The 72089-nt window shown below is 38.6% G+C and overlaps 3 protein-coding genes across 3 annotated transcripts; all 3 read left to right on the top strand.

Annotated features, from left to right (window-relative positions):
- The first annotated feature begins 3852 nt into the window (after nt 1-3852).
- Nucleotides 3853-5168, top strand: LOC149185060 (strigolactones hydrolase CXE15-like). The gene has a single exon (XM_089419042.1). The coding sequence runs from the start codon at nt 3990-3992 to the stop codon at nt 4923-4925; it is 936 nt and encodes a 311-aa protein (XP_089275168.1). The 5' UTR covers nt 3853-3989; the 3' UTR covers nt 4926-5168.
- Nucleotides 5169-45588: 40420 nt separating this feature from the next.
- On the top strand, nt 45589-45978 carry LOC149185059 (strigolactones hydrolase CXE15-like). Its single transcript, XM_089415537.1, has one exon. It carries the CDS (start codon nt 45589-45591, stop codon nt 45976-45978), a length of 390 nt encoding a protein of 129 aa, XP_089271663.1.
- Nucleotides 45979-51268: 5290 nt separating this feature from the next.
- LOC149185058 (strigolactones hydrolase CXE15-like) lies at nt 51269-58801 on the top strand. Its single transcript, XM_089415536.1, has 2 exons — nt 51269-51793; nt 58353-58801. The coding sequence occupies exons 1-2, from the start codon at nt 51286-51288 to the stop codon at nt 58799-58801; spliced, it is 957 nt and encodes a 318-aa protein (XP_089271662.1). The 5' UTR covers nt 51269-51285.
- The last annotated feature ends 13288 nt before the right edge of the window (nt 58802-72089 follow it).

Genomic DNA, 72089 nt, shown 5'->3' with positions numbered 1-72089 from the left:
TAAACCTTAAGATGGTTGTTTCTAAGTTGATAAGAAGGGAAAGTTAAGAGGGTTTCCGGGTTGTATGGGAGACAAAAAAATTCCAATTTTGATAAAACGTCCACACGTCTTGATACTGTATCTATCTATTATGGCATTGGCATTTTGTTTTCTCTAATGGCTCTGTATTCTACACATGATTTTGGGACTCTAGCCTGTCTCTCGGGTTTATGGGTTTTATTTCATTTAGTTTCCTTAAAGACAATCCATTTGTTTGGATTGGTATGGGGAAACTATAAGAGGAACTCCCATGAATAGTTAATGGCCCCAACCTCATTGGGGCGCTATGCACTAAAGGAAAAAGATGGTGGCCCATTGCGTCGGGGTTGGGTCAGCTTCGTGAGGAATACTCTATTTTATGAGGCTCTTGCTTACTATCATATTGTATCATGTATTTTTACCTTTCCAGAGCTACATTACTTCTAGTCTCGTAAGGCTACCGCGTCAAGTTGTCTCTCTGCGAGCTAGTTGCATGTTCGGTTGGGCTCCTGGGCGACTGTTTTTGTGATTCCCAGATTCTAGTTTCATGTGCTCTTATGTGGTCTACAATTCAGTATCATGGCACAAACCTCCTCGCATAGAGGGAACTCAGTGTGGGAGGGCCAATTCTAGCGTTGGAGTAGTGGACGGGGTCGAGGTGTTGGGCAATCTCAGCCTCGACAGTCCAGATTTAGAGGGAGACATAGCATCACTGGCAAGACTCGGGAAGTAGCACATGCATATCATCTTAATATGCTTCCTTAGGTCTATCCGCTGATCTCAGGGTGGGGATCAGAGTTAAAACAACAGGGTGAGAATATCGACCTAAACTTGGAGGATTGGAAAACCTTGGTCTACAACCTAGGCCATTTTAGACGCATATTTACTCAGTTCCAACAAACGGTTTATTTATAGTGGATAATGAAGAACATCGTGGCAAAAGAAATGGCGTCTTTCTCTGCTTGTTCAACCAAGCCAGACACAGATTTGTAGAAAATTCACATGGAATTTCAACTCATTCAATGTCAAATTCAACAACAAAATGGTCGCCTCAATCGAATCGAGAAACACATCCCCTGCCTCTCATACACCGAACTGTCGAGGTCCAATGCCCATAGACTCTTCTGATGAGTAATTCGCTCATAAACATGTTTATGTTGCGCTAAAATTTTGAGATATTTACATGGTTTCTTTAAGGACTTTTAGATTTTGCTATAATTACATTAAAAAATGGATATTAGACAAACGAATTATAAATACTCTTTAAGTGAATCAATTAACATAGCCACGTTGTAAAATATAAAAATGGGATTTCGGCTCAAAGTTATAATAATTGGTACCAAACCTATCATAGACATATGCATTCACTTCAATATTGAAAGAGCATGACATCTACAGGTGTTCCCAAATGTCATTTTCGCAATCGATTTGGACGCTTACTAAGAGTGTTGTTTGGTCAGGTCTAAGTATACACATAATATAGCATATGAAGTGTACCATCCAAGCTTGGTGGTTTCCGATAACATGATGAATGATCTAATGGCATTATTAATGCCTTCCGTGTATTGGATCCTCAAATTCCTTTGGCAGTGAATAAAGTCTAATCCACACTAGTGCCATGTTAAAATCTTATTTGTTGTAGTTGAATCTTTCCACCCATGGCTTATAGACAACGTTGTTGAGTTTAGGAAGTATGCCCATATCCTGTGATTACCTTCCACATTGTTAAAAATGATAGTGAAAAAACATTTTGACCTTAATTTGAGTTCTATATCCCCTTTAGCGAGCACTATTTTTAGATCCAGCTGATAAGTAACCTCTCAAAATTCCAAATGCCTATAAACTTGTAGATTAATGTGTGGTACTTTATATATTGGATTTTCTCTCCAACTTTGTCAAACAACGAGGTTTTTGTTGTTTGAGAGGGAGACCTGAACGTGTGTTTTTAGCCTCCACTTTTTTACCTTCTTAATCAACCTCTTCTCACTCATCCTTCGATGGAACTGTAGGAGTCATTGAAGGAGGGGTGAAATTTTGTGTTGGGCACCGATATTACTAGGCTTGTGAGGAGTTTGTTTGGTTGCATTTGTAGGGAGTTTGTTTGGTTGTGGGGCCACCACAACATTGCTAAGGAGGGGTCATCTCTTTCCCAAGGGGACCATGGAAATTTAAAAAGATTTGAGGTGGAAATTTTTTAATTATGTTCAATAATTTTTTTGAACTTAGTTCTATTTAAATTATAAATTTACTTTAAATTAATATTATTGTAATAATTATAAAGAAAACATGATAAATGAGTTAAACATATATATTTAAAAAATGTATATAACAAGATTTTTAATAACATATCATCATTTTAATACAATATGCTTATCCTTATTTAAAAATACAGTTTTATGTTTTATATAATATGAATTAAAAATAATGCATTTTTAATTGATATATTTTTTTTATAATTTTTGTTTACATATTTTTGTAATTTATTTAAATTTAAATTTATTAAATATTAAAAAAACTAAATAATTAATACATATTTTGTAATTTATTTAAATTTAGATTTATCAAATATTAAAAAATTTAAATTATTTAATTTTATATTATATATTTTCTTTCTATTAAAAAATTACACATTAAAAAATTTGATTCCACTTAATACTTATAAATCTATGTTTAAAATAGATTTAATCTTATTAACTTCTTCTTTTAAATGATGTTATATATAAATGATTAATTTTATTTTATTTAAATTTGATTTTATGTTATTTAAAATAGAATCATCATTTGTTATTTTTAAATATAATATAATTTTATATTTTTTTTATGGTAATAGAAAATTTCTTATATAATAATATTTTAATATATTATTATTATACAATAATTTGAAGATGATAATTAAAAAGAAAATCTCAATTTCTAGATTTTAAGTATTTTTATATAATTTATATAATTATTTTTATAACTAAAAAATTGATCAAATGGAAAATTAATAATAATTTTGGTTAAATGGAAAATTAATTCAAAGGCAACTGAATTACAGCATTTTTCTATAATTATTTTTATCACTAAAAATTTGGTCAAATGGAAGATTAATTATATTTTGTCAAATGGAAAAATAATTATATTTTTTTGTCAAATGGCCAATTAATTCAGAGGCAATGAATTACACCTGCGACCTGGCAAGGATAATAAAATATATTATCATGTGGTAACCGGCTATAGGCGGATTTTTTGTTTCATACAAGTTATCAAGATTTTGGATACCTAATCTGAATTATGTGTGATACTATGGAAATTTCTAGTCAAAGAAGATGTAACTTACCACCAGCTTTGACACCTCTACTTTTAAATGAATATAAAATCATTTAAAAAATAATGTTTTGGTTTTTACCAAAGAAATTCTCCACTGGGTACAGACCCTTTCCACCGTCTGATATCGAACTCGTGTACGGCTCCATTTAAAATTTAGAGGGTTTCCCTACGCGTTACGTTTCTTTTCTTTTCCTTTTTTGATGCGCTTTGATTCGATAAATAGTTCTCGCTCAACTTCTATTAGCCAATGGATTTAGCACGCCTGCCCTGAAGTTGACATCTACTGTAACCTATACGCAAATGTATCCAAATTCATATCGTTCCATTTTGGGAGGAATCTTACGTCCCCACTCGACTTCCTTTTTCCTAAATTCTTACCTTCTCCTTCCCTTTTCCCACTTGAGAAACCAGCTTTTCACGATGTGCTTCAACAGACATCGACAGGCATCTAGAAGAAGTACAGGCAATTTTGCGTGCTGCAGGCTTGGAGCGTATATTGCCTCCTTATTCCTCAACCGTGCGATTCATTGAACAAATTACGATGCAGCAAAGTGAAAGTTAGAGTTTGCGTGTTCCATATATTCACATCCCTGCGTTGCCTCTTCCACACTTACCAATTCCATTACAGACCCATTAGTCAATAAATTGTATTCTGTTAATTGATGGAAAAATTAGTGATAGCCCTGGCGTTAGAAGAGCCTGTCCTGCCATCCCCGCAAGCCACGCTACCTGGGGATTGTGGAGTGGCCTCCAAGGACGTAATCTTGGATCACAATCTCGATCTGTGGGTGCGCATTTTTCTTCCTACGATTCAACCCCATCACAACGAGAGCAAGCGAATGCCCGTTTGCCTCTATTTCCATGGCGGTGCCTTCATCATGGGTTCTCCGGCGTGGCGCTCTTTTCACACGCTGTGTGTTAGAATGGCCGCAGCGGCAGGCGTAATTGTCGTTTCCGTGAATTACAGACTTGCTCCTAAACACCGCCTCCCGGCTGCTTACGACGATTGCCTCACCGCCCTATCGTGGCTCCGCTCTGAAGCGACGAAGATGGACAACGACAATGGAAGAGATGGGGATCCGTGGCTTCAGTCCCACGCTGACTTCCGCAGGGTGTTTATAGTGGGCGATAGCGCCGGCGGAAATATCGTGCATCAGATGATTGTGAAGGGCAGCGACTGGAATCCTCTGAAAATCAAAGGGGCGGTGATGGTGCAACCTTCCTTTGGTGGAGAGCAACGCACTCAGTCGGAGATCGAATCACCGGAGGATTTGGAACAGAGGGTTAGGTATTGGATGATGGCTCTGCCTGAGGGGGCTGATAAGGATCACCCTTTCTGCAATCCGCTCTCCGCCTCCTCTGATTACCCGACTTTGGCGGACGCGGGTCTGCCTCCGCTGTTGATTGTGATAGGGGGGCGTGATATGCAGAGAGACCGGGCAAAGGCATACTACGAGAGTGTTGTCAAACACGGTAAAGCGGCTCAGATGATTGCGTTTGAAGAGGAGAACCACGGTTTCTACTTGTTAAAGCAGGAGGCGGAGTGTGTAGAGACACTTATTCAACACATTGCCCGCTTTGTTGAAGCCCATAATTGATTCGCCGCGACGAGATCATTGATTGATTTACGTCTGTAATTCATTTGTGATTTGCCGTTTTTTCAAGTAAAGCTAGAAAGCCCGATACAGACCATATTCGGTCATCTAGTCTAGATACCAAGTTAAAGACTCGGTGACAAAATCAACCATAGATTTTGTGGTTGAGGTTCCAGTGATCGGAATCTCTAATATTTTATAGTTGGCTTTTAGTGATTTCAATTGTTAAATAATAATTATCTCTAATTATCTCTTTTAAGTGTCAAAATAGGTTTTTTAAAAGAATTTTTATTATTATTAATCACGAGGTATGTGATAGAAATTTAATCTATATATATTAAAATATTTATGTGGATAAGTATGTTTATTTTGGAATTGGGTTTTAGGAATTTTAATTTAATTTGTCAATGCTTATTAAATAGATGGGAGGATTTAACCTTAATGGAATATTTTTAAATATTCTTAATAGTACACACAAATCAAATCAAAGGTTGAGATTTATCACTAAAGTAGTTATGCCTTTTTCTTCTCTTTCAATTAAATTGACTAATTAGAAAAGGTGTCATGTGAATGAGTGTCATATGAAACGACTTATGGTTTTTGGGCATGTCGTATTAATAATAAGCCCCATGGTATTGTAACAAATTCTATTTATAAATTAAGAATCTACATGGTAAAGTGAAGGTAATTTCTTATAAAGATCTGAAAAATGGATTCAATGTTCCACCTCAATACTTGTTTGGATCGAGGTGGAACATTGAATCCATTTTTCAGATCTTTATAGGAAATGTGAATTAGAGATGCGGGGGGGGAGGGGGTTAGCATTGATAGTCTCTAATTGTGTTCTAGTAAAGTTGAAGTTCAAATGAATGGTCCACCTTTGCATTTTGAACGTTACTGACATTCCAGCTGATATGAGATATCAATAAATCCATTTGTTCATTGACGAATGAGTTACTACAACTAACTCGAGGTTCGTACATTCACGACGAAATCAGGATCAAATGTACGTAACTCACTACTTATATTGGTAATATGTACCAATATGTCTCTAGAGGTTCTGTAATGGAAATAAAGACTTTTCCTTCCATTTACTTACCTCAACAAGGCGACAATCGGATTCGAACTAGAGATGGAGGATTTGCAATCCTTTGACTTACCGCTTGGCTATGTTGCCAAGATATGAGAATCCCATGGACAGATCAAATCATTTGTCCTTTAAGGTCATTCGTCTATCCTTTAAGTATAGTATGAGATGTATGCTAAAGTCAAACATAAATGAAATAGATCTAATTTATTCTTCGTCTCTCGATCTGACTATTTTCATTAGGAAATTTTCTAAGTGAGATTAACATTTAAGAATGGTTTGATTCATTTGTTCATAGCTCCATTTCACGTAGTAGGATGAAAGTATCAAATTACCCCTTCCTTATTCTTTTTTTTTTCTAGTACTAGAGGATTATATGTAGAGGGTGTAATATACCTCAAATTTACACCATAAAAAAATAAACTTCTTATGCCAAATTACATTCTTATTTGTCTCATGCTGATATTGGACTGCATTCACATACACTTCTTTTCAACATATGTATTAGATGCATAACATGATAGCTTCTTTAGACATCACAATTGCTACCTTAAGGTCGTGATATTTTCCTTTCAACTTGAGAAGTCTTAATTCCAATTTCATCTTTTTACTTTGTTTTGGAAACATGCATCAATTACAAGTAAAGGTAAAATTAATCAGATAAGCTTATATTCAACAAATAAAATTAACACTGTTAAGGAGGCTTACTATCCTTGACCATCCTAGGATTTTGGATTGACCCATACAATAATCTATTGGGGATTATGACAATGTTATAATTCAGGTTAGTCATTGGGTACATAGATGAAAAGAAATAAGGTTTTCATAACATATTTGATACCTTCGACCTAGCAATTAATATCATATTGATCTAGGTGGATATTGGTGGCCACCTGCCTATTCCACTTGGACCCCCAAAACTGTCTCTTTCAGTTTTTTCGGTTACCTTAATTGTAGCACAATTTACTATTTTTGGCATTTTTTTCGGTCCTGTACTTTTGGAGCCGTTTTGAGGCCCTAAACGACGTTTTTAGGAAAAACAGAGAGACCAAAAATGTTGCAAATTAACTTGTTTGTTTGTTTGCAAACTTCTCTTTGAGATCCTCGAAACGAGGTATTATGATAGCCAAACATAGATCGTATGCCAAAGTTACGACCCCTGCAAGTTGATGTACCAATTTACCCAAACGGAACCCACAATTTTGGTGCTTCATCTCCAAGGGTTAGGTTTTGGATGTTTAGGACTTTCCATTGTTTCTCAATAATAACTAAGCCTTTGAGCCTCATTGTAACATAGCTCAATGGCATGTAGCCACAAGAACTCTTCTCAAAGATAAGTTACCATCACTCGAGCTATCTTATTTCCATTTTGTTTGTAAGCATAGTTCAATATTTTTCTATTAATGAAATGAAGTATTTTTTTGTTTCATCTCTGTATTTACAATTATATCTCTAAGTTGTTGCGTTCCTATTTAAGTTCAGATCAGTGTTATTACAGTGTTCTTCTCTTTCTCTGTTTTTCTTTGCATATCCCCAACAAGGTTAGGGTATAAGGAGTTAGGGCTTGATCTGGTTGAACCATTGCAAAATCAGCCTCGCAAAACACGACGACCTCCCATGGCGGAAGAAAATAAAGATGAGGGGGCAGGAGATCCTTCCAAAATGTTGCTTGAGGAAGCCCTCGAGCGACAAAGGGATGCGATGATGGATAACTTTGCCCAGATCCTTCGACGGCTACCCACAACCGATGCACCTTCATCCAACAACCACTTTAGAGGCGCCACTCTTTTTAAGGTACAAGTTAACTTCGATATCCCCATATTTGAAGGCCTGATAGTTACAAATATCGTAGATAAATGGTTAAATATATTGGAAGGATATTTTTCAGTTCATGACTTTTCCAATCAGGAATAGATCACTTTTTCACTTCTTAAAGCCACCCCACACGTCAAGGACTGGTGGGAAACCTACTATGAACAAAAGGACGAGAGTGAACCCTCGTTGTTTTCAGCCGCACCCACTTAGGATTCTTTCCGAGACGCCATCAAGGAACAATATTACCTTGTCAGGAGCTATGAAGATAAATACATAAAGTGGACCATGCTACGGCAAGGAAGGGACCAAGATGTGTCGGAGTTCACAAATATTTTCCATACCCTTCGCACAAAACTAGGTATCAAGGATATTGAGCGACATTTGGTGCTCAAGTACCGCAGTTGTCTACACAAGTACATCCAGGATGAGATGGAATTCCTCGACATTCACTCGCTTGGTACGATGTACTGGTACACTGTCAAGATTCAGCATAAGTTTAAACAGAAGAAGCAATACTTTGGATCTGCGAATCGAAAGTAAGGAAAAGGCACCCCCAAACCACAGAACAAAGGACCAAGCCAAGGCGAGGCTACCCTAGACAGCCCGTCGAGGCCACAAGCAAAGAACAACACCACGAAGAAAAAGAAGGACACAGGAGAATGGTGTGAATTCCATAAGAGCTCCACTCACAATACAAGTGAGTGTCAGGCCAAGCAATCGCTGGTGGCCGAGCAGAAGGCTTCTGAATCAAACGCATGTTCCAACTCTGAATCAAAACTTGATAAGGGAACTGACAAAGGGAAGTAGATCATTGATGCAGAGCCTAGTCCCACCATGGCCACCACCAATATCCAGAAGATTAAGCCTAAAGATCCATAGAAGGGGGAATGCCTCTTCCACTCACAGTTGTGGGTGAAGGGTTCTCCGTTGCAATTGACTGTCGATGGCGGGAGTCAAAAGAACCTCATTTCAGCAGAGGTCATGAAGCGGTTGGGCCTAAAGACTACATCACATCCATAGCCATACACCATTGGGTGGCTTCACCAAGGATGAGGTCTTCACGTCAGCTAGCAATGTCACCTTCCCTGTAGCATCAAGCCCTTCACAGATGAGGTATTGTGTAATGTTTCTCCTCTTGAAGTTTTTGATGTATTGTTAGGAAAACCATACTTTTGGAAGAGACATGATGTATATGAGTCTAGACCTCACTCTGTGATTATTACCTTAGACAACAAGTTGTACAGGATACCGGAAGTAACCCCGCCTACCACCATTTCTTTGATCACTGCAAAGCAATGCAGTAAGATAATTTCCCTAACTAGGAAATTTGTTTTCCTTATGATTCACCCTCCGGGCAAGAAGAAGGTTGTGGCCACGACATCTAGGCAGGGCTCCTCTGCACAACTACAGCAGATGGACAAGGTTGTGGAGGAGTTGAGGGATATTTTCGCTTCACCTACAGGGCTACCTCTGCACTCTCAGGTCAAGCACTCCATCGATCTAACCCCCAACGTGCCACTTCCCTATGGGCTGATCTATCAACGCTCTTTTCTGGAGAACGATGAAATTAGGAGGAAGATTCAAGAACTATTGAAAAAAGGGCACATTAGGCCAAGCTCATCATCCAGTGGGAGCCCGATTATATTCGTACATAAGAAGGATGGGACCTGGAGGCTCTGTATGGAGTACTGGGCGTTGAACAAGATCACTATCTGGAATAGGTACCCAATCTCACGAATTGATGACCTTATTGACCAGTGCAAGGGGGCCAAATATTTCAGCAACATTGACTTGAAGTCAGGTTATCACCAGGTGCCTATCGAACCCTCTAATGTGTGGAAGACTGCCTTCAAATCCAATGAGCGCCTTTTCGAATAGTTGGTCATATCGTTCAGATTAACGAACGCCCCTGCAACCTTCATGAGCTAATGGAAGACATCTTGCGACCCTTCACTAATGCTTTCATAGTGGTTTATTTAGATGACATCTTGATCTTCAGCTAGAGTTGGAACGAACACCTCCACCATATTCCACAGGTCCTTCAAAGGCTGCAATAACACAATATGTGTGCTAACTTGGAGAAATGCACCTTTGGCCTGACCCAAGCTCAATATCTGGGGTACATAATTGATGAGCAGGGTGTACATGTGGACCCATCCAAGATACAAGTCATTTGGGATTGGCCAGCCCCAACCACTCTAATAGAGCTTCGTAACATTTTGGGTATTTCCAACTTCTACCGTAGGTTCATGTTGGGGTTCTCTCATATCACTTGGCCTTTAAGTCAAGTCACCAAGGGTAGAGCAAAAGAAAAGTTTTTTTGGTCTGAAACCCAATAGCAAGTGTTCTCTGAGTTGAAGAATCGCCTATGTTCTACACCAGTGCTCACATTACCGGACTTGCAACAACCATTTGAGATTGAGACAGATGCCTCTGAATATGCTATTGGTATCATTCTTACTCAACATGGGAATCCAGTTGCTTACCACAGTGAGACACTTTCAGACATAGTTCGAAAGTACCCCACTTATGACAAAGAAATGTATTCCATTGTGCAGGCTTGCCATCAATAAAAGCATTACATTATGGCGAAGGAAATGGTCATCCACATAGACGACCGACCTCTACATTTCATACTGACACAAGGGAAGTTGCAGAACGATCGCCATAAAAAATGGTCCACCTACCTGAAACAATTCCATTTGAACATTAAGTATAAGAAGGGAAACACCAATAATGTCGTTGATTACCTCATCTAACCACCGGTCATAGCACTGATCACTGTGCTCGACTCTTGTGGGCACGAGACATTGAGGTGGCCCCATATTTACAAGAGCGATCCAGAATTCAGCAACACATACTAGCCACTCCTAGAAGGGAAGCAAGTTCCAAATTTTCACCTTCAGGATGCACTATTATGCCACCTAGGACACATCTGTGTTCCTTCAATCAAGTGTGCCAAGATGATTTGGGAGTCACACTACAGTTGAGATGCTGGACATTTCGAAGTAGAGAAAACAATGGTGGTATTGTAGAAGTATTTGTATTGGAAAAAACTTCATCAAGATGTTGGGAAGTACATTAGATCTTGCATCGCCTACACCATTGCCAAACCAACCATCAAGAAGTAAGGCATGTATACTCCTCTACCTAATCTTAGTCAGCCTTGGGAATCTGTCTCCATGGATTACATGTCGGGCCTTCCTTCTACTAAGCATGACAATGATTTCATTTTCGTGGTCATCGAAATATTCTCTAAGATGGCCATCATGGTTGCCTGCAAGAAGAGTATCAAAGCAGAGGCCACTGCTAAGTTCTTCTTCGACCAAGTGTGGGTACACTTTGGGATCCCACAGTCCATTTTCTCAGATCGGGACAACAGATTCCCAAGTGCATTTTGGTCAAGTTGCTGGTCGATGCTGGATACAAAACTTACTAAGTCCACCACATTCCATCCCCAAACTGATGGCCAAACAGAGGTTGTCAACAGGATGGTCATACACATTCTACGCATGTACAACTCGAAGCATCCACACACATGAGATGAAAGCCTACCCTATGTCCATCACACCTACAACAGATCTCTCCACAGCTCAATGGGCTACAACCCCTTTCAGGTAGGGCTAGGATTTCAACCATTATGTCCCATTGATGTGGCCATACCATTTGCAACTACTCAAGCAGATTTGGCTCATATCCAATTCGAAGTCGACAGGGCTAAAATCTTCATTAAGCGCATTCAATACATCTGCCGATAGGTCCATGATATATTGGACAGATCCAATGCTTTGTAGAAGCAACGCCATGATCAACATTAGGTATTGCACAAGTTCCAGTTGGGCGACAATGTTTGGCTACATTTGCAAAAGGAGTGCCTCACTGGACCCCACCACAACCTTCGCCCGCTTTGATATGGGCCATACACCATCACCAAAGCTATAGGGGAAAATTCCTTCGAGCTTAGCATTCCATTGTTCCTTGGTATGCACTGAGTGTTCAATGTAGACCGCCTTCGACCATTCTTTCCACCATTACTAGACACATATGACATTGCAGGACAACGCACACCAACAGAGCTAAAACCAAACACCATGGAACAAGCCACCACTAATCGAATCATGTACACACAATTCAAGAACATTCACCAGCAGAATATCCAACTATATTGGATTGTCAAAGCTAGTTAACTCCTTCACCAAGGAAAGTGGCTCACCAGGGACCAATTTCAGCAGAAGTTTCCCCATCTCATGGAGGCACTCAACGCAATGGTGACCATTGCTTCCCAAGGGGGGAGGAATGATCCAGGTGGATATTGGTGGCCACATCCCTATTCCACTTGGACATCCAACACTACCTCTTTCAGTTTTTTGGTTTCCTTAATTGTAGCATAGTTTACTATTTTTGGCAGTTTTTCAGGGCCTGAACTTCCGGAACCGTTTGGAGACCCTAAACAACGTTATTTTGGGAAAACAGAGAGATTGAAAATGCCCCCAATTTGTCCTATCATTTTCATTTAGCCTTCTCTTCGAGATCTTCGAAACGAGGTATTATGATAGCCAAACAGAGACTATATGCCAAAGTTACGACCTCAGAAGTTGATGTACCAATTTACCCAAACGAGGCCCACAGTTTTGGCGCTTCATCTCCTAGGGTTAGGTTTTTGGATGTTTAAGGTTTTCCATTGTTTCTCAATAATAAATAGGCCTTTGAGCCTCATTGTAACATAGTTCAGAGGCATGTAGCTGCCACATCTCTTTTAAGAGATAAGCTACCATCGCCCGAGCTATCTTATTTCCATTCTATTTGTAAGCACAGTTCAGTATTTTTCAATTAATGAAATGAAGTGTTTTTCTGTTGCATCTCTATATTTATCATTATATATGTAAGTTGTTGTGTTTTTTATTAACTTTGGATCAGTGGTATCAGAGCGATCTTTTCTTTCTTTGTTTTTCTTTGCATGTCCCAACCGACGTCAGGGTATAAGGAGTTAGGGCTCAATCTGGTTGAACCGTTGCAAGATCAACCTCGCAAAACCCAATGACCTCCCATGGTGGAAAAAAAGAAATATGAGGGGGCAGGAGATCCTTTCAAAATGTTTCTCAAGGAAGCCCTTGACGATAGAGGGACGTGACAGAGGGATCGACTACCCACAGGCGATGCATCTTCATCTAATAGGCACTCTGGAGGCACCAATCCTTTTAAGGTTCAAGTTAACTTAGATATTCCCATATTTGAAGCCCTGATAGATGCAAACGTCGTAGATAAATGGTTAAATCTGTTGGAAGGATATGTCGTATATATATGCATTCATGGCTTCCGGACCCAACAGGTTTTATTAACCCAATGCATATATTTCGGGTCTGAAGCCCCGTCGCACATCGCATATCAGCAGAGCCCGGGCCTTACGCACAATACGCGCAATGATATGGTAGACCCGCCGAACCTTTCAAATATGATATATATGTATTTTCGGGTCCGAAGCCCCATCGCTTATCACTATCAGCGAGATCCCGGGCTTTGATATAAGGCACTCCACTGTCTTCCGAACCCGCCGATGATTATGAACTCGTTCCCGTATAACCTTGTGTCTTGCGAAAAATGTTAAGGTCGGGGCTTTTTAAAGAAAATCATACATGGCAGACCCAACGAGCCTATCAAATATGACATATATATACATCGGGTCTGAAGACCCATCGTATATCGCAATCGGCCAAGGTCCAAGGTTTATATATATATATATATATATATATATATATATATATATATATATATATATATATATATATATATATATATATATATATATATATATATATATATATATATAACACGCCTTGTTATCCGGACCCTCCGGCATTATCAACCACAATCTATATTCATTTTGGGTCCGCCTCCCATATTGCATACCGCAATCGGTGGGGTCCCAGGGGTTATATATATGTGGCACTCCCCTATACTCTGGACCCAATGGTTTATTAACCGTGGTATATACATGTTTCAGGTTCGGGATCTATTGCTTATCGCTATCGGTGGGATCCGGTATATACACATATAGTGCACCATAACCTCTCGGACCAGCCAATGATTACAATACCGAGCATATAACTTTTCAAGTCCGCAATTTGGATTCGGCTATGTGTTTTGCGACAGTTTTTAGTGTAAACTGAGTTTGGCTGGCTAGGCTTAATCTATGCATAAAGATAAAAACTAGGGGCCAATTCTTTTGCATTTGATGTGATAAACGTTCAATAGAGGCAATATTCAGGTTTTAAAGCATTTTTGTTGTATTTTTATAAGCGTGACTTGTGTCTCTTATTTCTAAAGGCTAGGAGTAACGAATGCACAAGTGGATCCGGAAAACCCTTATATGTAGAGGCGTTCTATTGAAAGAGTCGGCCTTTGACATTTTCAGTTGGTTTCCAGGTGTTGCTTGCGTGTTTCGAAAATAAAACTGCTCCAGATCACATCATGAACAGGACTCACAGTCATCCTCTCTAATTAATAGCCATTCAGTGCCTAGGAAATGAAGTGCCCTAATGACAAGAAATGCCCTTTACGTGTCAACAGTGACACCGACTGTTTTCACCTGTTTCTTCTGATCAGCGTAATGAAGGAAGGAGAGGGAAGGCGAAGAGGTAGGGAAGACTGAGAGCGAGAGGCTTTTAGCATAAATATTACCTCCGAAGACGAGAAGGGGCTTTTGATTGAGAAGAGCAGTGTTGCTTTATTGTGAATAAGGAGGATTGTTTTTGAGGGAAGAAGGAGCCTTTAGCTTCAGACTGATTGTATTGTTTTGGATCAGAGTGTTGTTACTGGCATGAACGTAAATGTGATTTATATTTATGCATATTGATGACTTACAGTTCACTATTAGTCTTGTTAAATTGAATGTGATTCAGTTTCATGGTTAACTTGAGAATGGTCTCTGATTTGAAGCTAAATTAAGCATCAGTTGTAGTTTTAATTCCATAGAAGAATGTGGATTCCTATATGAGTAATTGGATTGCAATTTAGCTTTAATACAGTCTTGTCCAGCTGTGAATTCAGTGATTGATTCATTTGGACTTGAATCCATGCATGATGTTTAACCTTCTTTATCACGCTCCTGCTGAACATATATATGATATTTAAACCTATGTATTATGCTCTTGTAGGATAGATTAGAGTAGCTAGGACTAGGTTAGATTTGTTAGCAGTAACATAGATAGGATTTAATACATAGAGGTTAGTTGTTTCATTTTGTTGATTTGATTGAAGTCTTCCTCCCGGAAGTAATCTTTTGACATGTTCAAGTGGTTTACGGGGTCCCTTAAAACCCGTCGAAGCTAGCCATTCCAAACGAAAGTAGGTCTAATTGGGGCTTGCGATCAGGTTCGTTCCCCTTGTTGGCATAGCGAACATTAGCCATGTCAACACAATGGTATTTCTAATTTTGTTAATTCTTTAACCTTTACAGGAGAAGATACAGCATTGTGGCATCATAGGCTTAGGCACATGAGTGAGAAGGGGATGCAGATTCTTCACTCAATAAATTTGTTGCTAGGTTTGAAGCATGTTGTTTTAAAATTCTGTGAGAATTGTGTTTATGGAAAACAGAAGAGAGTCAAATTCCTTAGAGTTGGGAAAGAAAAGAAGAGCGAAAAATTAGAGCTTGTGCATACAGATGTATGGGGACCTGCTCAGGTATCATCTCTTGGTGGTTGTCATTATTATGTTACTTTTATTGATGATGCAACTAGAAAAACCTGGATTTATTGTATTCGAAATAAGTCTGATGTATTTGATACTTTCAAGAAATGGAAAGCTTTGGTTGAAAATGAGTCAGGAAAAAGGTTGAAGTGTCTCAGATCAGACAATGGAGGTGAATATTGCAGCAAAGAGTTCGATAGGTACTGTTCAGAGAATGGAATTCGTAGAGAGAAGACAGTTCCAGGAACACCACAAGAAAATGGTATGTCAGAAAGGATGAACAGGACAATCATGAAGTGTGCAATGTGCATGCAGAATTGCCTTTACAACTTTGGACAGATGCTGTAGATACTATTGTTTATCTAATAAACAGAGGGCCTTCAAGTTCCTTGGATGGTGGTATTCCAGAGGAGGCACGGACAGGTAAAAAGGTAAACTACTCTTTTTAAATAATTTTGGTTGTGAAGCCTTTGTACACATTAATAAAGAAAATAGAACAAAGCTTGAGGAAAAATCAAAGAAATGTACCTTTACTGGATATGGTGTTAATGATTTTGGTTATCACTTTTATGATTATGAAAAACACAAAATCATTAGGAGCAGAGATGTCATATTCAATGAAAAGGTTTTGTATAAGGATCAGCTGCAAGAAAAGAAATAGGATAAAGAAAATAGAGAATACATAGTGCTTGACAAGATCACAGGAAAAGTGATGGTGTCTAAAAATCATAATGATCAACAGCCAGAACAACAACCACAATAGAAACAAGCACCTCAAACACCTGAAAGTGGTGTTAGAAGATCTACCAAGATAAGTAGACCCCCCGGCCGATACTCTCCTTCATTATATTATGTATTGTTGACTGATTCTGGTGAACCAGAATGTTATGAAGAAGCAGTGCAGGTAGAAACCAGGAAGAAGTGGGAGCAAGCCATGAAAGAAGAGATGGACTCCTTAGCACATAACCAGACTTGGGACTTAGTCAGGTTGCCTGCAGGTAAAACAACATTGCAGAATAAATGGGTTTACAAGTTGAAGGAAGAAGATGGAGGTAGAAAAATGTATAAAGCTAGACTTGTGGTGAAAGGGTTTGCACAGAAAAAGGGTATAAACTTTGATGAGATATTTTCTTCTATTGTTAAATGACTTCAATCAGAACTATTTTAAGTCTAGTAGCAGCTGAAGATTTGCATCTTGAGTAGTTAGATGTAAAGACAACCTTTCTCCATGGGGATTTGGAGGAAGAGATATATATGCAGCAGCCACAAGGATATGAGGTAAAAGGGAAGAAGAAACTAGTGTGCAGGTTGAAGAAGAGTTTGTATGGCTTAAAATAGGCTCCAAGGTAGTGGTATCTAAAATTTGACAGGCTTATGTCTGAACAGGGTCATACTATATGTCACTCTAACCATTGTGTTTATCTCAAAAGGCAAAATGATGGCAGCGATATTATATTTTTATTGTATGTAGATGACATGCTTGTTGCGGGTTCTAACATGCAGGAAATAAATGTGCTCAAAAGAAAATTGGCAAACTCATTTGCAATGAAGGATTTGGGTGCTGCAAAACAAATCCTTTGTATGAGAATAACTAGAGACAGGAAGAATCGCAAACTAACATTGTCTCAAAGTGAGTACATAGAAAAGGTGTTGAAAAGGTTTAATATGCAGAATGCAAAACTAGTTAGTATACCTTTGGCTATCCATTTCAAATTAAGTAAGGAGGAGTTTCCTAAGACTCAGGAAGAAATGGCTTATATGTCTAAAGTTCCATATGCATCAGCAGGTGGAAGCTTAATGTATGCAATGGTCTGCACAAGGCCTGATATTGCACATGCAGTGGGAGTTGTAAGCTGGTACATGAACAATCCAGGAAAAGAACATTGGATGGTAGTGAAGTGGATTCTCAGGTATTTGAGAGGTACCACAAATCAAGCATTATGCTTTGGTGGTTCAAACATTGTTCTACAGGGATATATTGATGTAGATATGGCAGTTGATAGAGATAACAGGAGAAGCACAACAAGGTATGTGTTTACTGTAGGTGGAACATCTGTCAGTTGGGTCTCAAAACTGCAAAATGTTGTTGCACTCTCAACAACAGATGTAGAGTATGTTGTTGCTACAGAGGCTAGTAAAGAATTGATTTGGTTACAAAGGTTTTTGGATGAATTGGGTAAGAAGTAGAAGTTGGGCAAGTTATACAGTGATAGCCAGAGTGCCATACATCTTGCAAAGAACTCTGCATTTCTTTCCAAGACTAAACATATACATCTCAAGTACCATTTCATACGGTCGGTGTTAGAAGATGGACAGTTGAAGCTGGAAAAGATACACACTAGCCAGAATCTTGCAAATATGTTAACAAAAGTTTTAACGAGGGAGAAACTGAGAATTTTCTCAGTTTCAATTGGTCTTCAAGTATGACGAAGAAGATGAGAAATAGCCAGGTCCAAAGTGGAGTCATTGTCCAGCCAATGAAGGAGTGGTGGAGTTGCTATAATCAGTCTCCAAGTGGGATATTGTTGGGTGTGGAGCCTGATTATCTTCCGTATTCAAAGGTATCACCACATTGGACCCCTGTTCGTAATGGGGAGGCAACGCCGCCCGTAAAATATTCGCTGTAGGGGGGTCCAGGGGGGGCGGTTGCGACCTTTGGGAGCCCCCCCCCAGTGGGGGGATCAAGGGAAGCACCCATGAAGCTAAGAATAGATGTAAAATTGCCTTGTAAAATGTTGTAATTTTGTAGTCAATTTGGGTCGTTCATTAGGCAGAGATCTGACGATAGAAGTTATGTTTAATTTAAGGTTTTTTTTCCCTAGAAGGCAACCCCTCGCTATATATGAGGGAATTGTATTGCATCTATGTATATCTTTATTCTGAGTGAGGAAGAGAGAGGAGATTGAGAGAGAAGAGGGAATTACAGCGGATCTATTGTAGGTTGTATCTCTTCAGTTTGCTGGATAATATAAAAGGAAGGACTGCCTGTTTCTCTGTGGACATAGCCCAAACTGGGTGAACCACGTATATTTGTGTCTCTCTTGTATTATGTGTTTATATTTTTGCAATATTTTATGTGTTCCATTGTTCTATAATATATAATTTTCTAACAAATATCTTGTTCCTCAGTAATGGCTCAAAACATAGACACATCTTTGGGGATTTGGGGTCGGAGGGATCGAATGAACCATTTACGTAATATCCCATCAGGTAACTCGGTTCTTACTAACCGCTTGTGACGATTCCACTTATGAATATGATCAGAGATTAACGTGGCATCATCTTGTTTGAAATTGGACAAGAGGTCATAGTCAATATCATACCAAGTAGGTAACTAGAAGTGTGTCAGGAAATTTGAGCAAGGGAGGCAAAGTCACCGTAGGATGCGGTATCTAACTCAACATACCACTTTGTGGCATCCCCGGTCAATGTACGTTGGAATAAGCGAAGTTTAACATAATCATCCACTAAAGAATTAGATGAACACCATAAATGATAAGTGGTAATGTGCGTGGATGGATTCTCCCCAAGCTTTTCTTCAAAATTGGGAATATCATATGATAATTTAGTGGCCATAGGTGGCCACCAAGGATCATGACATATGGGGTCATTAGTCAGTTTTGCCAAATCCGGTAAATAAAGAGAAGATAGGAAAGGATTTTGGAGCTGAGTAAATGGGTCAAAGGTACGAGAGGCCCCTAACCAATCATGTGGTACCCCCATATAAGGAGTGGAATGATGCACCTGCTAGTGAAGAAAAGGGTTTTCCCCAGCATAACACTGTTGTAGGCCAGGTTGACTAGAAAATGGAGGTTGCCCCCGGGGTAAATACTGCCAGAGAGAAAAGGACCCCCAAAAGCATGACTATTGATGGGGTTGTACCCAAGGATAGAAGAAGGATCACCTTGTGTAGTAGGACCGACATAAGGAGGATACCTTGTGTGAGAAATAGTACTAGTAACAGGGTTTCCCCCAGGTAAACTGTTAGGTCCCTATACTACTAGTGTAACCCCTTATTGTCATTAGTACAACCCCCTTTTTATTGTTATGCCCATGTAGTCCCCATATTGTTATTATTGTGCCCCATAAAATCCCACTATTGTTATTATTGTGCCCTTACATTCTTATTGTTAGGTCGGCTCTGATTTATTATGACCCCTTAGACTCTTATATATAGAAATGAGGTCTTGTCATTTGTATCATCTAAGAATTGTTCATTTGTGTAATGTAAAGGAGGTTGCCGCCTTGAAGAGGCTTATTTCTAAGGCGTTGATCTATCTTTTCTATCTTTTTCTGAGCTGGTTTCATAACATTTGGTATCAGAGTTTTGGATTCTAGCATTTTGCTGCTCCAAATAGGTCATCGTGGCATTTTCGCTATAACTTTTTTTCTACGATGTTTCAGAAGTGAAAAAAACCCACTTAAGACAAAATCTTGTTGAACCTCAGGTCTGAATTTCAGAGCTTGTCTCACTATATTTTCGGAGATATGATCTAAGGAAGTTAGGGTTTTTGCAAGATCCAGAATTTAAGCTAAAACAGGCCATCGTGGGATATTCGCTATAACTCTTTCGCTACGAAGTTTCAGAAGCTGAAAAAAAAAACCCATTTGAGAAGAAATCGGTCTGAACCTTAGCACTGAATTTCAGATCCTGTCTCGCTATATTTTCGGAGATATAGTCTAAGGAAGTTAGAGTTTTTGTAAACTCCTAAATTACATTCCAAATAGGTGACTTGGGGAAAATCATCATAACTTTCTCTCTGAGCATCAGATTGAAATTTCATAGGAAGTTACAGAAAGAGGACGGACTTTAGTTTTCGGTATATAGTTTTCAGATCCAAAGGTCAAAACAATGACACGTGGCACTTCATACAAATTCGCTCTTCTGAAAAGGTATATAATTAGGTCATCTTGGGAGATTGTGCATAACTCTTTCTTGGAGAATCCAATTTTGATAAGACTGGTGGAATTAGAAGGACGACATAGAAGGCTACTGCAGGTTGTGATTTCAGAACTAAAAGATCCGAAATTAGAGAGTTACAGTCGTTTCAAGGTCGAGCTCCTAAAATCAAGAAAAGGAAATATGAGGAAGTTTGATGGCAACGATCCAGTAAATTGGATACTATAGATGGAGAAATATTTTGGTCTACATGAGGTGAAATTGTTACAAAAGGTACGTATTGCATCTTCATATTTAGAGCCGGATCAATTTTTATGGTATAAAGGGCTTTGTTCTTGTAAACAACTTGTTACGTGGTCAATTTTCATGGAGGAAATGATAGCACATTATGAGGATACAAAGAGCAACACCACAACAATTGGAAGAAAAAAGAGCAAAAGGGCTTTGTTACAAAGTGGAAAGCAAAATTATGGCAACAAGGAAGTCTACCCCTCACAACTATAAAGATGGAATTGTTGTTTCTCCTTGCCTTCCACAACCTACAAGGGTTACACAACAGCAATTGGAAGAAAAAAGAGAAAAAAGGCTTTGTTACAATTGTGATAACAAAGACATTAAAGGTCATAAGTGTGCTGAGAAGAAATTGTTTTACATTGATTATGGAGAGGAGGAAGAAAAGGATCAAGAAATGTCAAAAGAAGAGGATATACACCAGGAACTAACCCCAGAGAAAGAAGAAATGAATCCAACCATATGTTGTAAAGCATTGGAAAGAATTACCACTCCTCAAACTCTCAAGATAAAAGGACATATCAAGAAGAAAAAGGTTCAAGGCATGAAAGATCACATTGAGAAAGAAGAAATGAATCCAACCATATCTTGTAATGCATTGGCTGGAATTACCACTCCTCAAACTATCAAGATAGAAGGACATATCAAGAAGAAAAATGTTCAAGAAGTGAATGATCACATCAAGCATTAAGAAATGAATCCGACCATATCTTGTAATGCATTAGAAGAAATTACCACTCCTCAAACTATCAAGATAGGTAAGGACATATCAAGAAGAAAAAGGTAATAGTGTTGATTGATCCAGGTAGTACCCATAATTTTATTCATTGTAAGATAGCCAAGGAATTGAATTGCTTCCTATATCCAGCACCAAAGTGCCAAGTGATGGTTGCAAGCAGAGGAACCATAAAGTGCTCTGGAAAGTGCCATAATATCAAGCTATCCATGAGAGAATATGTATTGAATAGCCCATTTCTTTCCATTCCAATGGGTAGTGCTGATGTTTTACTAGGAGTCCAATGGCTACAATCTTTGGGTACGATAGCTTTTAATTTTCAAGAACTTTTCTTGAAATTTTTTTGGAAAGGAAAGGAAGTTGAATTGAGGGGTATCAAAGGGAAACCTGGAAAGATAATCAACTCTAACAGCATGAAAAAGCTTCTAAATAAAGAAAAATAGGGCATAATTGCACAATTATGTTCACTAGAGGATCCCACATCGAAATCATGTATTTCTCCAGATCTCCAAAACGTTTTGGATAATCATTCCAAGGTATTTGAGACTCCCAAAGGCCTCCCACCTATTCGTGATCATGATCATGCTATTCATTTGATTCCAGGAAGTGTTCCTCCAAACATCAGGCCTTACAGATATCCATATGCCCAAAGGAGTGGGAACTCATTCAAAAGTTGCAGAGGATCCCAGTTCAAATAGTATTGCGAGAACTTGACAAGGAAGGAAAAATCATATTGGAACCTAAAGCAGTCACAGAACCGAGAAATCGACAACTACGAAATAGATCAATTTCAGAGTATCTCATCAAGTGGAAGAACTTACCCGTTGAAGATTCCACATGGGAGGACAAGAATTTATACAGAAGCCTCAAGAACTACTCAAGTGTTGAGGACAACACTTTTTGAAGGAGAGGGACATGTTAGGTCCCTATACTACTAGTGTAACCCCTTATTGTTATTAGTACAACCCTCTTATTATATTGTTATGCCCATGTAGTCCCCATATTGTTATTATTGTGCCGCATAAAAGCCCACTATTGTTATTATTGTGCCCTTACATTATTATTGTTAGGTCGGATCTGATTTATTATGACCCCTTAGACTCCTATATATAGAAAGGAGGTCTTGTCATTTGTATCATCTAAGAATTTTTCATTTGTGTAATGTAAAGGAGGTTGCTCCCTCAAAGAGGCTTATTTATAAGGCGTTGATCTATCTTTTCTATCTTTTTGTGAGCTGGTTTCATAACATAAACTAGCCCCCCCCCAGTAAAAGTACTAGTAGGTGGCACCCCTCCAAAAAGCGAACTGTACCAAGACTGTGACATAATAGAAGTGGCGTTGCTCCCAAGCTAATCAAGGACAATGAATGATCCTCCCCACATATTGCTGGATGTAACCATGCCTAACTGAGGGACATGAATAGTTGGCTGGGAAAAATGTAAGGTAAATATTTCTGAACCTATCGACTAACTAGGCTGGGGTGCCATGGTCGGCATCGAAGATGGTATGGGCATGGAAACATTCGAGAAATTTTCAGGAGACATAGAAGAAATCGGTGGAATGCCCCAAGACGAAGTAAGAGGTGTGGACGAAGGAGTGGGTATAGCCACACTGAGAGGTGGCAATGATATCATGGCAGCTGATATTTCTTCTGCATAAGGTAAGGAAGTCTCATGCTCTACCATAGGGTAAAGTACGGACAAAGGCACTTAAGTGTAGGCTGGTGTGGAACCATCAGGGTTCAACCGCAATAACTCAGGTCCTAAAGGATCACTCAACGGTGGATTGGAAGGGGCATCAGAGTCATCTGCCAAAGTCTCGATAGAAATCAAGTCACTATCCAAAAGACTAGGTATATATTCCAAGACAATGTGCTAGTCTAAGTCTTGAGCACCTACAGGCACTCTTCGTGTAGAGGTAACGAGTCCACCTCATTCAGGAGGTAAACTATGAATATGACGTGACCATTGAGGAACAAATTCAGCCAGGGTGATAACTCCTTACATGTCTACTTTTAATCCATCCTTCAGACCTTCCATGTTTACTTTTAAACCATTATTTAAACCATCTCTCTTAGGTACCATTTCATTTTTGGTTACTCTTTGTGAGAGAGAAATTTGTTGCACTTAGTCACGTAATTTTGATATATCATGTTTCATTTCTTCCTCTTCTTCATGTGTCATAGTAGAGCTTTTTGGTTGCTTACTAGGAGTATCCATTTTTTTTGTTTCGAGACATATTGGAACTAAATAATGATATCTATGCTTTATTATGCACTTTGAATTGCTTCAGACTGATTTCTTCAAACAAAAATTATGCAAATTTAAAAGGATACACACCTTTCTCTTCTTTCCTTTTTGAGATCGATATTGAAACCATTGTATCTATGATATTTTGGTCTCCCAAGGTCTGAAATTTGGTTCTGTAATAGCACTCTATGTTTTCTTTCCAATGCCACAAGTCAGATCAAGATTGGATTCTTCAATATAAAGTTATGTCAAATCTCCCACGATGACCTGATTATGGATTAGTTCAGTGGAGTGAATTTGTATGGTCTACCACGTGTCATTGTTTCAACCTTCGTCCCTGAAATCAATATAAGCAAAACCATAGTCCATGTGATTATAGTCACTTTTTACGAAATTCTAATCCAATGCTTAGATATAAAGTTATGTCAATTTTTCCTAGGTCACCTGCTTGATATTGAATTATGGAGCCTGCAAAAACCCCAACTTCTTCGGACCATATCTCAGAAAATATAGCGAACCAAGATCTAATATTTATACAAGAATTTAACCAAATTATTTTGAATCCATGTGGTTCAAATTTTAGCTTTTGAAGCCTTGTAGAAAAAAAGTTATAGTGAGAGTTCCAAGATGGCATGTTTGAAGCAGTGAAATCATAGAATCCAAAGCTCTGATTCCAAATATTATGCAACCAACTCACAAAACATAATAAAATATAGATCAACAACTTCAAAATTATCCTCTTCGAGGAGGAAACCTCTTTTACATTACATAAATAAACAATCCTTGGATGATTCAAACGATAAGGCCTCCTTGGTGTATATAGGAGTCTAAGGGGTCACAATATAATCAGAGCCTACATAACAATAATAATGTAAGGGCACAACAATAACAATAATGGGCTTCTATGGGGCACAACAATAATAACATGTGGGATAGCTGGGATAATAATAACAATAGGGAGCTACACTAGCAATAACAATAAGGGGGATACACTAGTATTATAGGGATCTAACAAGGAATGATGTCCCATCAAGCCCCACTTAGCCAATGGAAAATTAGAAATAAGATTTGTAGTAATTAGAAAATGAATTTTGAATTTACACAAAAGTAGGAATATTCAACATTTTCCCAAAACTTTGGTTAAAATTGCATAAACTTGGTAAAATAATGGGAAATCAATGCACTTTGACCACAAGGAGAATATTATAGTCCCTAGTGAAACAAAGAGTAATAATAGAACATTGAAATTGAGTAGGAACCAAGTTTGAAAATCTCATCTACAAATTAAACCAATGTGACATGGTTCGGGTTTGAATTCGGGTTTGGCAATGATTAGGTTGGGTTCAAGTTCAAATCTTTTAATGGGGTTCTGATAAGGTTTTATATTAGGTTTGTCTATATACATTTTTTGTATGTGTAGATATATTAACTTAAAAATGAAATATAGGATAAAATTGTAAGAAGGCAACATCAATTAATTAAAAAAATGCCATCACGAAGATGGAAACTACAAAGATAGATTACAAGCTTGAGTTGTGACATGAGGTTATGAGTTTTGATCTATGGACTTGGTTAATAGCCATGAGGTTCGATGAGGTTCGCTGAACTTCAAAATATTTTTAAGGTTGCCAAAATTCAAACCTCAAGGTTGAAGTTCGACGAATCTTGTGATATAAAATTAAACAAGACTTATGCACGTTTAATAAAATCATTTTTATGCATATTTAAAAGGATTTGAGATAAAAAAAAAAACCTAATCAGAAATTTGTAAACACTAAGCTTCACTTTAATTTGCAAAAATCAAACTAACTATGCTTTACTTTAATTCCCTATATTCTGACAGATGGATGGAAATGAAATAATTTCTCATCAATGTCATCTTTAGGATATATTACTCATCTTTACGATATATTACTCGGTAACGTGTCATGTTAGAATGCCCAGCTGTAAATTTTCTTTTTATGCAAGCTGATAAGATTTTGGACGCTATGCGTAGTGTTATCACTTAAGAATTCTAATGCCAAAATTTCTCACATTAGTTTGATGGTAAAGGTCGGTGCTAGTCTAAGTTTGATTTTTGTTTTTCTTAGGAGTCTTGAGTCAACTATGCATTCCCATTCATCACCGGTCATTCTCATTCATCACCGGTCTCATAAACATGTGTTAGTTTTGTTCCAAGGTTACTATGTGCCACAAATCTCTTTAGGTGATTTCGTAGCGCATATAATCATTTTGAAGTGTTTTCGCAGTGCATAAATCCTTTTTAGCAGTTTCGCAGCGCAACATGTTTTAGGTGATTTCGTAGCGCATAATTCAAAATTTACATTGACTGCGCTATGAAATCGGAGATTCGTGCAATCTGCAGCGAATCTTTCCTAACTGTCAAATCTGTCAAGTTCAGTTATGGTTGCATCATTCACTGTCATCTTATACACTCCACATATCATGTCCAACCGCTTATCTCCATCATTACAGCCGCTAGGTACATTGGTACACACGGATTGCAAGTTCCAAGAAAAGCCAGGTATTCACAGTCTTAATGATGATTGTATTCGTTGCATGAGGAACAAGTCTGCAAGTTTTCAATTTGAATGCATTGTTATCAAGCGAGGCAACCATTCAAGCGAGGCAGAGATTGAAGTTTGAGCAGCGCTAGCATTTCAAACCTCCATTACACTGAACCTTCATGGAGGGATCGGCAGAAAGAAAAGACCACAGATCAGGCAGATGTTTGAGAAACGAACCTGAAGGTGTAGACATTATCTTGAAACACAAAGAAGTTGAGCATGCATTCAAGCAGGTTGGATGTTGGAATTTTTGTGAGAAACTACAGGGAGGTCATGCACAAACCACCAAGGAATTTGCTTTGAATTTCACAGGGCTGAATTCAAAGGTTGGGATGCTCGAATTGCAAGTCTCACTAGAGGTAATATCCACAGTTACTGAGATTCCAAGGGGACAAGAAACTTGGTTTAAGAATTTCAAATTTGATATGACTCCCTGCAAAGAGTTTTTGAAGCCAGAATACATTGACTCAGATTTAAACAAGTCTGTGCCTAGAAATTATGTCAAAGACTCATATGCCAATCTGCTTACCTGTATAAAAAGGTACCTTATTTGTGAAGGCAGATATAACAAGGTGTATTCATATCATTTCAAGCTTCTGCTACATTTCACAGGAAAGATATCCATTGATCTACCTTTTTACTTATTCCGTAGCTTAAGTAAAATGTGTGATAAGGTGCAGCTAAGAAAAGAAGCCTGTGAGACCTCATTGTTTCACCACAGTCTAATTAAGTTGATTTTTCTGCATGAACTTCAGAGAGTAGGTAGGGACTGGCCCACATTCATATTCATGTCTGGTTTTAAGAACGAGAGCGGTCTCAGTCCTCAAGCTGCAAAAGATCTTCCAACAACAACTGGTCATCAGGCATAAACAAGATCCAGGAGGTTTTCAAAGTTGAAGGCTAGGAAACAAGTAAGAGAATCCACCAAGCCACTGACTATCCAGGATACACCCCAGCAGTCCCTTAAAGAGAAAGCTCAGGTCAAAGAAGGTGCACATAAATCAAGCACAGGTGAAGGAGTTCAAATAAGAAGGACTAGGAACCAGGTAGCTAAAGAAAAAGGTAAGTCAGTGATTGTTGAAGAAATCCCTGTTTCAAAGGGAGACTGAAATGACTTATTGCAAGCCATTGATATTGAAGAATCTCCCCTCGTTCAAGTAGATTTGATAGAGTCAGGAAAAGAGAAGGCTAAGAGAGTCAAAGCCTCGAAAAAACTCAAGTTTGATGATTAGGTTGATCAATTTGTCTTTAAGCCCAGAAGACCCATAACAAGGAAGTTTAAATAGATACAGGAGGTACTGCCAAGAGCAGATGAAACAGGGGAGGTGACATAGCTTCATGAAAGAAAGGATAAAGGAAAAACAGTTACCATTCAAGAAGAAGATAGTGTGGAAGACTTGGAAAGGAGATTGGAATTAGCAAACTTTGAAATTGCTAGATTGAAGAAAGCCTCTAGGAAATTTGCAGTTAAGGAGGCTTATTTTAACCAAATGCAAGCTCGATGGGAGGACAAAACATTTCAAATACCCGAGGTTGTTGATTTTAATGTTCAATGTCATAGCTGGACTGTCCCTGCAATAAAGGAAGCACAATTTATCAGAAAGGTCAATACAAACCTGAGATCTGGGATCAAAGTCATGAAGAAACAAATTGAAGACTTAAAGATACAGTTAAGCCAGCAGAAAGAATTTCCTTAAGGCAGTCACACATCAAGTAAGGTTATGTTTCAAATTTTGATGGTTTTCCTTGTTATAATCCTTCTTGAAGAATCATACCTTTCCATTCAGTTTTGAAAAGATTTGGAGCAATTGAAAAGGATGTTTAAATATCAAGAGGCTCAAAATAGCAAAATTTTGGTTGAAACTGTGTTTTTTGGAATTACACAGCAGTTTCGTAGCGCGCTACGAAACTGCTGAAGATGATGACTAACGCACAACAGTTTCGTAGTGTGCTACGAAACTGCTGAAGCTACATAATCTAAACTCAGTCAACTGATTTTGAAATACAAAGGGAAATTTTTTGAAAAGGGAATATCTTCAAGGGATTATGTAAAGGTATCAACTCTCAACATGGTCAAGACAAGTGGAGTAAACATATATTCGAATTCAACTTTAAACTTTTTGTCATAAAGTGATCACATTTACTACAGTCCAAGATATGTCAGACAGCTTGGAGGAGCTTTTGTCTTCACACATGGAAGAGTTTGACAGCACATCAAGGACGTGGCATTCTGATATATTTTGTATAATCAAAGATTAAGGGCATGGTTCATTGGATTCGAACATTTTTGAGGATAACCAAAGGCCGATAAACAAGGGAAGTTTCCTATTTTTCAGGGGAAATGGAGAAGATGTGACATTGAGGACCAGTATGAAGCTTTGAACATCCACCACAGCCAAACTAAAAATACCACTTGTCAAAGAATGAGAATGATTGAAATTAAGGCTATTATTAGCATAATATGGAGTTAGACTCCTATTTGATTTAGATCTCTAGAAAGTCTAGTAGCAGTTTGTTACATTTAATAGGCAGTTAAAATTTGAATAGGTGTCATTAGAAGTAGATTTCGAGTTCCCCTCATGCTTGAGGAGAAATCTCAGTTAGGTAGAAGAGCTATATATATAGGAGAAAGAGCAATGGAATAAGGGTTGGAAATTTATAAGTAAAAGCTCTGATATTTGGCTTATGTAAAGATTTTTTTTTTAGGTAATACAGTACTGGCTTCTGCTTCTCAAGAATCATAAATAGTTCAATGTATGAGTTTCTTTTGTTGTCTTTTCATGTTATTTACAGTGTTATGAGTATCTGATTACTTAGAAATCGCTTACAGTGTTCTAATTTCCTTCATATACTCATAAACTGCCTTCTATGTGTTTGGTGTGTTGAAATATGAATGTCTTGACTTCTATGCAAAGCCAACCCTGCTGTTAATACTGAATCATATATGACTCCATAAGCCCAATGGATACTTGTTAGTTGTGTTTCCACCATTTTCATTTCTTAGTTGTTTTACAAGAGTTAGCGATCTTGATCATAATCAAAAACCTTTAATCCTTTGAGAGAGCCCTCTCAGGTTGGGGAGGCTAAACCTTAGCCTAAAGTAGGTTTGAAATAGTTACTTGAAGTCTTCCTGGTCTGCAGCCTTCCAGAGCCTGATTTTGAGATAACATTTTGGTGTGTCTACTGGGAGTCTGAAGATTATTCATTCCCGAAATTAAGAGACTGAACTTCTGAAGGTAGCAGGAGCTCAGAAGATTTTTTGAGGCTGCAATCTACCTTGGTGACTCCATACATTTTCAAAGTTTAAAATGTGGCTTCGAGAGGGAGATATACACAGAGCAATCCTGACCCAGATCCACCTACTCCTGTGGACAATCCAATCACCATTTCAAGGAGCAGACAAAGATTTACTGAAACGCCAGGTACCCCATATTTTTCAAAATCTTTGCTCTCTGAATTTTCAAGAAGTCCTGAGGACAAAATTGTTGATGATAAGATTCATGAGGTTTTGTTGAGGTCTGAAAACGAAGAAGAACTTATTGGAATTATTCTAGATTTACAAAAAAGAGGTATTGATACTTCATCCTTAGTGTCACAAAAAGATAAGGAGGAATTTTGGGAGGTTGTTACTTCTGAATTGTTGTTAGAAGAGGAAGATTTAAATAAACTCAAAGAGCTTGATCCTTTTGAAGTCTTACTCAAATCTAAAACTGGTCTACCCCTTCCAAATTGGAGTACATTTGTCATTGGTTTGCAAAGTCCAAATAGTCCTTTTCGTATCAACACTTTATCCTATGCCTCTGCTAGTCCTAGTAGTTCTCAGACACTAGGAAATCCACCTCATATCAATTTTGGTTCCTCTGTGCCTACAGTACCTGTCATCACTACTCCTCCATTAATTATGGTCGTACCTGCTAGGTATGCTCCACTAGCCCTCCCTACTATTTTACATGACCTTCCCAGCAAATATGCTGCTAGAATTCCAACATGGGGTGGGGATGAAGATATCACAACAGAAGAACATGTAGACAGATTCAATGATTTTGTGGACAGAGAGGAAGTTGATGATGAGGATGTGAAGCTTAGATTGTTTGCACAAACCTTCATTGGAGAGGTTAGAAAATGGTTTAAGGCTCTTACAGCTGGAAGCATTCACAGTTGGGCAGAGTTTGAAGATAGTTTTCTAAGGAAATGGGGAAATAGAACTAACCCTGTCCAAGCTCTTACTGAATACAACAATCTTAGAAGAGCTCCTGATGAAACTGTCCAAAACTTCTCCAAGAGGTTTAATAAAATATACAATTCCATCCCAGCCCATTTGAAACCTCCTGGGGCCTTGGCACAACTGAGATATGCCGAAGCATTTGATTCTGACTTCTCCCTGTTACTCAGAGAAAGGGATTCTGCTACTCTTGCTGACATGCAAAATGATGCAATTAAAGTGGAAGTAAACATGATTGCTGCTAAGAAATCAAAGATGGCAAAAGCTAAACTGAAAGAAGAAGAGAAACCTTCCACTTCAGCTCCAGAAGATAAGTTTGACTCAATGATGAAGACCATGGAAAAATTAATGGATCGGTTGGCTCTTGGGAATACCTCTGCTCCCCCAGCACAGCAGGAACCTCAATTTAGGAATCCTCAGTTCAGAAGACCTCAAAATCAGCAAAGGCCAAGAGAAAACAGAAATCAACAGCCAGATCCTCCAGTAAGACCTCCTTTCCAGCAAAATTTGGTGGATGAAGAAGATGAACCTGAAATTCCTGAGGAGTCCATCCATTGTCTTGATGAAGAAGTGTCAGGGATTTTCTTGACTAAGGAAGAACATGATGAGTCCAGTATGACCAAACCAGGAGAAGAGCCTTCAGACTATTTAAAGGGCTATCAGCATGCTATCTTTGAGATGCAAAAGCAGTACAATCTCAGGAATAGAAACGTGCCCATTACAGCAAGCAAAGCACAGCCCAAGAAGGATGCCTCAAAGTCTGTTGAAGATAAGAAGGACAACTCAAAGGTTGCTGAAGGTAAAGATGATTCTCCACCTAGCAAAAAGGATATTCAAGCTCCATCACCTACTAAAGAAATTGAGAAGACTGTTTCTGTTTTTAACCTTGAGAATGAGATTGCAAAAATCAAGATATCAGTCCCCTTTAGTGAAATCCTCAAGGTAGATAAATACAGAAGTAAGATCATTGAAATGCTCAATTCACAACCAGGAGTAGCTGATATCTTAAATGTACAAGAAGATAATCCTGTTATTTACTTGGGTCCAAGACTTGAAGATGAACAGAATGAAGAGTTTCCTCCTTTCTACATAAGCATTAGCATTCATGATATGACTTTACATAATGCTATGTTAGATTTAGGGGCATCTCATAATCTTATGCCCAAGGTGATCATGGAAAGACTGGGATTAGAGGTAACTAGACCATATAAGGATTTATTTTCCTTTGATTCAAAAAGAGTTCAATGCATTGGTTTGATTAAAGATGTTGTTGTGGGTCTCACACAAATTCCAGCGAAAACAATTGTCATGGACATTGTTGTGGCTGACATTCCACCTAAGTTTGGGATGCTTCTCTCAAGATCGTGGGCAGCAAAAATCAAGGGCACGATGTAGATGGACCTTACCTATGCTACTATCCCTGTTTTTGGTGAGCAAAGGAGGCTGTATCGGGAGACCAGAATGGCTTATATGGTAAGCAGCAAAGATAAACCTCAAAACTTTCCCATTTATTCATTTGACACTGGTCTCGGATCAGCCATCCTTTTCAATGAGTCAGTTGGAGAAGAATCAGAGGATAAACTTTCAGGAAACCAGTGCCAAGGAGATCAACAAAAAGATGAAAATGAGACAACAGGTTGGTGGTCATTATATTTTGATGGATCAGCAGGAAGAGAGGGGGCAGGAGCTGGGATTTGGATCACAAGTCCTGATAAAGAAAGTAAGTTTCTCTCCTACAAGCTAAATTTTGATTGCACTAACAATATGGCCGAGTATGAATCTCTGATTTTGGGTTTAGAAGCTTTGTTAAAGTTGAAAGCTAGAAACATTGCTGTTTGTGGAGATTCTGAATTGGTAATAAAACAAGTGGAAGGTGCTTACCAAACCAAGGATGTAAGGATGAGGGCATATAGAAACTTAGTGTTGGATATGTTGGAAAAGTTTCAGGCTCATACTTTTAGTATCAAAACCAGAGACCAAAACTCTATTGCAGACTCTCTTGCTGTTTCTGCCAGCCTTTTTATTATTCCTATACACTCTTCTGAAAAATATGAGGTGGAGGTTCGTCACCGACCAGTTATACCAGATAACATCATTAATTGGCAGGTCTTTGAGGATGATTAGTAGGTGAGGAATTTCATTGAGTTAAAGGAAGAATTTCAGAGCACTCAAATGGATCAACAAAATATGTTTGTGGAATCAAAGGAGAAGTCCGAAGTCTTACAATTGAAAAACAACTTAATTCCAAAAGGTCTCATTCCCCTTGAGAAATTGTTTGATCAAAACGATGTATTCAAAGCATCAAAATTACAAGCTGATGAGGAAGAGGTGGAAAGCTGAAATTTAGGAGATCCAGTTGTGCCTAAGATGGTCAAGATTTCGAAATTTCTTTCAACTGATATGAAGACTAAATATGTTGAGATGATGAAAAGGTTCATTGATGTTTTTGCATGGAGCTATGCTGACTTGAAACAATATGATTCCTCAATTATACAGCATACCATTCCTATTAAGGAGAATGAAAAGCCTTTCAAGCAGAAGTTAAGAAGAATTAATCCTCTTCTTATGCCATTGATTGAAAGGAAGTGAAAAAACTTTTTGATGCTAAGATTATTGTTCCTATTAGATTCTCAAATTGGCTTGCTAATTTGGTCCCAGTTAGGAAAAAGAATGGAGAGATCAGGATTTGTATAGACTTCATAAATCTGAATAAAGCTTCATTCAAAGATAATTATCCTCTTCCCAAGATGGATCTGATTCTGCAAAACATTGTTGGTTCAAAAAGGATGTATATGCTTGATGGTTTCTCAGGGTACAATCAGATCCTTGTTCATCCAGATGATCAAGAGAAAACAGCCTTCACAACGCCATGGGGAACATTCATGTACGCCAAGATGCCTTTTGGTCTCATGAATGCAGGAGCCACTTTCCAGAGAGCAATGGATATTGCTTTTGCTGAAGAAAAGGACAAATCAGTGGTGGTTTATCTTGATGACATCACAATTTTTCAAAGAGAGAAGAAGATCATTTGAAGCACCTTGAAAGAGTTTTGCTGAAATGTAGAAGGTTTGGTATTTCTCTTAATCCAACTAAAAGTATTTTTGCTTTAACCTCTGGCAAACTTCTTGGTCATGTCATTTCTAAAGAAGGAATTAGAATTGATCCTAATAGAGTTAGTGCAATTCAAAAGTTAGATCTACCAAGAAGTAGGAAAGAAATTCAATCCTTTCTTGGAAAAGTCAACTTTGTTAGACGATTCATTCCTAACTTTGCTGAAGTTGTCAAGAATATAACAAAGATGTTGAAAAAGGGAGTGGACTTTAAGTGGACAGCTGAAGCAAAGAAATCGTTTGAGGAGATCAAGAAGGCACTCACACAAGCACCAGTACTTATCAGCCCAGATTTTACCAAAGAATTCCTTATTTTTACATTTGCTTCTGAGGATACAATTGCTGGAGTTCTGCTGCAAAAGGGAAGTCAAGGTACTGAACAACCTATTTCTTTCTTTAGCAAGACATTAGCAAATGCTGAACTGAAGTATAATATCCTAGAGAAGCAAGCCTATGCCTTGGTGAAAGCAATAAAGGATTTCAGGATCTATGTTTTGCATTCTCACATTGTTGCCTATGTTCCAAATGCTGTTATAAAGGATATTCTAACACAGGCTGATCCGGATGGAAAAAGGGGCAAGTGGATAGCAAAATTGTTAGAGTATGACATTGAGATTAAACCCACGAAGTTGGTAAAGGGTCAAGGCTTAGCCAAGCTACTGACACAATCAAATTTGGACTGTCTTGACATTAACTTGAGTACAGAGATCTCATAAATTTCTGAAAATGAAGAGGAGTTGGTCCAAATAAATGAAAAATTCTTGGTTTCAGAATGGTACAAGGATGTAGCATTTGTTTTGCAGCATAATAAAGCCCCTGCTAATCTTTCAAAATCCAAAGCCCGATTTGTCAAGCTGAAATCTTTAAGATATTTTATGTATGACCAAAATTTGTTTTGGAAAGATGCAGGAGGGATATTGTTAAATTGTCTCCTTGAAGAAGAAGTTGATAAAGTAATTGATGAATTCCATAAGGGAGATTGTGGAGGACATCACTATTGGAAAGCTACTGCAAACAAGATCTTGAGGGCTGGATATTTTTGGTCAACTATGTTCAGAGATATCTACAAAAAGGTAGCTACATGTCATGAATGTCAAGTGTTTGAAGGAAAGAGGAATCTTGTGCCAGTGCCTTTGGTTCCTATATATGTTGAAGCGCCCTTCCAACAATGGGGATTGGATTTTATAGGGGAAATTCATCCTCCTTCATCAGGTCAGCATCACTGGATTCTCATAGCCACTGATTACTTTACCAAATGGATAGAAGCAATCCCAACAAGGCAAGAAAATGATTCAGTGATTATCTCTTTCTTAGAAAATAATATATTATCAAGATTTGGTTGCCCAATGAAGATTATAACTGACAATGCTCAAGCTTTTAAGTCCAAGAAGATGATTAATTTTTTCCATCAATATCACATTTCTCTTGGACACTCTACTGCTTATTATCCGCAAGGAAATGGCCTTGCTGAATCATCAAATAAAAGCCTTGTGAGGATCATCAAGAAGCTGCTGCAGGAAAATAAGAAAGCTTGGCATTTGAAATTGAAATATGCTTTGTGGGCTGACCGGATTTGTACAAAGAGATCCATTGGGACATCGCCATATGAGTTAGTATACGGTGCTGAAGCCATATTTCCAACATCCCTTGGAGTACCTGTAATGAAGTTGATTCAAGGATTAGAAGAGGAACCAAACGCTGTACAAAGAAGGATCAATCAGCTGATAGCCTTGCAGGAGAAAAGAAATGAGGTGTTTGATAGTCATCAACAAAGTCAAAACAGAATCAAGAGAACATTTGATAAGAAGATCAAAGAAGTTACTTTTCAGATCCATGATAGAGTGTTGAAATGGGAAGCTAGAATTGAAGAAAAAGGTAAGCACGGTAAATTTGAAAATTTGTGGAAAGGGCCATATCAAATTTCTACTTTTCATGGAAACAACACTTACATTCTGCAAGAGATTGATGGAAAACCATATGCTGGAGGACCTGTCAATGGCAGGTTCCTAAAGCATTATTATTGATCAAAATTCTGCCAGTTTCTCACATCATTGTATATACCCGTTTTATCAGTTTTTCTTTTGTTGCAAATAATGACAAGCTGAACAGAAAGCTTAAGCCCGAGGTGAAGGCCCAAGAAGCTGGAAAGAGATGCTCGTCAAGCAAATCTATGTTTATCATAAAATGGATAAAGCACTGGACCTGCGAGTTCTTAGTGTACTACAGGAGCACACTATCCCAAGTGGAGCCACTGTTATCACTTAAGAATTCTAATGCCAAAATTTCTCACATTAGTTTGATGGTAAAGGTCGGTGCTAGTCTAAGTTTGATTTTTGTTTGTCTTAGGAGTCTTGAGTCAACTATGCATTCCCATTCATCACCGGTCATTCTCATTCATCACCGGTCTCATAACCATGTGTTAGTTTTGTTCAAAGGTTACTATGTGCCACAAATATCTTTAGGAGATTTCGTAGCGCATATAATCATTTTGAAGTGTTTTCGCAGCGCATAAATCCTTTTAGCAGTTTCGCAGTGCAACATATTTTAGGTGATTTCGTAGCGCATAATTCAAAATTTACATTGACTGCGCTACAAAATCGGAGATTCGTGCAATCCGCAGCGAATCTTTCCTAACTGTCAAATCTGTCAAGTTCAGTTATGGTTGCATCATTCACTGTCAGCTTATACACTCCACATATCATGTCCAACTGCTTATCTCCATCATTACAGCCGCTAGGTACCTTGGTACACACGGATTGCAAGTTCCAAGAAAAGCCAGGTATTCACAGTCTTAATGATGATTGTATTCGTTGCATGAGGAACAAGTCTGCAAGTTTTCAATTTGAATGCATTGTTATCAAGCGAGGCAGTTATCAAGCGAGGCAGAGATTGAAGTTTGAGCAGCGCTAGCATTTCAAACCTCCATTACACTGAACCTTCATGGAGGGATCGACAGAAAGAAAAGACCACAGATCAGGCAGATGTTTGAGAAACGAACCTGAAGGTGTAGACATTATCTTGAAACACAAAGAAGTTGAGCATGCATTCAAGCAGGTTGGATGTTGGAATTTTTGTGAGAAACTATAGGGAGGTCATGCACAAACCACCAAGGAATTTGCTTTGAATTTCACAGGGCTGAATTCAAAGGTTGGGATGCTTGAACTGCAAGTCTCACCAGAGGTAATATCCACAGTTACTCAGATTCCAAGAGGACAAGAAACTTGGTTTAAGAATTTCAAATTTGATATGACTCCCTGCAAAGAGTTTCTGAAGCCAGAATACATTGACTCAGATTTAAACAAGTCTGTGCCTAGAAATTATGTCAAAGACTCATATGCCAATCTGCTTACCTGTATACAGAGGTACCTTACCTGTGAAGGCAGATATAACAAGGTGTATTCATATCATTTCAAGCTTCTGCTACATTTCACAGGAAAGATATCCATTGATCTACCTTTTTACTTATTCCGTAGCTTAAGTAAAATGTGTGATAAGGTGCAGCTAAGAAAAGAAGCCTGTGAGACCTCATTGTTTCACCACGGTTTAATTAAGTTGATTGTTCTGCATGAACTTCAGAGAGTAGATAGGGATTGGCCCACATTCATATTCATGTCTGGTTTTAAGAACGAGACCGGTCTCAGTCCTCAAGCTACAAAAGATCTTCCAACAACAACTGGTCATCAGGCAGAAACAAGATATAGGAGGTTTTCAAAGTTGAAGGCTAGGAAACAAGTAAGAGAATCCACCAAGCCACTGACTATCCAGGATACACCCCAACAGTCCCTTAAAGAGAAAGCTCAGGTCAAAGAAGGTGCACATGAATCAAGCACAGGTGAAGGAGTTCAAAGAAGAAGGACTAGGAGCCAGGTAGCTAAAGAAAAAGGTAAGTCAGTGATTATTGAAGAAAGCCCTGTTTCAAAGGGAGACTTAAATGACTTATTGCAAGCCATTGATATTGAAGAATCTCCCCTAGTTCAAGCAGATTTGATAGAGTTAGGAAAAGAGAAGGCTAAGAGAGTCAGAGCCTCGAAAAAACTCAAGTTTGATGATCAGGTTGATCAATTTGTCTTTAAGCTCAGAAGATCCATAACGAGGAAGTTTAAACAAATACAGGAGGTACTGCCAAGAGCAGATGAAACAGGGGAGGTGACACAGCTTCATGAAAGAAAGGATAAAGGTAAAACAGTTACTATTCAAGACGAAGATAGTGTGGAAGACTTGAAAAGGATATTGGAATTAGCAAACTTTGAAATTTCTAGATTGAAGAAAGCCTCCAGGAAATTTGCAGTTAAGGAGGCTTATTTTAACCAAATGCAAGCTCGGTGGGAGGACAAAACATTTCAAATACCCGAGGTGGTTGATTTTAATGTTCAATTCCGTAGCTGGACTGTCCCTGCAATAAAGGAAGCACAATTTATCAGAAAGGTCAATACAAACCTGAGATCTGGGATCAAAGTCATGAAGAAACAAATTGAAGACTTAAAGATACAGTTAAGCCAGCAGAAAGAATTTCCTTAAGGCAGTCACACATCAAGTAAGGTTATGTTTCAAATTTTGATGGTTTTCCTTGTTATAATCCTTCTTGAAGAATCATACCTTTCCATTCAGTTTTGAAAAGATTTGGAGCAATTGAAAAGGATGTTTAAATATCAAGAGGCTCAAAATAGCAAAATTTTGGTTGAAACTGTGTTTTTTGGAATTACACAGCAGTTTCGTAGCGCGCTACGAAACTGCTGAAGCTACATAATCTAAACTCAGTCAACTGATTTTGAAATACAAAGGGAAATTTTTTGAAAAGGGAATATCTTCAAGGGATCATCTAAAGGTATCAACTTTCAACAAGGTCAAGACAGGTGGAGGAAACATATATTCGAATCCAACTCTAAACTTTTTGTCATAAAGTGATCACATTTACTACAGTCCAAGATATGTCAGACAGCTTGGAGGAGCTTTTGTCTTCACACATGGAAGAGGTTGACAGCACATCAAGGACGTGGCATTCTGATATATTTTGTATAATCAAAGATGAAGGGCATGGTTCATTGGATTCGAACATATTTGAGGATAACCAAAGGCCAATAAATAGGGGTAGTTTCCTATTTTTCAGGGGCAATGGAGAAGATGTGACATTGAGGACCAGTATGGAGCTTTGAACATCCACCACAACCAAACTAAAAATATCACTTGTCAAAGAACGAGAATGATTGTAATTAAGGCTATTATTAGCATAATATGGAGTTAGACTCCTATTTGATTTAGATCTCTAGAAAGTCTAGTAGCAGTTTGTTACATTTAATAGGCAGTTAAAATTTGAATAGGTGTCATTAGAAGTAGATTTCGAGTTCCCCTCATGCTTGAGGAGAAATCTCAGTTAGGTAGAAGAGCTCTATATATGAGAGAAAGAGCAATGGAATAAGGGTTGGAAATTTATAAGTAAAAGCTCTGATATTTGGCTTATGTAAAGATTTTTTTTTTTGGTAATACAGTACTGGCTTCTGCTTCTCAATGAATCATAAAGAGTTCAATGTATGAGTTTCTTTTGTTGTCTTTTCATGTTATTTACAGCATTATGAGTATCTGATTACTTAGAAATCGCTTACAGTGTTCTAATTTCCTTCATATACTCATAAACTGCCTTCTATGTGTTTGGTGTGTTGAAATTTGAATGTCTTGACTTCTATGCAAAGCCAAACCTGCTGTTAATACTGAATCATATATGACTCCATAAGCCCAATGGATACTTGTTAGTTGTGTTTCCACCATTTTCATTTCTTAGTTGTTTTACAAGAGTTAGCCATCTTGATCATAATCAAAAACCTTTAATCCTTTGAGAGAGCCCTCTCAGGTTGGGGAGGCTAAACCTCAGCCTAAAGTAGGTTTGAAATAGATACTTGAAGTCTTCCTGGTCTGCAGCCTTCCAGGGCCTGATTTTGAGATAACACGTAGTATTGTTATATACCTAGGGGGGATAATATGGGGTACCAAGGGAGGTACCCAAGGTAATAATGTAATAATGGGATAGGCCACAGTAATAAATAAGGTGGTTAACCCATTTCATGTAAGGGACCAAAAATAAAAAATAAAAAATTTCTCCACTGTTTGCCCAAGAAAGTGCTCTGATACCACTTGTTATAGCTCTAACCCTAAAATATTATAGATCTGACATGAAAATATAAGAGAATAGCTCTGATACTATAGATTTGATATGAAAATATAAGATAATGCAAATAAACCTAGAAATAATATGAAATGATTCTTTATTGATCAACCCTTAAGGTAGGGCAACACCATACATTCACTCCTTAAGGAAGGAGAACACTCCACATGCCATATGCCTGTTCATACAATATTCCTTCACATTATTCCTTGACATCCCTCCATGTGGAGTCTATAGCCTCTATATAGGCCTCATACATACAATACCATGGATCATTACCATGGTTCCCTCATATCATCGAACTATTACCATGGGCCCATTACATCATTACTAACTACTTGTGGTCCCTTACATGAAATGGATTAACCACCTTATTCGTTACTATGTCCCATCCCATTATTACATTATTACCTTGGGTACCTCCCTTGGTACCCCATATTATCCCCCATAGGTATATAACATTCCACCCCCTTTAGCATGTTTCGTCTCCGAAACATAGGAAGAACACAAATAATAAGATCTACTCAAAAGAGTAGTCCACTGGTACCATGCTCGTGCATCTAGCCATCCAAGAGAAAGGTGAACCCTCGATCTCGCTGGTGCCTCACTCGCTTGAGATGGAAGTTAACCGTGGTAGCTCTTCTATGTTGATGTGTAGTAAGTGGACCTTCGCTCTTCTCTGTATGTCCTTTGGGGGTTGTTGTCCTTGTGGCTAATTTGTTGCCATCTTGTTGGTTGTTTTCTTACTGGGTGGTGTGGGTGGTGATATGCTGACTGTGTATCTTTCTTTAATTCACCACCTAATGGAGCCTGATTGGTATCTGGTACATGTTGTGGTGTCTGCTGTTGTTTCTTATCTTCCAATATTACCTCAACCACTGAGTCCTCATCCGATGTAACATTTTCTACTTCAACCTCTTTGGACTCTACATGTTTTTTTGGTACCTAATTTGATGTTTGTGTTTGGTTGTTGACCATCAATGGCTCATCATCTGATATGCCAGTCCCTGGAACATCTTCTGCTTCAACGTTCGTGGACTCTACCTGTTTATTGATGAAAATATCCTGTAATGTAATTTTCTTCTTTTTATACCAGAGCTTCAGGAATTTCTTCTGCACATTAATATTAATAGTACCCACCTCTTCCATCTAAGAGTATCCCAAAACAACATCCACATTAGCCATATCTGAAGCATAAAAATTAGAATGCAATACATACTTGTCCATAGAAATCTTCAAATCTTTATAAACTTGAACATCCTCATTATCAATCTGTGCGGTTTCAATGTGTTTTGCTGGAACTTGCAATATTTTTTCCAAATTAACATTGATAAAATTATGCTTGCAACTAGGATTTATAGAAACCATGATATTCTCCTTTTGAATCAATCCATGAACCTGTAATAAGGATATACCAGTAGGAAATAGCCCCACATGTTTCTCCTTATCTTGTTTTCTGGCATGAGACCATCTGTCTAAAAGTAATTTTTCAAATTCTTCATCTGGTAGGTTGGAACACTTATTTCGGTGAAGTAATCCCCACCATGTGGCGGCCTCATCTCTAAATTGCTCCACTACTCACCATTTCCAATGGTTTTTCCATAACCACTTCTGTTTTTTAATGTATTCTTCAATAGTAGGACCATTATTTTTTCCTGTAAAATATAGAACCTTGCTAGAAGCCATAAAGAGGGATTTGAAAAAAAATCACTTACATGGTGAAAATTTGAATTTGTCTCAATTCCATCAATATTGCTCAGAATCCATATTATGACCTATTTTCAGAGATGTAACAATCATTTTACATCTGCCCATGTGATAGAAATCCTGATCCAGGCACTAGAATTTCAGATCTGCGCTGCAACTCTCCCGTCGTCACCCAAAAAAATTTGAAAAAAGAGTTGATTTTAAATAAGCGATATCTCCCTTATCCGGACTCCGATTCGACTTATTTTTTTTTTGAAATTGAGTATCTTTTCACAAAGAATCCAGATCTACAATTAGATTTTGCAGATCTTGTACCAAGACATCTAGATCTGCGCTGCGAATTCGCTGCCCGAAAAATTGTCTGCAACCCCACTAATTTTTAAATCAGCGATATCTCCTTCATCCGGACTCCGATTCGACCGATTTTTTTTTTGAAATTGGGTATTTTTTCACATAGAATCCAGATATACAATTATATTTCATATATCTTGCACCAAAATGTACATATCTGATCTGCAAACTCGCCACCCCAGAAATCCTGCAAAAAAAAAGAAAAAAAAATTTCTCCACTGTTTGCCCAAGAAAGTTCTCTGATACCACTTGTTATAGCTCTAACCCAAAAATATTATAGATCTGATATGAAAATATAAGAGAATAGCTCTGATACTATAGATCTGATATGAAAATATAAGATAATGCAAATAAACCCAGAAATAATATGAAATGATTTTTTATTGATCAAACCCTTAAGGTAGGGCAACACCATACATTCACTCCTTATGGAAGGAGAACACTCCACAAGCCATATGCCTATTCATACAATATTCCTTGACATCCCTCCATGTGGAGTCTCTAGCCTCTATATAGGCCTCATACATACAATACCATGGATCATTACCATGGTTCCCTCATACCATCGGACTAATACCATGGGCCCATTACATTATTACTAACTACTTGTGGTCCCTTACATGAAATGGGTTAACCATCTTATTTATTACTATGGCCCATCCCATTATTACATTATTACCTTGGGTACCTCCCTTGGTACCCCATATTATCCCCCCTAGGTATATAACAAGTATTGTGGAAATTTCTTAAACAAAAATAATAATAAACGAATAGCTCTTTCATAGAGTTTACTTTTGCATGAATATAAAATCATTTATAACAATACAACACAGGCAGGACTACTTGTAAATCGATTCCAAACACCAAAACTCCAAAGGCCAGATTTGGTGATGGGACTTACTTTCAAATTGCTTGTATCCTCCTACACTACAGGCGTATGGGTGATGCCTCGAGAGATTTGAACATGGGTGGGACTACTTGTAAATCAATTCCACACACCAAAACTCCAAAGGCTAGAGTCGGTGATGGGACTTACTTTCAAATTTCTTGTATCCTCCTACACTATGGGCGTATGGGTGACGCCTCCAGATATTTGAACATGGGTGGGACTACTTATAAATCAATTCGAAACACCAAAACTCTATAGGCCAGAGTTGGTGATGGGGCTTACTTTCAAATTTCTTATATCCTTCCACACTATGGGCGTATGGGTGACACCTCCAGAGATTTGAACATGGGTGGGACTACTTGTAAATCGATTCCAAACACCAAAACTCCAGAGGTCGGAGTTGGTGATGGGACTTACTTTCATATTGCTTGTATCCTCCTACACTACGGGCGTATGGGTGATGCCTCCAGAGATTTGAACACGGGTGGGACTACTTGTAAATCAATTCCAAACACCAAAACTCCAGAGGCCGGAGTTGGTGATAAGACTTACTTTCAAATTGTTGTATCCTCCTACACTACAGGCGCATGGGTGATGCCTCTAGAGATTTGAACGTGGGTGGGACTACTTGTAAATCGATTCCAAACACCAAAACTCCAGAGGCCGGAGTTGGTGATGGGACTTACTTTCAAATTGCTTGTATCCTCCTACACTGTGGGTGTATGGGTGATGCCTTTAGATATTTGAACACGGGTGTAACTACTTGTAAATCGATCTCAAACACCAAAACTCCAGAGGTTGGAGTTGGTGATGGGGCTTACTTTCAAATTTCTTGTATACTCCTACACTACGGGCGTATGGGTGACGCCTCGAGAGATTTGAACATGGGTGGGACTACCTGTAAATCGATTACAAACACCAAAACTCTAAAGGTCAGAGTTGGTGATGGGACTTACTTTCAAATTGCTTGTATCCTCCTACACTACGGGCATATGGGTGACACCTCTAGAGATTTGAACACGGGTGGCACTACTTGTAAATCAATTCCAAACACCAAAACTCTAGAGGCCAGAGTTGGTGATGGGACTTACTTTCAAATTGCTTGTATCCTCCTACACTATAGGCGTATGGGTGACGCCTCCAGAGATTTAAATGCGGGTGGGACTACTTGTAAATCGATTCCAAATACCAAAACTCCAAAGGTTGGGGTTCGTGATGGAACTTACTTTCAAATTTCTTATATCCTCCTACAGTATGGGCATATGGGTGACACCTCTAGAGATTTGAACACGAGTAAGACTACTTGTAAATCGATTCCAAACACCAAAATTCCAAGGACTACAGCGACAATTCGTTTTTTTTTGTTTTTTTAAATGTGGTTTATGATTTCGTTATTATAATATTAAAAAAAAAATTATAAAAATGTTGTAACACCCAATTTCCACATTATTTGATAATGGCTAATTACAATTGACATCCATCTTCTAGAGTTCGGTTTGCAATTTAGAGTGCTTCCCTAGCGGTTTCCTTTTCTTTCTTCTTAACCTATCACAAAGGGAGTGATGTACAAGATCGCTTTAATTGATTCACCAATTCATTTAGCAAGGCTGCCATGAAGTTGACATCTAGTGTCATCTATAGGCAAATGCATCGTTCATTCCCTTTAACGTTTGGATGTCACGTTTCCCAAGAGGAGGAATCTGAACAACAAAGCAATGCAAGTATTAAATTTTGATGTCCCCGCTCCTTTTTCCCATGGAGTCGTCTAACGAGGTAGAGGAATTGCCCGGACGACCAAAAGTGGTTGGAATCTAGGCAAAAAGAATTCAAAAAATCTTGTAGAGGTAGTGTTTGAATCGTGTTTTTGATGGTGAAAATGGATTTAACACCATCAAAAATGTCTCAGACACCTAAAATTTTGAAGTTTAACAACTATAACTTTGATTTACAAAAATCCTTGCTGGATTTTCTCTAAATATAATCGGAATTTCTATAACTTTTGGGGAATCTCCTCCACCTCATTAGACTACGCGTTTTCCCAATGGAGAAATCAGCTTTTCATCACATTCACGCTAACAACACGTTGTGCTTCAACAGACGTCGACAGGCATCTAGAAGCACCATACACAACTTTCCGTGATGAAAGATCATTGACATTGCACGCTTTGCTCGGATTTTGCCACCTAATCCTCAGAACTTCTGTTCATTCAACAAATTGTGACGCAATAAAGTCAAAATTAGAGTGTGCGTGTTCTATATATTCACATCCCTGCATTGCCTCTTCCAAACTTCGCAATTCCATTTTAGACCCATTAGTCAATAATTTGTATTTTGTTAATTGATGGAAAAATTAGTGATAGCCATGGCGTTAAAAGAGCTGGCCACGCCTGTCCTACCATCCCCGCAAGCCACGCTACCTGAGGATTACAGAGTGGCAACCAAGGACGTAATCTTGGATCACAATCTTGACCTGTGGGTGTGCATCCTTCTTCCTTCGATTCAATCCCATCACAACGAGAGCAAACGAATGCCCGTTTGCCTCTATTTCCATGATGGTGCATTCATCACGGGTTCTCCGGCGTGGCGCTCTTTTCACATGCTTTGTGTTAGAATGACCACTACGGCAGGCGCAATTGTTGTTTCTGTGAATTACAGGCTTGCTCCTAAACACCGCCTCCTAGCTGCTTACGACGATTGCCTCACCGCCCTGTCGTGGCTCCGCTCTGAAGCGACGAAGACGGACAACAACAATGGAAGAGATGGGGATCCATGGCTTCAGTCCCACGCTGATTTCTCTAGAGTGTTTATAGTGGGCGATAGCGTGGGCGGAAATATCGTGCATCATGTGATTGTGAAGGGCAGCGACTGGTATCCTCTGAAAATCAAAGGGGCCATGATGGTGCAACCTTCCTTTAGTGGAGAGCGATGCACTCAGTCAGAGATTGAATCATTGGAGGAGTTGGAACAGAGTGTTAGGAATCGGATGATGGCTCTACCTGAGGGGGCTGATAAGGATCACCTTTTCTGCAATCTGCTCACTGCTTCCTCCGATTATTCGACTTCGGCGGAGGCGACTCTGCCTCCGCTGTTGATTGTGATAGGGGGGCGTGATCTGCTGAGAGACAGGGCAAAGGCATACTACGAGAGTGTTGTCAAACACGGTAAAACGACTGAGCTGATTGCATTTGAAGAGGAGAAGCATGGTTTCTACTTCTTGAAGCAGGACGCGAAGTGTACAGAGACACTTATTCAACACATTGCCTGCTTTGTTGAAGCACATAATTGATTCGGCGCCACGAGAGAATTTTTTGGCTTACACGTTTCAAACCAACAAGTGTGGTTCATCATCAGGGCTAGATGAAAAGGCAGACCATGGCAAAGGCTTAAATAGAGAGCAATGTGATTTCTACCGAAAGACTTTGTTTAATAAAAATATTTTATTTTAAAATAATAAAAAAATTTAAATCTACATTAAAAAATTAGAAATTTAAATATTTTTAATAAAATATTATTAAAAAATTTATAATTAATATTCTTGATTGACTGGTCTCGGGATCTGAGCCATGAATAGAGAAATAATGAGTTATAATGATGGGTGGATGGATGGTAGTCCTCATTTATTCCTCTACATGCGCAAAGTGACAAGGAACCTTGATAGTTTTATTGTGAGGTGCAGACTTCACACATCAAGCACGTCCTTGGGGTCTTGCTTAAGAATTCTAGTGGGGTTTGGTGCAATGGTAAACCGATAAGATTTAAGGGGGTTTACAAAAGGAATGCGCTAACGCGTCTTCATCTCTCTGTCTACGAGTGTTTTCTGTAGGTATGTCCTTTTCATCTGTTCTAAACACACTTTCTTTGTTCAAGTTCACTATAATTGCTTAAATCTTAAGATGGTTGTTTCTAAGTTGATAAGAAGGGAAAGTTAAGAGGGTTTTCGGGTTGTATGGGAGACAAAAAATTCCAATTTTGATAAAAGGTCCACACATCTTGATAGTGTATCTATCTATTATGGCATTTTGCTTTCTCTGATGGCTCTGTATTCTACAAATGATTTTGGGACTCTAGCTTGTCTCTCAGGTTTATGGGTTTTATTTCATTTAGTTTCCTTAAAGACAATCCATTTGTTTGGATTGGTATGGGGAAACTATAAGAGGAACTCCCATGAATGGTTAATGGCCCTGACCTCATTGGGGCACTATGCACTAAAGGAAAAATATGGTGGCCCGTTGCGTCGGGGTTGGGTCAGCTTCGTGAGGAATACTCTATTTTATGAGGCTCTTGCTTACTATCATATTGTATCATGTATTTTTATCTTTCCAGAGCTACATTACTTCTGGTCTCGTAAGGCTACTGCCTCAAGTTGTCTCTCTGCAAGCTAGTTGTCTGTTCGGTCGGGCTCTTGGGCGACAATTTTTGTGATTCCCATATTCTAGTTTCATGTGCTCTTATGTGGTCTACAATTCAGTATCATGGCACGAACCTCCTCGCATAGAGGGAACTTAGTGCGGGAGGGCCAGTTCTGGGGATGGAGTAGTGGACGGGGTTGAGGTGTTGGGCAATCTCAGCCTCGATAGTCCAAATTTAGAGGGAGACATAGCATCCCTGGCAAGACTCGGGAAGTAGCACATGCATATCATCTCAGTATGCCTCCTTATGTCTGTTAGCTGATCTCAGGGTGGGAATTAGAGTTAAAACAATAGGGTGAGAATATCGACTTAAACTTGGAGGATTGGCAGACCTTGGTCTAGGACCTAGGCCATTTTAGACGCATATTTACTCAATTCCAACAAACTGTTTATTTATATTGGATAATGAAGAACATTGTGGCAAAAGAAATGGCGTCTTTCTCTACCTGTTCAACCAAGCTAGACACAGATTTGCAGAAAATTCACATGGAATTTCAACTCATTCAATGTCAAATTCAATAACAAAATGGTTGCCTCAATCGAATCGAGAAACACATCCCCTACCTCCCATACACCGAACTATCGGGGTCCAATGCCCATAGACTCTTCTGATGAGTAATTCACTCATAAACATGTTTATGTTGTGCTAAAATTGAGATATTTACATGATTTCTTTAAGGACTTTTAGATTTTGCTATAATTACATTAAAAAATGAATATTAGACAAACATATTATAAATACTCTTTAAGTGAATCAATTAACATAGCCACGTTTTAAAATATAAAAATGGGATTTTGGCTCAAAGTTATAATAATTTGTAGCAAACCTATCATAGACATATGCATTCACTTCAATATTGAAAGAGCATGACATCTACACTTCAATATTGAAATAGAATTAATCAAAGTTAGTTGGAGTATATTTTAATTCAATTAATCTAATCATTTGGTTTTATTATACAATGAGGATTTCATTAAAAATTTATTTACATTTTGTTAATATTAAATTAATTAGCGAAGTTTTATTTTATTAAGTAGTATGGAGGCATTAAAAATAATAATATGTAAAATTTTATTAGGTTGGAATAAGGTTTTTATAATTTTAATTTAATTATTAACTAGTACATCTATATTAGCTGAAGAAATCATAAATATGACTAAAAAAATTATTACAACATGAAAAATGTATTACTAATGTACACATTTATCTGATTAACCATGTATAAAAAGGTTATGGGTCAATTTTAACTTAAGAAAAAAAGAATTATAAATGAATGTTATAAATAATAATGATGAAATTATCATGGATGAACTTATTAGAATTGGAATAATCTCAAATCCTTAGGAAATTGGTGGGTGGGGAGCCACTTTACACAAATCTAATTTTTTAAATTTATTAAAAGTAATGGACTATTTTGCTAAATAAAATTTATTTATATAACTTATTAGAATTGGAATAATCTCAAATCCCTAGGAAATTGGTGGGTGGGGAACCACTTTACATGAATCTAATTTTTTAAATTTATTAAAAGTAATGGACTATTTTGCTAGATAAAATTTGTTTATATGTAAATGAATGTTACAAATAATAATGAGGAACTTATCATGGAGGAACTTATTAGAATTGGAATAATCCCTCGGAAATTGGTGGGTGGGGAACAACGTGGCATGAATCTAATTTTTAAATTTATTAAAAGTCAAATACAACCTAATAAACTCTTTAATACACTAAAGTCGTTGATTAAGACTAAGCATATGCTTAACATATTCCCTTGAGAATCAATCTAGGCCCTTAATTAAAAAAATAAAAATAAAAGTCAACAAATATTCATCCACCTTAAGTTGAAATAAGAAGCCTTCGGCAATAATTATTAAGTAAATGGTAAAAATTTAATCTCCATGGAATATTTTAGAATATTCATAATAGTATACCCAAATCAAAGTTTGAGATTTATATCCAAAGTACTTATGTCTTTTTTTTTTCCCTTTTAATTCAATTGATTGCTTAAAAAGAATGTCATATCAACAAGTGTCATATAAATTGAGTTATTTGTGACTTTCACAAATCCTCTCAATCCACCTACTGAGCGACCCATAAAAGTTGTTGACTTTGGTTTAGCATGAATTCCATAAAGATGTAGCCATATTTTGGTCATAGTCTACAAGTGTTCCCAAATGTCATTTTCGCAATCGATTTGGACGCTTACTAAGAGTGTTTGGTCAGACTTATACACATAATATAGCATATGAAGTGTATCATCCAAGCTTGGTGGTTTCCGATAACATAATGAATGATCTAATAGCATTACTAATGCCTTCCATGTATTGGATCCTAAAATTCCTTTGGCAATGAATAAAGTCTAATCCACACTAGTGCCATGTTAAAATCTTATTTGTTGTAGTTGAATCTTTCCCCCCATGGCTTCATAAACAACGTTGTTGAGTTTAGGAAGTATGCAGTGCCATGTTAAAATCTTATTTGTTGTAGTTGAATCTTTCCACCCATGGCTTCATAGACAACGTTGTTGAGTTTAGGAAGTATGTCCGTTGGCATATCCTGTGATTACTTTCCACATTGTTAAAAATGATAGTGAAAAAACATTTTGACCTTAATTTGAGTTCTATATCCCATTTAGCTAGCATTATTTGCTGATAAGTAACCTCTCAAAATTCCAAAGCCTATAAACTTGTAGATTAATGTGTGGTACTTTATGTATTGGATTTTATCTCCAACTTTGTCAGACAACGGGGTTTTTGTTGTTTGAGAGGGAGACCTGAATGTGTGTTTTTAGCCTCCTCCACTTTTTTACCTTCTCAATCAACCTCTTCTCACTCATTCTTCGATGGAACTGTAGGAGTCATTGAAGGAGGGCTGAAATTTTGTGTTCGCCCCAATATTACTTGGCTTGCGAGGAGTTTGTTTGGTTGCATTTGTAGGGAGTTTGTTTTGGTTGTGGGGCCGCCACAACATTGTTGAGGAGGGGGCACCTCCTTTCCAAGGGGAAGATTTGAGTGGAAAATTTTTAATTAAGTTTAATAATTTTTTTGGACTTAGTTTCAATTAAATTATAATTTTACTTTAAATTAATATTATTGTAATAATTATAAAGAAAAGATGATAAATGAGTTAATACATATATTTAAAAAAATGTATATAATAAGATTTTCAATGATAGAAAATTATTTTCATTTTATTATGCATATTTTTAACTTGCAAATATTATGGGCTAAAACCATGGCTTGTGAATACCATATGTCCAAAGAACCATTACTATATATATATATATATAACATTTTTCAATTAAATTGAAAAGTGAAAAGACTAGAATATTTTTAAATATTTTTGAGATAAATCTCAATTCACTATACTAACTATTATTTAAATTATTTAGTAGTATTTCTTAAAGGTCAAATCCCTATCATCTACCTATTAATTATTAATAATTAAATTAAAAATTTAAAAGTTCTATTTTAAAAATAAACATACCTATCAACTAAATTACCCAATAAAATAAAATACACACTTATCAACACAAAACGTTCCCTGCCACTTAGCTTAATTATTGAACATTGAAAAGTATGGACCAAGTCCCACATTTAAACAAGGGATCCAAAGCAGTTACTATGGCCCAATTTAAATATAGTTAAATTAGATTAAAAAAACAATAAAGACATACAACCTTATATTTAATAAAAATTACAACTAAAATAGTAAAATAATTCATGATTGCATTATTTTTGTAAGAAATCTATTTTTGGATCATCTTTTTTATAAATTTTAATACCATATTTGTTCATTTTAATCTATTATTGATATAGATTTGTATGAAGATTTTATATTTTTTTAGACAGACTCCCCACTCTTTTTTCCCATTGGAGAAATCAGCTTTCCATCACATTCACGCTGACAACACACTACTCACGATGTGCTTCAACAGACATCGACAGGCATCTAGAAGAAGGAACAGACAATTTTGCGTGCTGAAACATCACCGGGTCTGCACGCTTGAAGCGTATATTCCCTTCTTATTCCTCAACCGTGCGATTCATTCAACAAATTACAACGCGGTAAAGTCAGAATCAGAGTGTGCGTGTTCTATATATTCACATCCCAGCGTTGCCTCTTCCACACTTCCCAATTCCATTTTAGACCCTTTAGTCAATAAATTGTATTCTGTTAATTGATGGAAAAATCAGTGATAGCCATGGCGTTAGAAGAGCTGGCCACGCCTGTCCTGCCATCCCCGCAAGCCACGCTACCTGAGGATTCCGGAGTGGCGTCCAAGGACATAATCTTGGATCACAATCTCGACCTGTGGGTGCGCATCTTTCTTCCTCCGATTCAACCCAATCACAACGAGAGCAAGCGGATGCCCGTTTGCCTCTATTTCCATGGCGGTGCCTTCATCATGGGTTCTCCGGCGTGGCGCTCTTTTCACATTCTTTGTGTTAGAATGGCTGCTGCGGCAGGCATAATTGTCGTTTCTGTGAATTACAGACTTGCTCCTAAACACCGCCTCCCGGCTGCTTACGACGATTGCCTCACCGCCCTATCGTGGCTCCGCTCTGAAGCGACGAAAACGGACAATGACAACGGAAGAGATGGGGAGCCGTGGCTTCAGTCCCACGCCGATTTCTCTCGAGTGTTTATAGTGGGCGATAGCTCGGGCGGAAATGTTGGGGATTTTTCTGGTAAAATCCCAAAAACAAAAACAACTAAACACACAGAGGCAATGCTCTGTTTCCTTTGCTCCACAGGATCTTTTGCACAGGGAAGCTTTTTAAAAAAAATGACTGAGAACAGAGTATTACATACCCAGAAAAGGATTTCTATTCATTAAAACAAAATGCCTGATACATATTCATCCTCTTTGCTGAGAGGGATTCACCAAAAATACATTCAACCAACAAAAGTAAAACTCTGTCTCCTCCTGAGAATTTACACTGCTGGTGTGTAAAAACCCATTTACATTTACTGGTGTGAAAAGATTTTACATAAACTGCTGTAAAAATCCTTTTACATTTACTGGTGTAAAACTATTTTTACACATACTGCTGTAAAAAAAAATTACATATGCAACTCCAAAAACTCATACTCCCCGCACTGCTGTGCATATATCCTCTTTTCAAAAATCAACGCTCCCCCTATTCTTTAGCTGCTGCTTGCTTCTATTTCATCCCATGTGCAAATATACAACAAAAAAAATACAGAGCACGTTTTTCACTTGGCTCGTAATATGAAAAACTTAAAACAAAACATTATGTACTGCCGTGGGTTTTACGACATGTTCACAATATATATGGTCAACGCTTTAAAAAAAAATATAATATGTATGCCTTACAAAAGGATATAACACGTAAAATGCATATGCCCATACCTCCAGTGTAATTAAAATTTAATGTTCTACCAAAAACTTACGAACCACAATAACTATGCATTGAATGATTTTACGGCGGTCAACTCAAACTTCAATTCACTCCATGCAAAGTCATTAATGCTGGCTCGAATGCAACTTTGAAAAAATCGACGACGGAGAACGATGAACCTCAACGGACGGCTGTGGAGGATTTCGGGAGGCCTTTTGTGCTGATCGTTAGGCTCCGAAATGTCAGATCTGCTGACGTATATAGAGGACCACGTGGCTGAGTATAATTGTATCGGGCTCGATTATACGGAAACTACTTTGTGACCAAAAGCGGTCCGATAAGTTTAGGTGGTTTGGAGGAGCGGTTTTGGCATTGTACAAACGAACGAACGCGGTTGAAATTATATTTCAACACTCCCCTTTAATTTCAACTGCTGGGCATTCGGTCATACCCAGACACTTCCTCAAAAATTCAAAGCTTTTCTGATCCAATGGCTTTGTCAAAATGTCTGCTACCTGTTCTTGAGTCCTGCAATGTTCTAAGACAATTTCTCCATTGTTCACCAATTCTCTGATGTAGTGAAACCTTGTATCAATGTGTTTCGTTCTCTTATGAAACACTGAATTCTTTGACAATGCAATAGCTGAGCTATTGTCACAAAAAATCACTGTCGCTTTTGCCTGCTCTTGGCCTAAGCTCCTCAACATTCTTCTCATCCAAACTGCTTGACATGCTGCTGCTGTAGCTGCCACATATTCAGCCTCTGCTGTAGACAATGCTACAATGGACTGCTTCTTAGAAGCCCATGAAATGGCTCTTGAACCCATATGAAAAACATAACCGGAAGTGCTTTTCCGATCATCTACACTTCCAGCCCAATCACTGTCAGTGTATCCAATTAAATCTGAACTTTCTGAGACACTATATAATATGCCAAACATTTTGGTACCTTTGACATACCTCAAAATTCTTTTTGCTGCCTGCCAATGTGCCTCCTTTGGCCTCTCCATGAATCTGGAAATTAAACTAACAGCAAACATAATGTCAGGCCTAATTGCTGTTAAATACATAAGTCTGCCAACAATACTCTTGTACAAACTAGGATCAAAATCCTTGCTGCTGTCCTCTCTGTTGAGTTTTAATCCCATTACTGTGGGAGTGATCGCTACTTTGCATTCTTGCATGTTAAATCTGCCCAACACTTGATTTACATATCTAGCTTGTGAGATAAAAATTCCTTTTTCATTTTGATCTACTTCTATGCCTAAGAAGTATCTCAAGAAACCCATGTCAGTCATTTCAAATTCCTCTTTCATGACTGATTTAAAATTCTCAATGAGCTGATCATCATTACCTGTGAAAATAACATCATCAACATATAAGACAACAATTAAAATTTTACCATCCTTTTCTTTGCTGTAGACGGTGGGTTCTCCTTCACACTTGTCAAATTCATTATCCAATAGATAGGAATCTATCCTGCTGTACCATGCTCTTGGCGCTTGCTTCAACCCATAAAGAGCTTTCTTCAATTTGCACACTTTGTGCTCTTCACCTTTCTTCTCATAGCCTAGAGGTTGTTCAATGTAAACCTCTTCCATTAACACTCCATTTAGGAATGCTGACTTCACGTCCATTTGGTAAACTTTCCACTTATTTTGAGCTGCTATGGACAGCACTGCTCTCACGGTTTCCATTCTTGCAACCGGTGCGAAAGTTTCCTCATAATCTCTCCCATATTGCTGCTTGTACCCTTTGACAACCAGCCTTGCCTTGTGCCTTTCTATCTTGCCTTCGGCATTGCTTTTGGTCTTGTAGACCCATTTAACTCCAATGACTTCTTTACCTTTTGGTAGCTCAACCAAATCCCATGTTTTGTTTCTCTCTATGGCATTCATCTCCTCATCCATAGCTTCTATCCATTTCTTATCTTTAATTGCATCTTCGAAATGAATAGGATCATCAACATGACAATACAAGGCAAATAAGGAATTCATTCCTTCATCATAAATGTTACTTAAATTTCTAAACTTCTTACCTCGTTCATTTGGTGTGCAAGTGCTTGAAGATGCACTTGAATTTTCTCCTTGTGGTGTGCTTGGAGAAGCACTTTCATTTATCCTCAATGGTGTCCCTTGCTGTCCTTGTGTTGGTGCTGCTGTTTGGGGATGCATTTCAGCCACCTCCTCATCATCTTCATCATGAGACAAACAGTTTTTAACATTCACTATTTTCTCTATGCTTCCATTCTAAGCTTCTTCTTCAATGAATTGAACATCTCTGCTGACAAAAAACTTCTTGGTAGATGGGATATACAACCTGTAAGCTTTGGATTCCTCACTGTATCCAATGAAAATACACTTCTCCCCTTTGCTGTCCAACTTCCTCCTTAGCTGATCTGGTATGTGTGCATAGGCCACACATCCAAAAACTTTCAAGTGGGTGACACCTTGCTTTCTCCCACTCCATGCTTCTTCCGGCACTTTGTTCAACACTGCTTTTGTAGGACACCTGTTCAAAATATACACTGCACAATTTACAGCTTCAGCCCAATAATCATTTGGCAAATGCTTTGCCTTTAGCATGCTCCTCGCCATATCCATGATGGTTCTGTTCTTCCTTTCAGCAACTCCATTTTGCTGTGGGGTGTACCTAGCTGTAAACTGTTTGTGAATTCCATTTTCTCTACAAAATCGTAGGAATTCCTTGGAGATATACTCACCTCCTCTGTCAGTTCTCAAAACTTTTATATGCAGCCCGCTTTGGTTCTCCACAAGTGCTTTGAAATTTCAGAATTTTTCAAACACTTCACTTTTGTTTTTAAGAAAATATACCCAAGTTTTTCTTGTAAAGTCATCAATAAATGTTAGGAAATATTGGCTGCCTGCTAATGATAGATTTTGCATTGGTCCACATAAGTCTGAGTGGACAATCTCTAAGGGTGCCTTTGCCCTTATGCTCTTCCCTCATGGAAAACTTTCTCTATGTTGTTTCCCCAAAATGAAACCTTCACAAAGGCTGTCCGGTTTCTCTATCAATGGTAATCCTCTTACCATTCCTTTTCTTCTTAACAAGTTTAGACCTCCAAAGTTGAGATGTCCAAATCTCAAGTGCCACAACCAATTGTCATCCTTTGGCACGCTTTGGAAAGCCTCTTGGGTGACTGCTGTAATTTCTCCTTTGTTTTTCAAATCTGCGCTTATCCTGAGAGGGAACATTCTATTCCTTGTCATCTTCACTTCAGCAATGCATCGTTTGCTGGGTGCTATATCCATGATGGTGCATACATCATTTTTAAAGAAAACATTGTAACCCTTTTGAACAAGATGTCCAATACTCAAGAGGTTACATCTCATTCCAGGAACATAGTAGACAGCTGCTATGGTTTTCCTTTCTCCTTGCTTTGTAAATATTTTTACCTCTCATTTTCCCATAACAGAAATTTTGCTATCAGTTCCTAGTGTGACCTCTGATTTCACATCTTTATCTAGGGTAGAAAAGAGGGCTATGTTTCCTGTCATATGGTTGCTGCAACTTGAGTCTAAAACCATATGTCTTCACTGTTTGTTTCAGCCATGTTACAAGCTAACAACACATTATCTTGGCTGATGTTTTCTCTAGTGACATTTGCATTTTGCCTATTACTCATATCATGTTGCTTCTTCCTACATTCACTGGCATAATGCCCATATTTTTTACAATAATAGCATTGGACATTGGATTTTTCATACCTTTGTCCTTGAGCATGATGTTGTCCTCTTTGTTGGCTGCTGCCTTGGCCTTGGTTCTGATTTGGATTGCTGCCTCTTCCTTGAGCATTTGCTAGACTGTTCCTTCCACCTCCATTCTGGCTTCTGCCTCTTCCTCTCTTGTTTCCTCTGCCTTGACCTCTTCCTCTTCCAAAAGACATCTGGGTCTTGAAGGCTTGCTCTAGAGATGAGTTTTCATTTCTACTCAACCTCTGCTCATGTGTTATCAGTGATGCATGAAGCTCATCAACTGAAAAGTTTGAGAGATCCTTTGTCTCTTCTATGGTGGTGACAATCACATCAAACTTTGAGGGTAGGACCCTCAACAGTTTCTCCACAATCCTCCTTTCTTCAAGGGTTTCTCCATGAGTCCTTATCTGTGTGACCAGACCAATTACATGTGTGAAAAATGAGTCAATGGTGTCTGACTCCTTCATGCTCAGATTTTCAAAATCTCTCCTCAACAACTGTAGTTTTGCTGTCTTTACTTTCTCCATGCCTTGATAGGCTGTTTTGAGGGTTTGCCATGCTTCATTGGATGTCTTAGCTGCTGCTATCCTTGGAAACACACTCTGGTCCACTGCTTGATACAACAATACAATGGCTTTTGCATCCTTCTTCCTATTGCTCTTCAGCAGATCTCTCTCTCCCTGAGTTAAGTTGTTAAATTGATTTTCATCTGCTGGTTCTTCAAACCCATATTCAACTAATTCCCATAAATCTTGAGAGATAAATAAAGCTCTCATGGTTATTGACCAGTAGTCATAGTTCTTCCCATTAAACTGTGGGAGCTGGGTGTTAAACATACCCATGCTAGTGCTGGTGCTAGCGATTCCTTGCATTCTCAACTATGCTTCAATTTCTTGACTGTGTATTTTAAAACACTGACTGTTTCAGCAGTAACAAAAAGAAAACTTTGAGGAATACCTGAATCTTTTGCCTGAGACTTCACTCTGCTGGAGAAGATTTACTGCTGCAACAAAAGACTCCTCCCTTCAGCTTCTTGAACACCTTCAAAGGGCCTAAGCCTGCTCTGATACCACTGTTGGGGATTTTTCTGGTAAAATCCCAAAAACAAAAAAAACTAAACACACAGAGGCAATGCTCTGTTTCCTTTGCTCCACAGGATCTTTTGCACAGGGAAGCTTTTTAAAAAAATGACTGAGAACAGAGTATTACATACCCAGAAAATGATTTCTATTCATTAAAACAAAATGCCTGATACATATTCATCCTCTTTGTTGAGAGGGATTCACCAAAAATACATTCAACCAACAAAAGTAAAACTCTGTCTCCTCCTGAGAATTTACACTGCTGGTGTGTAAAAACCCATTTACATTTACTGGTGTGAAAAGATTTTACATAAACTGCTGTAAAAATCCTTTTACATTTACTGGTGTAAAACTATTTTTACACATACTGCTGTAAAAAAAATTACATATGCAACTCCAAAAACTCATACTCCCCGCACTGCTGTGCATATATCCTCTTTTCAAAAATCAACGCTCCCCCTATTCTTTAGCTGCTGCTTACTTCTATTTCATCCCATGTGCAACAAAAAAAAAAATACAGAGCACGTTTTTCACTTGGCTCGTAATATGAAAAACTTAAAACAAAACATTATGTACTGCCGTGGGTTTTATGACATGTTCACAATATACATATAGTCAACGCTTTTAAAAAAAATATAATATGTATGCCTTACAAAAAGATATAACACGTAAAATGCATATACCCATACCTCCAGTGTAATTAAAATTTAATGTTCTACCAAAAACTTACGAACCACAATAACTATGTATTGAATGATTTTACGGCGGTCAACTCAAACTTCAATTCACTCCACGCAAAGTCATTAATGCTGGCTCGAATGCAACTTTGAAACAATCGACGGCGGAGAACGATGAACCTCAACAGACGGTTGTGGAGGATTTCGGGAGGCCTCTTGTGCTGATCGTTAGGCTCCGAAATGTCAGATCTGCTGACGTATATAGAGGACCACGTGACTGAGTATAATTGTATCGGGCTCGATTATACGGAAACTACTTTGTGACCAAAAGCAGTCCGATAAGTTTAGGTGGTTTGGAGGAGCGGTTTTGGCATTGTACAACGCGGTTGAAATTATATTTCAACAGGAAATATCGTGATTGTGAAGAGCAGCGAATGGAATCCTCTGAAAATCAAAGGAGCGGTGATGGTGCAACCTTCCTTTGGTGGAGAGCAACGCACTCAGTCGGAGATCGAATCACCGGAGGACTTAGAACGAAGTGTTCGGAGTCGGATGATGGCTCTGCCTGAGGGTGCTAATAAGGATCATCCTTACAGCAATCCGCTCGCCGCATCATCCGCTTACCCGACTTTGGCGGAGGCCACTCTGCCTCCACTCTTGATTGTGATAGGGGGGCGTGATATGCTGAGAGACCGGGCAAAGGCATACTGCGAGAGTGTTGTCAAACACGGTAAAGCGGCTCAGATGATTGCGTTTGAAGAGGAGAACCACGGGTTTTATTTGTTGAAGCAGGACGCGGAGTGTACAGAGACACTTTTTCAACACATTGCCCGCTTTGTTGAAGCCCATAATTGATTCGCCGCGACGAGATCATTGATTTACGTCTGTAATTCATTTGTGATTTGCCGTTTTTTCAAGTAAAGCTAGAAAGCCGGATACAGATCATATTCGGTCGTCTAGTCTAGATACCAAGTTAAAGATCCGGTGACAAAATCGCTAATATTGTATAGTTGGCTTTTAGTGATTTCAATTGTTAAATAATAATTATCTGTAATTATCTCTTTAAGCGTTCAAATAGGTTTTTTTAAGAATTTTTATTATTATTAATTATAAGGTAGGTGATAGGGTTGAAATAGGTTTTTTTAAGAATATTTATTACTATTAATTATAAGGTGGGTGATAGAAATTTATGTGGATAAGTTTGTTTATTTTGGAATTGGGCTTTAGGAATTTTAATTTAATTTTTCAATGTTTATTAGGTAGATGAGAGGGTTTAATCTTAATGGAATATTTTTAAATATTTTTAATAGTATACACAAATCAAAAATTGAGATTTATCTCTAAAGTAGTTATGCATTTTTCTTCTCTTTCAATTAAATTGACTAATTGGAAAAAATGTCATATGAATGAGTGTCATGAAATGAGTTATGGTTTTTGGGCATGCTGTATTAATAATAAGCCATGGTATTGTAACAAATTCTATTTACAAATTAAGAATCTACATGTTAAGGTAAATGTAAAATTCCATAGATAAGAATTTTGTTCAATTTTTTTTTAAATGTATATAAGTTTAAGTAATATATTAATTTTTTTTTATAAATAATAATAATAATAATAATGTAGTTATAATTTAGTTAATTCTACGAGTTTTCATTATGAAGTAAGTGCTTTGAGGCTTATAATTCCTAGCACCCGTTACCAACCATTCAATTTATGTGGCTGCACTAACTAAATTTAGTAATAGCTACAAATTACAAGTTGAGATTTATCTTTAAAGTAATTAGAATTGTCTTTTCTTTTCTCTTAATTAAATTGATCAATTAAAACAAAATCTCATATGACAACAAATATCATATGAAATGAGTTATAGTTTTTTGCGCGTGTGATAATGATAAGTCTTGGTATTGTAACAAAACATATTTATTTACAAGTTAGGAATCTACATAGTAAAGTGTGTGAATCTACATGGTTAATCATGTAGGAGCATTAACCTCTAGGCAACCATTTTGACTAGATCCAAAGGGGTCACGATATTTTCCAAAGGGGAGAGATTTCCCTCAAACAAAATTTGTATGAATTTAGAAATAGTATGTTTTCAAGTAAAAACAAGTGTCCTAGTTCTAGAATGAATCTAGGTAGTTAGGGAATTTTGATGATTTGACACTCTTGTCCATTTGACATATTGTCAAAGGTATAAAGTGTCTTGAACCTTCTAGAGAGAGGGACAGTTGTAGCTTGACTGAGGAAGTTGTTAGTTAGCAACTCCCATTTGTAATAGATATGAGAATAAATGACTCGCTTAACTTATTGGTTAGAGTATCGCTTTCATAAGACAAGAGTCATTGGTTCAAATCTAATAGTAGGTAAAATTATTAGATACTATTGAAGACTTGATGATATCTAATAAATTTTACTCCACTTGTTTGGATTGAGGTGGAACATTGAATCCATTTTTCAGATCTTTATACGAAATGTGAATTAGAGACCGGGGGGTGGTTAACATTGATAGCCTCTAATTGTGTTCTAGTAAAGTTGAAGTTCAAATGAATGGTCCACCTTTGCATTTTGAATGTTACTGATATTCCAACTGATATGAGATATAAATAAATCCATTTGTTCATTGACGAATGAGTTACTACAACTAACTCGAGGTTCGTACATTCACGACGAAATCGGGATCAAATGTACGTAACTCACTATTTATATTGGTAATATGTACCAATATGTCTCTAGAGGTTCTGTAATGGAAAGAAAAACTTTTCCTTCCATTTAGTTACCTCAACAAGGTGACAATTGGATTCAAACTAGAGATGGAGGATTTTCAATCCTTTGTCATACCACTTGGCTATGTTGCCCAGATATGAGAATCCCATGGATAGATTGAATCATTTATCCTTTAAGGTCATTCATCTGTCCTTTAAGTATAGTATGAGATGTATGCTAAATTCAACCATAAAGGAAATAGATCTAATTTGTTCTTCGTCTCTCGATCTGACTATTTTCATTAGGAATTCTTCTGAGTGAGGTTAACATTTAAGAATGGTTTGATTCATTCCTTCATAGCTCCATTTCACATAGTTGGATGAAAGTATCAAATTACCCCTTCCTCATCCTTTTTTTTTAGTACTAGAGGATTATATGTAAAGGGTGTAATATACCTCAAATTTACACCATAAAAAAATAAATTTCTTATGCTAAATTACATTCTTATTGGTCTCATGCCGATATTGGAATGCATTCACATACACTTCTTTTCAACATATGTATTAGATGCATAACATGATAGCTTCTTTAGACATCACAATTGTTACCTTAAGGTCGTGATATTTTCCTTTTAAATTGAGAAGTCTTAATTCCAATTTCACCTTTTTACTTTGTTTTGGAAACATGCATCAATTACAAATAAAGGTAAAATTAATACTATTAAGGAGGCTTACTATCCTCGACCATCCTAGGATTTTGGATTGACCCATACGATAATCTATTGGGGATTATGACAATGTTATAATTCTGGTTAGTCATTGGGTACATAGATGAAAATAAATAAGGTTTTCATAACATATTTGATACCTTCGACCTAGCAATTAATATCATATTGATCCAGGTGGATATTAGTGGCTACCCTCCTATTCCACTTGGACCCCCAAAACTGTCTCTTTCAGTTTCTTCGGTTTCCTTAATTGTAGCACAATTTACTATTTTTGGCAGTTTTTCAGGTCTTGAACTTCCAGAGCTGTTTTGAGGCCCTAAACGACGTTTTTAGGGAAAACGGAGAGACCGAAAGTGCTGCAAATCAACTTGTTTGTTTGTTTTCAAACTTCTCTTTGATATCCTCGAAATGAGGCATTATGATAGCCAAACAAAGATCGTATGTCAAAGTTACGACCCCGGGAAGTTGATGTACCAATTTACCCAAATGAGACCCACAATTTTGGTGCTTCATCTCATAGGGTTAAGTTTTTGGATGTTTAGGGTTTTCCATTGTTTCTCAATAATAAATAGGCCTTTGAGCCTCACTGTAACATAGTTTAGAGGCATGTAGCTGCCACATCTTTTTTTAGAGATAAGTTACCATCGCCCGAGCTATCTTATTTCCATTTTGTTTGTAAGCATAGTTCAATATTTTTCTATTAATGAAATGAAGTGTTTTTTTGTTGCATCTCTGTATTTATCATTATATATGTAAGTTGTTGCATTCCTGTTTAATTTCAGATCAGTGGTATCATAGCGATCTTCTCTTTCTTTGTTTTTCTTTGCATGTCCCCAACAACGTCAGGGTATAAGGAGTTAGGGCTCGATTTGGTTGAACCATTGCAAGATCAACCTCGCAAAACACGATGACCTCCCATGGCAAAAGAAAAGAAAGATGAGGGGGCAAGAGATCCTTCCAAAATGTTGCTCAGGGAATCTCTCAAGCAACAAAGGGATGCGATGATGGATAACTTTGCCCAAATCCTTCGACGACTACCCACAGGTGATGCACCTTCATCCAGTAGCCACTCTAGAGGTGCCACTCTTTTTAAGGTACAAGTTAATTTAGATATTCCCATATCTGAAGGCCTGATAGATACAAACGTTGTAGATAAATGGTTAAATATGTTGGAAGGATATTTTTTCAGTTCATGATTTTTCCAATCGGGAAAAGATCGCTTTTGCACTTCTTAAAGCCACCCCACACATCAAGGACTGGTGGGAAAACTACTATGAACAAAAGGATGAGAGTGAACCCTCGTTGTTTTTAACTGCACCCACTTGGGATTATTTCCGAAACACCATCAATGAATAGTATTACCCTGTCAGGAGCTATGAAGATAAATACACAAAGTGGACCACGCTACGGCAGGGAAGGGACCAAGATGTGTTGGATTCACAAATATTTTCCATACCCTTCGCACAAAATTGGGTATCAAGGATACTGAGCAACATTTGGTGCTCAAGTACCACGGTTGTCTACACAAGTATGTTCAGGATGAGATGGAATTCCTTGACATGTAATCGCTCGACACGACGTACCGGTACACTGTTTTTTTTTCTCGGTAAAAACTAATTCTATTAAGAGAAAGTATAGTACAACAAGAAGTTACAACCAAGAGAAGCAAGAACACAGGCAGCTGGAAAGGATAGGCTATCCACCTCAGCTCCTAGAAGAAGAGAGAAGTGAGTAGAGCTGAGCAGGAAGTAACTAGAAGAACCGGGGAGCAAAAGCAAAGCATAGGATTCTACCCAACATGGGAAGAGTTAACTATTCGGCATTTTTTCCCTTTCTTTTTACCAACTTTGACCCATTCAGGAGGGCACTGCTGAGCTAGGCTGACTGAGAGGTTTCCTTATCTGAATCCGAGGTAGAGGATTCATGATTTCTTTTCTGAGAGATTGGTTGGAAGGACAAATTTGCAGGCTCAGCTAAGGGTGGATCTTGTGCCATCTTTGCTGCCACTCCTTCCTCATTCTCCTCCTCTTCATCCGAGCTGAAATCAAAATCGTCCATGGGGGGAGGGTCATGAGGCTTCCAGCTTTTAGATTTCTGCTTAGGATTGGCTTTCTTCTTTTGGGTAGGCATCGAGGGACAAGAGCTCTGAAGGTGCCCTGTGTGATGGCAGTTGTGGCAGCGGAAGGCTGTGTTCTCGTAATCCAAGTTCTGAGTCCAATGGAAGTCTCCAATCTTGAGATTGATCTTGTCAGGGAGACCTTTGCTCATGTCTATTTCTGCACAGATTCTGGCAAAGGTGTATAGGCCCTTTTCCCCTCTAGACATGTCTGTGTCTAGAAAGCGGCCTAGAGAATTGCCGATCCCTTGGAATACCGCAAAGTGCCATAGATGTGCCGGGAGATTAGGAAGTCTGACCCAGATTGGGAGCTTGGTGATGATTGCTGTAGATGGATCGAAGTCTGGGAACCAGGGGGTGAGGAATAAACCTGCTGAGCCCCAAAACCATGGCCCTGCTTTTAAAACTCTTTGGTAGTCCTCATCAAAAGCAAACACTGTAATGAAAAAGCCCTTTGAGCATAACAGAACCTGACAATTGTTGGTCCAGTTAGAGTGAATCCACTGGTAGAGGTCTGCTGTGCGTGGCCATAGCCCATTGAACCTGCAAATAATGCCATGCTTTACATACTTTTGGGTTTTCTCTGTTGGGTTGTGTTATATTCTTTCCACGTAGTTAATAGGGGGTTTGAAGGGCAACCGTAACCCCACTTTATGGGGTCCGGGGCAGCGCCTCGGAAAATTTTGGTTTTGGACCATATGTTAGGTTGGGCGGACCCACCTATGGTTTTGTGCATGATTTTCGCACATGTTTTTTGGACGCGATGGTTTTCGGTCCATGGTATTGGATGCTTCAGCATGTATAAATATGTATTGTAACATTGAAAGGAACATAATGAAAAATCAAGCTGGTAGTCCCGGTTTTGGGATCCAGGGAAAAATCTCTGTGCATATGTGTTTTATGGGTTATGCTCTCGCATTGTTTATTTTCTTTGTTTAAGAATTCGTATGCAGGTAATTTCTGTACAGGGTTAAAACCTACATTTGGTATCAGAGCTGTTTTGGCTTCAAGGGGACGCCTTTGTTGCTGAGGGGTTTCACTCGGGCCTGTGGTAGACTCTGTTCAGTGGGAGATCTGCGAGATCGATTCTGGTGGTGAAAGAAGATGGCGAGCAGTGGAAAGATAGAGATTGAGAAGTTCAATGGTCAGAATTTTGAGTTGTGGAAACTCAAGATGGAGGATCTGTTGGTGGATAAAGATCAGTGGATCACGGTAGATCCGGGTACTAAACCATCGGGAGTGACCGATGAAGAATGGAAGAAGTTGGATCGGAAGGCAAAGAGCACAATACGATTGTGTGTCTCGGATTCAGTATTGCTAAATGTATCAGGGGAAGCTACGACAAAGGCTTTGTGGGTCAAGTTAGGGACTTTGTACCAATCTAAGTCTCTGGTGAATAAACTGTTCCTGCGGAAAAAGCTGTATAACCTGAGGATGAAAGATGGAGACTCGGTGACAGAGCATCTGAATGCGTTTAATACTGTGGTAAGTCAGTTATTATCTGTTGATATTAAAATTTCAGATGAAGATAAGTGCATCAGTCTGTTATGTTCTCTACCAGATTCGTGGGATAGTCTGGTTATTGCAATAGGTAGCAATGCAACTGCTTTGCAGTTTGATGAAATAGTCTCAGCCTTGCTGACGGAGGAGATGAGATGGAAAAATATGGACAACCAGAATGGTGATGCCTTGTCTGTACGAGGACGGTCCCAGAACAGAAACAAAAATAAGTCATCGAGTGGGAGATCTAAATCTAGAGGGAGATCTAAATCTCCAGGAAAACCTACAAAGGTGGTGTGCTGGAAATGCGGAAAGGAAGGACACTTCAGAAGGGATTGTAAATCTAAAGCTCCTAATAAAGGAAAGGGATCTGATGATGCTCCTTCTGCAGAGGCGAAAACCACCTCAGATGAAGGTGGGGATGTGTACTTGGCTTCTTCAAGTACACATGTAGATCATGAGGCATCGTTGATTGACTCAGGTGCATCCTTTCACTTCACTCCCCATAGAGAGTGGTTCTACGAGTATGAGAAATATGATGGTGGTGATGTCTTCTTAGGAGATGATAGGAAGGCTAGAATCATTGGTCGGGGAAAATTAAAGTTGAAGTTGCAAGGTGGAAGGGTTAGAACACTTCCGAGTGTTCTACATATTCCTGCATTAGCCAGAAATCTGATTTCTGTAAGCAAGTTGGATGATGCAGGTGTAAAGATGGTGTTCGAGAAAGATACCTGCAAGATGGTTCGAGGAGCACTGATATTAATGTGGGGAGTTCGGATTGGAACTCTGTACAAGCTGCAAGGTAGCACTGTTGTTGATGGGTGCAATAGTTCTATGGTTCTTGAAAATGGAGTAGAGAATCTAGTGGTCTTTGGAGAGAAGACCATGTTGTGGCATCAAAGGCTTGGACATATTGGAGAGAAGGGCCTTCGAATACTTCATGGTAAAGGTATGGTAGAAGGTATGAATAATAGCTCTCTGGATTTTGATTTCTGTGAAAATTGTGTATATGGGAAGCAGAATCGGGTGAGTTTCCCCTCTGGTGGTAAGAGGACGAAACAGATATTAGAGCTTGTGCACAGTGATGTGTTTGGGCCTGTGAAGGTTCCATCACTGGGTAAGTCTGTGTACTATGTATCATTCATAGATGACTTCTCAAGGAATACATGGATATATTTTCTTAAGAAGAAATCTGAAGTCTTTGACAGGTTTAAAGAATTTAAGGCTCTGGTGGAAAATTAGACAGAGAAGAAGATAAAGGTGCTGAGAACAGATAATGGTGGAGAATTTTGCAGCAAGGAATTTGAAGAATTTTGTAAGAAGTGTGGTATAGCACGGCAGAAGACTACTCCATATACACCTCAGCAAAATGGAGTCGCAGAAAGAATGAACAAGACGTTGATGGAAAGGGCAAGAAGCATGCTCAGTGGTGCCGGGTTAGGACAAGAATTCTGGGCAGAGGCGGTGGATACTGCATGTTACCTAATCAACAGATCACCTTCATCAGCATTAGAGGATAAGACTCCACAAGAAGTATGGACTGGTAAGAAACCCTCTCTTTCACATCTAAGGGTATTTGGATGTGATGCATATGTACATGTTCCAAAGGAGAAACGAACCAAGTTGGATAGTAAATCTGAAAAGTGCATCTTAATTGGGTATAAGGATGGTTTAAAGGGTTATAAGCTTTGGAACCCAGTCACACGGAAGGTTGTGTACATCCGAGATGTGTTGTTCAGAGAGGTAAAAGATGTTATTCAACATGAAGTCCAACCAAAGGAACCTGAGAAGATAGAGTTTGAGCCAAAGGAGGAAGAATCAGACTCTGCAGCAGAGGAGGAATCAGAAGATGAAGAGCCACAAACTACGGTTGTGAGAAGATCAGTTCGAGAAAGAAGGCAACCAGAAAGGTATAGTCCATCTGCTTTCAGTTCAAATTTTGCTTTGTCTGTTACTGATAATGATCCCATAACTGTGAAGGAAGCAGTGGATTTGGAGGATGGAAAACTCTGGAAAGAGGCCATGGTCGATGAAATGGAATCTTTGCACAAAAATGAGGCTTGGGATCTGGTGGAGTTGCCGGCTGGAAGGAAACCCATTGGCAGCAAATGGGTGTTCAAGAAGAAGACAAATGCAGAAGGAAAGGTGGAGAAATACAAAGCTCGGTTGGTAGCAAAAGGTTATTCCTAGGTGCCAGGAATTGATTTTGGTGATATTTTTTCTCCTGTTTCCAAGGTAACTTCTATTAGATTACTTTTATCTGTTGCTGCTGCTTTTGATTTTGAGGTAGAACAGATGGATGTGAAGACAACATTTCTTCACGGGGATTTGGAAGAGGAAATCTACATGAAGCAACCTGAAGGCTTTGCGGTGAAGGGTAAGAAAGAACTGGTATGCAAGTTAAAGAAGTCTCTGTATGGGTTAAAACAATCACCAAGGATGTGGTATCAGAAATTTGATACATTTATACGGGGACTTGGTTTCACCAGAAGCAAAGCAGATCATTGTGTGTATTTTAAATTAATTGGTGACCGTATTATTTATCTGGTCTTGTATGTGGATGATATGTTGCTGGTTGGAAATGACAAAGAAATTATCCAGGATTTGAAGACCCAATTGTCCTCCAAATTCGACATGAAAGATCTTGGTGCTGCAAACTATATTTTGGGCATGGAAATTAAAAGAGATCGGTCAAAGAGGAAGCTCTGGTTAAACCAAAGGAAGTATGTCGAGACAATACTCCAGAGGTTTAATATGCAGGATAGTAAACCGGTGAAGGTTCCTATTCCTGTAGGTGTGAGGTTATCTGCTGAACAGTATCCCAAGACACAAGAAGAGGAAGAGGACATGTCCCGTGCTCCATATGCAAGTGCAGTGGGTAGCCTGATGTATGCAATGGTCTGTACTAGACCAGACATTGCACATGCAGTGGGAGTATTGAGCAGGTTTATGTCAAAACTTGGGAAGGAGCACTGGACAGTAGTGAAGCGGGCTTTCAGGTATTTGCGTGGCACTCGTGATTATGGTTTGTGCTACCAAGGAAGACCAGGATTGGACAGAGTGTTGGATATTCATGGCTTTGTTGATGCAGACTGGGCTGGAGATTTGGATCAGAGAAGATCTACAAGTGGGTATGTGTTTAACCTATTTGGAGGTGCAGTCAGTTGGTTGAGTAAGAAACAATCTGTAGTGGCACTATCAACTACAGAGGCAGAATACATGGCATGCAAGCAAGGAAGCAGTTTGGTTGCAGAGATTGTGTTCAAGTATGGGGTTAGTACAGGGAGCTATAAGAATAGATTGTGACAGCCAAAGTGCAATTTTCTTGGCAAAGAACCCTGCTTATCATTCAAAGACAAAGCACATTGATGTTCAATATCACTTTGTGAGGGATATGATAGAAGACAGAAAGGTGTTGCTGGTAAAGGTGGACACTTTGAAGAATACTGCAGATGCATTGACAAAATCTGTGAGCTATGAGAAGTTCTCTTGGTGTAGAGAAGCAATGGGAATCTCAGGGCTGAAAAAAATGACTAAGCTCTCCTGTGGCCCCCTGTGGAAAGAAAACAACAAGTGGGAGATTGTTGGGTTGTGTTATATTCTTTCCACGTAGTTAATAGGGGGTTTGAAGGGCACCCGTAACCCCACTTTATGGGGTCCGGGGCAGCGCCCCGGAAAATTTTGGTTTTGGACCATATGTTAGGTTGGGCGGACCCACCTATGGTTTTGTGCATGATTTTCGCACATGTTTTTTGGACGTGATGGTTTTCGGTCCATGGTATTGGACGCGATGGTTTTCGGTCCATGGTATTGGATGCTTCGGCATGTATAAATATGTATTGTAACATTGAAAGGAACATAATGAAAAATCAAGCTGGTAGTCCCGGTTTTGGGATCCAGGGAAAAATCTCTGTGCATATGTGTTTTATGGGTTATGCTCTCACATTGTTTATTTTCTTTGTTTAAGAATTCGTATGCAGGTAATTTCTGTACATGGTTAAAACCTACATTCTCATCCAGCATTGGATGCACTATTTCAATGGAGGGGGTTTCCTCCAGTTTGTCCACCAGAAAATGTTTGGGAGCCTGAACTGGTGGAACTGTTTTCTCCTGCTTCTGTGCATGGACAACATCTTTGTATGAAAATGCCTTGGCTGAGGATGACTGTCCTACAGCTCCTCCTCTCAAACGAAGGGCAAAAATAATGGAGGCATTTCTCTTAATGCTGTAAAAAGAAAGGGGGAGATCCTCAAGTTGTTTACCTTTGTGGAGAAGTCGTTGAGTTGCAGAGGGTATCCCTAGCTTGAGATCCAGAGCATGCTTGAGGTCCTGCACTAGATCCGAAGAGTTCACCCATTGTAGCAGAGTTTTGCCAGAGATGAGCTTGATTTGGATCTGAAACGAGACAAAAAGATCAGAGTTCCTCTTTCCTCTGCAGATCTGAGACGAGAGGAGGCAGGAGCTTTGTAGGGCTTTCTTTTTCTGAACTTGCCGCAGGGGCATGTGAGGAGATGATGGGGGTATCCCATCGTCATTGAGTCTGTCATTGCATTCCGCCCTATAAAGCCTCCATATGGACAATCCAGGCAGATCCAGGGATTTGAGGGAATTCTGAAGATTAAAACCAGAGTATTGGCTATTCTTGGGGGACAGAGGAGGTAATAATAAGGTTGAGCAACCTTCTAGATCATAGAATGTCTTCCCAGTAGCCGCCATCTGAGGAGAAGCGTGAGAATAATCTGCCTGTTCATCCTTAACCATTTCGTTTGCAGTCTGAGGGGGGCGACGGGTGCAAGAAGCAGCAACAGAGGGCCGCAATCTGGCAACCCCAGAAACCCGAACGGAACATAAAGGAGAGAGGGGGGCGCTCAGAAGAAGTTGGAAGACCTGCAGATCACCGTTGAAGGGGGAAACCAGCGCTCCATGGCTGAATCGCGCGCCTCCGTCAACATCAGGGCCGAGCAGAGGCCAGGCGGCGACCGAAGGAAGGGAGGCGGCGTCAAGGAAGTTAGGGTTCATCGTTCAGCCTCGCGGAATCCGATTCTTCCTATGGGAAATAGTATTCAAATCAAATGTTTTCTTTTTTTTAAGCTTCGTACCGATACAATGTTAAGATTGAGCATAAGTTTAAATAGAAGAAGCGATACTTTGGATCTATGAATCAAAAGCAAGGAAAATGCGTCCCAAAACCATAGAACAAGGGACCAAGCCAAGGCGAGGCTACCCTGGATAGCCCATTAAGGCCACAAGCAAAGAACAACACCACGAAGAAAAAGAAGGACACTGGAGAATGGTGTGAGTTCTATAAGAGCTCCACTCACAATACGAGTGTCGGGCCAAGAAGTCATTAGTGGCCGAGTAGAAGGCTTCTGAATTAGATGCATGTTCCGACTCTGAATCAAAACCCAATAAGGGAATTGACAAAGGGAAGCGAATCATTGATGCAGAGCCCAGTTCCACCATGGCCACCACCAAGATCCAGAAGATTGAGCCTGAATATCCATAGGAGGGGGAATGCCTCTTCCACTCACAGATGTGGGTGAAGGGTTCTCCGTTGCAGTTCATTATTGACGGCGGGAGCGAAAAGAACCTCATTTGAATAGAGGTCATGAAGCGATTGGGCCTAAAGACTACAACACATCTACAAAAGTACACCATCGAGTGTCTTCACCAAGGACGAGATCTTCACGTCCGCCAGCAATGTTGCCTTCCATACAGCATCAAGCCCTTCACGGATGAGGTATTGTGTGATGTTGCTCCTCTTGAAGTTTTTGATGTATTGTTAGGACAACCATACTTGTGGAAGAGACATGATGTATATGAGTATAGACCTTGCTCTGTGATTATTACCTTAGATAACAAGTTGTATCGGATACCGGAGGTAGCCCTGTCTACCGCCATTTCTTTGATCAATGTAAAGAAATGCAGTAAGATAATTTCCCAGAACAAGAAATTTGTTTTCCTTATGATTCGCCCTCAGGGCAAGAAGAAGGTTGTGGCCACAATATCTAGGTAGGGCTCCTCTACACAACTGCAGTAGATGGACAAGGTTGTGGAGGAGTAGAGGGATATTTTCGCCTCACCTATAGGGCTATCTTTTCACTGTCAGGTCAAGCACTCCATCAATCTGACCCCAAGCATGCTAATACCCAATGGGATGATGTATTGGCACTCTATTATGGAGAACAATGAGATTAGGAGGCAGATTCAGGAACTATTGCAAAAAGGGCACATCAAGCCAAGCTCATCATCTAGTGGGAGCCCGATTATAATAGTACAGAAGAAGGATAGGAACTAGAGTCTCTGTATGCACTACTAGGTGTTGAACAAGATCACTGTCTAGAATGGGTACCCAAACTCGCGAATTGATGACCGTATTGACCAGTGCAAGGGGGCCAAATATTTCAGCAAGATTGTCTTGAAGTCAAGTTATCACCAAGTGCCTATCGAACCCTCTGATGTGTGGAAGAGTGCCTTCAAATCCAAGGAGTGCTTTTTCGAATAGTTGTTCATGTCGTTCGGATTGACGAATGCTACTAAAACCTTCATGAGCTGATGGTAGACATCTTACGACCCTTCACCAATGCATTCATAGTGGTGTATTTAGATGACATCTTTATCTTTAGCTAGAGTTGGGATGAACACCTCCACCATATTCGACAGGTCCTTCAAAGCTTGCATTAACACAAGATTTGTGCTAACTTGGAGAAATTCACATTTGGCCCGACCTAGGTTCAACATCTAGGGTACATAATTGATGAGCAAGGTGTACATGTGGACCTATCCAAGATACAAGTCATTCAGGATTGGCCAGCCCCAACTACTCTAATAGAGCTTCGTAACTTTTTGGGTATTTCCAACTTCTACTGTAGGTTTGTGTTGGGATTCTCTCATATCACTTGGCCTTTAAGTCAAGTCACCAAGGGTAGAGCAAAAGAAAAGTTTTTTGGTCTGAAACCCAACAGTGAGCGTTCTCCGAGTTGAAGAATTGCCTTTGTTCTACACCAGTGCTCATATTACCGGGCCTGCAACAACCATTTGAGATTGAGACAGATGCCTCCAAATATGCTATTGGTGAAGTTCTTACTGAGCATGGG

The sequence above is a fragment of the Pinus tabuliformis genome, chromosome 3_2 (assembly GCF_031772625.1).
Source record: "Pinus tabuliformis cultivar Carrire ecotype Pingquan chromosome 3_2, CPIR1, whole genome shotgun sequence".
Classification (NCBI taxonomy): domain Eukaryota; kingdom Viridiplantae; phylum Streptophyta; class Pinopsida; order Pinales; family Pinaceae; genus Pinus; species Pinus tabuliformis.
This window is presented reverse-complemented; position numbering and strand designations above follow the sequence as displayed.

What these genes read in the sequence shown, in the direction of transcription:
- LOC149185058 (XM_089415536.1), top strand. Translation starts at nt 51,286, where the DNA reads ATGGAAAAATCAGTGATAGCCATGGCGTTAGAAGAGCTGGCCACGCCT. An exon ending in AAATGTTGGGGATTTTTCTG is followed by an intron (nt 51,794 to 58,352) that starts GTAAAATCCCAA and finishes ATATTTCAACAG; the next exon opens with GAAATATCGTGATTGTGAAG.
- LOC149185059 (XM_089415537.1), top strand. Translation starts at nt 45,589, where the DNA reads ATGGTGCAACCTTCCTTTAGTGGAGAGCGATGCACTCAGTCAGAGATT.
- LOC149185060 (XM_089419042.1), top strand. Translation starts at nt 3,990, where the DNA reads ATGGAAAAATTAGTGATAGCCCTGGCGTTAGAAGAGCCTGTCCTGCCA.